The sequence below is a fragment of the Muscardinus avellanarius genome (assembly GCF_963383645.1).
Source record: "Muscardinus avellanarius genome assembly, chromosome: 16".
NCBI lineage: Eukaryota > Metazoa > Chordata > Mammalia > Rodentia > Gliridae > Muscardinus > Muscardinus avellanarius.
The window spans coordinates 49,227,623-49,293,739 of NC_137802.1; the positions used below are offsets into that span (position 1 = coordinate 49,227,623).

The window sequence follows — 66,117 nt, forward strand, 5'->3', positions numbered from 1 at the left end:
ACGGTTCGCAACAGCCTCAGCTACTTAGTGAGGCTCTCCACAACTTAGACCCTGTTTAAAAGTAAAGAATAAAAAATAGGGCAGGGGGTGTAGCTTGGAGGTCAAATGTCTCTGGGTTCCATCCCCAGACCTGCAAAAAAAAAAAAAAAAAATAGGCCCAGGGGGGTGGGTGTATCTCAGAGGTAGAATGCCCCTGGGTTCCAACCCCAGTACCGCAAAAAAGGGGAGGGGGGGCGCATGTGAGCTAAGACCTGCAGGGTGAGGAGGCTGGCGGTGTGGGGATCAGAGGACAGCAGCGCACAGGTCATAAGGCGAGGCTGCAGGGGACAGTGGCCTGGACTGGGGGGACCAGGGCAGGGCCCTGAGGTCCAAGCAGGATGGAGGGAGGTGCAGACGGTTGACCTACATACCTTCACAGGGCTTTGGTGTTCCCTGTGAGTAAAATGAGGAGCCCTGGCCAGATGGGGGGGCAGTGAGGGATTGAGGGATTTTCTCATCTGTCCAGTGTGGATAGAATTGTGCAGGATTCAAAACAGTGTTTTATGCAAAGAACATGCAGGAGGAATTTAATAAAGGATTTGTGTAGGTCACATGAGGTCCAGTGAGGTCTTGTTGAATTAAAAAAAAAAAAAAGAATGTTAGTCCGTGCTCTCCTCACCTACAGAACCCTTTTCCAACCCCTGATACAGCTTCTCAGAGAGTTCTAGAAACCCTCTCTCCACTCTCCCAGGTAACTGTAAAGACTAAATAAACATGTCTAAAGCCCTGTCTTCCAATGGAGGCACTGGCCACCTGTGGTTATTTAAATTTAAATTAATTAAGCCTGGGCATGGTGGTGCATGACTGTAATCCCAGTACTTAGGAGGCTGAGACAAGAGGATCGCAGGTTCTAGGACAACCTCAGAAACTAGTGTGACTCTCATCAACTACTGAGACCCTGTTTCAAAAAAAAAAAAAAAAAAAAAAAAAATTAAATAGGGCTGGGGTTGTAGCTTGGAGGTAGAATGCCCCTGGATTCAATTCTCAGTACCACACACACACACACACACACACACACACACACACACAAATGAAAAATAGAAAGGGCTGGTGGGAGTGTAGCTTAAAGATAGAAAGCCCCTGGGTTCAATCTCCCATACCAAAATAATAATAATAATAATAATAATAATAATAATAGATAGGAATATAACTCAGAAATAAAATGCTCCTGGTTTCAACCCCTGGTACAAAAACATTTTTTTTTTTTTTTGTAGTGCTGGGGTTGTAACCCAGGACATTCTACCTCTGAGCTACACCCCCAGCCCTACTTTTTTATTCTTTATTTTGAAACAGGGTCTCATTGAAGTTGCAAAGGACCTCACTAAGTAGCTGAAGCTGTTCTTAAACCCAGATCCTCCTGTCTCAGCCTCAGAATGCTGGGATTACAAGTGTGCACCACCATACCTGGCTCACAAAACAAATTTTTTATTATATAAAATTTGAAGGCCAGGCTTGCTGACACAAGCTTGTGATCCCAGTACTTGGGAAGCTGAGACAGGAGGATCGCAGGTTCTCGGCCAGCCTCAGCAACTTGTGAAGCCGTCTGTAGCTTAGAGAGACCCTATTTCAAAATATAGAATAAACACAGCCGGGCGTGGTGGCGCACGCTTGTAATCCCCGTGTTTAGGAGGCTGAGACAGGAGGATCACGCAGGTTTGAAGCCAGCCTCAGCTACTTAGGCTTTCAGCAACTTAGTGAGACCCTGTTTCAAAATAAAATAGAAAATAGGGCTGGGAGTATAGCCCAGAGGTAGAAAGCCTCTGGGTTCCACCCCCAGTACCACACACACACAAAAAAAAAATAGAATAAACACTATGGATGAGGGTGTAGCTGAAAGGTAGAATGGCCCTGAGTTCAATCCCCAGTACCACACACATACACACACACACAAATTGCTGAGGCTAGCCACGAACCTGTGATCCTCCGTCTCAGCCTCCCAAGTACTAAGATTGCAGGTGTGCACCACCACACTTAGACTTTTCACCTGCACCTTTAATTTAATTGATTAATTTATTTGTGGTACCCTGGGGCATTCTACCTCCACGATATACCTCCAGCCCTATTTTATTTTTTTATTTGGAAACAGGGTCTTATTAGATTGTGAGAGTCTCACTATTTGCTGGGGCTGTCCTTGAACCTGCGATCCTCCTGTTTCAGCCTCCCAAGGACTGGGATTACAGGTGTGCGCCATCACTTCCTGCAAAACTATTGCTTTTGTGCTGTGTGCATGTGTTACTGTCACCATGAACTTCATGATGTGAGACAATAATGCACCAATAAAAGTATAAAAAATCACCGAGCGTGGTGGCTCACGCTTGTAATCCCGGGAGGCGGAAACCAGAGGATCACGGTTCACAGACAGCCTCAGCTACTTAGCGAGACCCTGTTTCAAAAAAAAAAAAACCCTAAAAAATGTAGCTCGGAAGTAGAATGCCCCTGGGTTCCATCCCTGGTACTGGGGAAAAAAAAAAAAGTATAAAAAATCACTGCTTGCCGGGCGTGGTGGCGCACACAGAGACAGGAGGATCGCGCAGGTTAGAAGCCAGCCGCGCGCGCTGGCTTAGGAGACCCTGTTTCCAAATAAAAATGTAAAAATAGGTCTGGGAGTGTAGCCCAGAGGTAGAAGGGCTTCCAGGAACCTCAGTACCATCAAAAAATAATAAATTAATTAATTAAAAATTTAAAAAATCACTTTTAGAAATAATGAAAATATTCAAAATTGATTATGATTATAAGTCTGTGAATGTACTAAAACCCACTTCTTTGTACACTTTAAGTGAGTGAATTTAATCTCAATAAAACTGTTATTGTCACCGGGCATGGTGGTGCATGCTAGTAATCCCCGCGCTTGGGAGGCTGAGACAGGAGGATCCTGCAGGTTCAAAGCCAGCCTGGCTGGCTTAAGAGACCCTGTTTCCAAATTAAAAACTATATATAGGCCGGGCGTGGTGGCGCACGCTTGTAATCCCCGCATTTGGAAGGCTGAGACAGGAGGATCGCACGGGTTCGAAGCTAGCCTCAGCTACTTAGTGAGGCTCTCAGCATCTTAGTGAGACCCTGTTTCCAAATAAAATATAAAAAAGGTCTGGGAGTATAGCCCGGAGGTAGAAAGCCTCTGGGTTCCACCCCCAGTACCACCAAAAAAAAATTATGTATATATTTATATCCGGGAGTGTAGCCCGAGAAGGGTCCCATCCTTAGTACCACAAAAAAAAAATAAATAAATAAAATAAAACTGTTATTGTGTGTATGTATGTGTATATGTGAACTTTGGGTGTTCTACCTCTGACCTACACCCCTAGCCTTTTTTATTTATTTATTTATTTTATTTTATTTTATTTTACTTATTTATTTATTTTATTTTATTTTATTTTTTGTGAAACCGGGGATTGAACGCAGGGGCATTCTACCTCTGAGCTCCACCCCCAACCCTGTTTTTTTAAAATTCGGTGTGTGTGTGTGTGTGTGTGTGTGTGTGTGTGGTAATGGGGATGGAACCCAGGAGTATTCTACCTCCGAGCTACACCTCCAGCCCTATTTTTTATCCTTTATTTTGAAACAGGGTCTCACTGAGTTGCAAAGGACCTCACTAAGTAGCTGAGGCTGGCTGTGAACCATGATCCTCCTGTCTCAGCCTCTCAAATACTGGGATTACAGGTATGCGCCACCACCACTGGCTAAGGCTGTTATTTAAAAAAGAAATCGCTCTAGCTGTATTGTATACAGACTGGGCAGAGGGTCCAAGGGCAGGTGTGGTTATCCAGGAGAGAGGTAATGGCAACCTGCACCGGGGGATGGCAGTGGAGTGCTGAGAAACACTCAGATTCTGTATTTTCTTTGAAGGTAGAGTAGACAGATTTGCCGATGAGTCAGGCGTGGAGAATAAAAGCCTTGCTAGGGATGGTTCCAGGGTTTGGGGCTTGGGAAAACAGATGGTTTGAGGAACTGGAGTCCTGGAAATGGGGAGGGGCCGACCCAAGGATATGAGCCTCCAAGGGCGGCACCGAGACTGTCCTTAGAACTTAGGTTCTAGCCGGGCATGGTGGCGCACGCATGTAATCCCAGCGCTTGGGAGGCTGGGACAGGAGGATCACACAGGTTCAAAGTCAGCCTCAGCTACTTAGTGAGGCTCTCCGCAACTTAGTGAGACCCTGTTTCCAAATAAAGTATAAAAAAGGTCTGGGAGTATAGCCTGGAAATAGAAAAGCCCGGGTTCCGCCCCCAGTACCACAAAAAAAAAAAAAAAAAAAAAAAAAAAAAGAACTTATGTTCTAAGTCTAGCCTCTTTTTTGATACTTGGGAGTTATTCTACCTCTGAGTTACACACCCAGTCCTTTATAATTTTTATTTTGAACTGATCTCATTAGATTCTTGAGAGTCTAAGTTTCTGAAGCTGGCCTCAAACCTGGGATCCTCCTATCTCAGCCTCCCAAGTACATGAATTCCAGATCTGTACTACCACACTCAGTGATCCTGATTTTTTTTTTTTAAGGTACTAGGATTGAACCAAGAGGCATTCTGCGTCTGAACTACATCCCCAGCTCTAATTTTTTTTTTTTTTTTTTTTTTTTTTTTTGCGGGTCTGGGGATGGAACCCAGGGGCATTTGACCTCTGAGATACACCCCCTGTCCTATTTCTTATTCTTTATTTTGAAACAGGGTCTCACAGAGTTGCAGAGGGCCTCACTAAGTAGCTGAGGCTGTCCGCGAACTGCAATACTCTGGCCTCAGCCTCCCGAATGCTGTGATTACAAGCGTGTGTCACCACGCACGGCCCCAGTTCTATTTTTTTGTGTGTGTATGCCACTGGGGATTGAACCCAGGGGCATTCTACCTTTGAGCTACGCCCCATCCCTACTTTTTTTTATTCTATTTTATCTTGAAGCAGAGTTTCATTAAGTTGCAGAGGGCCTCACTAAGTAGCTGAGACTGGCCTAGAACCTGGATCCTCCTGTCTCAGCCTCCCAAGTACTGGGATTGCAAGCGTGCACCACTAGCCCCGACTCCCAAGCCTTTTTTCTTTTTTTTTTTTTCTTTCTTTTTTTTGTGTGGTGGTACTGGGGTTCCTGGAAGCCCTTCTACCTCCGGGCTATACTCCCAGACCTATTTTTATATATATTTTTTGAAACAGGGTCTCTTACGCCAGCACAGCTGGCTTCGAACCTGTGCGATCCTCCTGTCTCCGCCTCCCAAGCGCAGGGATTAGAAGCGTGCGCCACCACACCCGGCTCCCAAGCCCTTTTTAATTTTTACTTTATTTTATTTATTTATTGTATTATTATTATTATTTTAGTGGTACTGGGGTTACTGGAAGCCCTTCTACCTCCGGGCTACACTCCCAGACCTATTTTACACTTTTTAAAAATTTGGAAACAGGGTCTCTTAAGCTAGTGCGCTGGCTTCGAACCTGCGCCATCCTCCTGTCTCTGCCTCCCAAGCACGGGGATTACAAGCGTGCGCCACCACGCCCGGCTTTATTTTTTATTTTGTGACAAGGTCTTATCTACTTGCTGAGGCTGGTAGCAAACCTGTAATCCTCCTGTCTCAGCCTTCCAAGTACTGGGATTATAGAAGTGTACACCACACCCGGCTGAGCCTGCTCTTGTGAGTTCTACTTGTCATATTACAGCCCATCTCTGGTCATTGGTTTCCTCAGCCTGTACTCAGGCAGCTGCAGTGATGACAGAGACAGTCCTGTCAGGTTCTGGCAGAACATTCCTTCCTTCCTTTCCTCCTCCTTTCTGACCTTCCTGCTGAGATTTCTCAGAGCCAGGGGTCCAGGAGAATCTCAGACCCTGGTCCCAGAAGGAGCACTGTGCTGGGGGCTGGGCATTGCTCTCAGCTGTTTGACTCCTGGATGGGGAGCTCAGAAGAGGACCCATGGCAGCCTGGCTCTTGTACTCACACCTGCCCTGGGGGCAGAAGGACTTGTGCCTACACATTTGGGATTGGCAGAGGATTATCTCAGAGTCTGTCCTCTTCAAACTAGTGGGAGATTCTAGGAAGCCTTTAATTACCACCTTAGAGCGGATGCTAGGTTAATGTGATGATTCGAAAGGTGTATTATTCAATTACATTTAACGAAAAGATTTATAGTCAAGTAAAATATAATTAGGAGGCTGCCAGCAGACAGGCCTCCTGAGAGGAAGAAAGAGGGTGAGACCAACCCCTAATGAGGCAGGTTGGAGGCCTCTCAGAACCCTTCTCCACCCCTCCTCAAGGATGACAGAGCGTTAATCAACTCTGCCATTCAACATCCTTTTTTGGGGGGAGGTACAGGGATCTAAACCCAGGACTACATCCCCAGTCTTATTTTATTTTATTTTGGTACTGGGGATGGAATCCAGAGGCTTTCTACCTCCAAGCTGTACCCTCCGCCCAATTTTATTTATTTTTTTATTTTTCATTTTTCGCAGGTCTGGGGATGGAACCCAGGGGCATTCGACCTTCGAGCTACACCCCCAGCCCTATATTTTATTATTTATTTTGAAACAGGGTCTCACTAAGTTACAGAGGGCCTCACTAAGCAGCTGAGGCTGTCCACGAACCACGATCCTCTAGTCTCAGCCTCCCAAATGCTGGGATTACAAGCGTGCGCCACCATGCCTGGTCTGATTTTATTTCTTTACTTGGAAACAGGGTCTCACCAGGTCTCTGAGAGCCTTGCTATTGTGTGTGTGTGTGTGTGTGTGTGTGTGTGTGTGTGTGTGTGTGTGTGTTACTGGAATGGAACCCATGGCCATTCTACCTCTGACCTACACCCCCAGACCTGGTGTTTATTCTTTATTTTGAAACAAATTCTCACTGAGTTGCAGAGGGCCTAAGTAGCTGAGGTTGTCTGCGAACCGCAATCCTCCTGTCTCAGACTCCCAAATGCTGGGATTACAAGCATGGGCCACCAAGTCCAGCCCCATTTTATTTTTATTTTAAAACAGAGTCTCACTAAGTTGCAGAGAGCCTTGCTAAGTTGCTGAGGCTGTCCTTGAACTTGTAATTCTCCTGTCTCAGCCTCCCTAGTTCAACACACAATTATAAGTGCCTGCTCCATGCTGGGCCCCGAGTATACAAGTGGAATAGAACACATACAGTGGATCATGGCCTCAGAGAGCTTACAAGCCAGGAGGGGAGACAGACAAAAGTGCACTGGAAAGGGAAGGAGGGGCCATCACCACAATCAGTTTTCCGTACTGTCATCACCCAAAAAAGGAATCTAAACCACGAGCAGTGACTCCACTTCCCTCAAAGCCCCAAACCCTAGGCAACAAGAGTGCTTTATTTGACATGCCAAGGACGCCCCTGGACAGTGTGGAGCCAGGACCTGAAATGGTCCACCTTGTTTTTTTTTTTTTTTTTTTGTGTGTGTGTGTGTGTGTTTGTGGTATTGGAGGTTGAACCCAGGGGCCAACTCTGGGTCCAATTTTACTTTAGTGGTGCTGGGGATTGAACCCAGGGCATTTTGCCTCCAAGTTACACCCCCAGCCCTGATTGTTTGTTTGTTTGTTTTGTGTGATGCTGGGAATTGAACCCAGGGCCATTCTACCTCTGAGCTGTACTCCCATCCTGATTTTTTTATTCTCTATTTTGAAACAGCGTTTCACTAAGTTGCAGAGGGTTTCACTAAATTGCTGAGGCTGGCTGCAACCTGTGATCCTCCTGTCTCAGCCTCCCAAGTACTGGGATTACAAGCATGGGCCACCACACCCGGCTCCCCAGACCTTTTTTTTAAATTATTTTTATTTTGGAACAGGGTCTTTGTGTGTGTGTGTGTGTGTGTGTGTGTGGTACTGGGGATGGAATCCAGGGTCTTTCTACCTCAGGGTTATACTCCCAGACCTATTTTATGTTTTATTTGGAAACAGGGTCTCCTAAATTGCTGAGAGCCTCACTCAGTAGCTGAGGCTGGCTTTGAACCTGCGCGATCCTTCCGTCTCATCCTCCCAAGCGCTGGGATTACAAGCGTGCGCCACCACACCCAGCTTGGAACAGGGTCTTGCTATGTTGATAAGACCCTCACTAATTGCTGAGGCTGTTCTCAAACCTGTGATCCTCCTATCTCAGCCTCCCAAGTACTGAGATTACAGGCAAGCACCACTATGCCCCAGTTTCTGAGGATCTTCTCAAACTATAATCCTTCTGTCTCAGCCTCGAAAGTGCTAGGATGCCAGGCGTGGTGGTGCACGCTTGTAATCCCAGCATTCGGGAGGCTGAGACCTGGAGGATCGCAGTTCGCGGACAGCCTCAGCTACTTAGTGAGGCCCTCTGCAACTCAGTGAGACCCGGTTTCAAAATAAAGAATAAAAAGTAGGGCAGGGGGTGTAGCTTAGAGGTCAAATGCCCCGGCTTCTATCCCCAAACCCGCAAAAAAAAAAAAAAAAAAAAAAAAAAAGTACTAGGATTACAAACATGTGCCACCATGTTTGGCCCCCAACCCTATTTTATGTCTTATTTTTAAAATATTTTTATTTGGAAACAGGGTCTCTTAAGCCAGCACGGCTGGCTTCAAACCTGCGCGATCCTCCTGTCTCCGCCTCCCAAGCGTGGGAATTGCAAACGTGCGCACACCTGGCTATTTTATGTCTTATTTTATGTTTTATTTTGAAACAGGATCTCACTAAGTTGCAGAGGGCCTCACTAAGTTGCTGAAGCTGGCCAAGATGCTTCTGTCTCAGCCTCCCAAGTACTGGGACTGTAAGCATGTACCATCATGCTTGGGTTTTGTTTTTTTGTTTGATTTTTTTGTTGGCACTGGCGATTGAACCTAGTGAATATTCTACATCCAAGTTATACCCCCAGCCCTATTTCATTTTATTTAGAAACAGAGCCTCACTAGGTTGATAAGGGTCTATCTGTTAAGGCTGTCCTCAAGCCTGTGATCCTCCTGTGTCGGCCTCTCAAGTACTGGGATTACACACATGCACCACCACACTTGGCTCCACACTTGGCTCCCACTTGTATTCATTCTTTCTTTCCATCTTTCTTTCCTTCTCTCTCTTTCTTTTCTTTTCTTTTCTTTTTTTTTTTTTTGTGGTACTGGGGATGGAACCCAGGGGCATTCTACCACCAAGTTACACCCCCAGCCCTATTTTTTATTCTTTATTTTGAAAGAGGGTCTCACTGAGTTGCAAAGGGTTTCACTAAATAGCTGAGGCTGTCCTTGAACCACAATCCTCCTGTCTCAGCCTCCCAAATGCTGGGATTACAAGCGTGCACCACCACACCGGCTCTCACTTGTATTCTTTTTTTTTTTTTTTTTTTGGTGTTACTGGGGATGGAACACTTCTACCTCCGGGCTACACTCCCAGACCTTTGTATTTTATTTTATTTTATTTTATTTTATTTTATTTTATTTTATTTTATTTTGAAACAGGGTCTCTTAAGCCAGTGCGGCTGGCTTCGAAACTGTGCGATCCTCCTGTCTCCGCCTCCCAAGCACAGGGATCACAAGCGTGCGCCACCACGCCCAGCCCCCACTTATATTCTTAAAAGTAACCCCAATGAGCTGGGTGTAATGGTGCACACCTGTAATCCCAGTACTTGGGAGGCTGAGATAGGAGGCTCACAGACTTGAGGCCAGCCTCAGCAACTTAGCTAGATGTAACAACCTAGGGACACCCTGTTTTAAAACAAAAAATAAAAAGCCTGTGTGGTGGCGTATGCTTGTAATCCCTGCGCTTGGGAGGCTGAGACAGGAGGATCGCGCAGGTTCGAAGCCAGCCTCAGCTACTTAGTGAGGCCCTGCACAACTTAGTGAGACCCTGTTTCCAAATAAAATATAAAATAGGTTGGAGGGTATAGGCAGGAGGTAGAAAGCTCCTGGGTCCCATTCCCAGTACCACAAAAAGGGGGGTTGGGGTATAGCTCAGAGGTAGAATGCTCCTGGCTTCAATCCCCAGTACCACACACACACAAATTAAAATAAAAACGACCCCACCTGCTGTGGGAGAATGGCTCACTAAGGAGCAAGGTGGAAGTCAGAGCAGAGACCCTGGGGAGGGCTGATGCAACCAGCCTGGGGGGCGGGGGGCAATGTTGGGAGAGGAGAGAAGGGCCCTGGATTGGGGGTGCATCTGGAACAAACGCCAGTGATTCCTGTGAGGAGGCCGTGTGGAGAGTGAGGACAAGGAGAACTCAAGGTCGGCTCCCAGATTTCTGCCTTGAGCAACCAATTGGGTGCTGCCACTTACTAAATGGCGAAGCCTAGAGAAGCAGGTGGGAAGACACGCGGGTGAGAGGGCACACTTGGGATGGGGCCTCTCGAGGCTTCCTGGCCCTGGGCGATGGAGGTCCAGATGCCCCAGCCCAAGGGCCTCTCCTCCGTGTGGCCCGCCCAACCCGCAGCTTTCTCACACACCTGTCTCCACACCTCCAGTGAGAAGAGAGAATGCTGTCATTCTGAGCGCCCTTTAACTCCTGGAGTTCCTGAAATTCTATCACTAAATTCATACCTTACTGGAATTCATTGAGTACCACTCTGGGTCAGACACTGCTCTAGAAGCTTTCGCTACATTGTTTTATTCAATCCTGCCAATTCCCTCTCCTCTTTCTCCTCTTCCTCCACCTCTTCTTCCTCCTCCTCTTCCTCCTCCTCCTCTTCCTCCTCCTCGTCTTCCTCTTTTTCCTCCTCCTCCTTTGTGCTACTGGGGATTTTTTTTTTTTTTTGCAGTACTGGGGTTGGAACCCAGGGGCATTCTACCTCTGAGCTACACCCCCAGCCCTATTTTTTATTCTTTATTTTGAAACAGGGTCTCACGAAGTTGCAGAGGCTCTCACTAAGTAGCTGAGGCTGGCCCTGAACCGCGATCCTCCTGCCTCAGCCTCCCAAGTACTGGGATTACAAGCGTGCGCCATGACACCTGGCTGTGATACTGGGAATTGAAACCAAGTGTATTCTACCTCCGAGCTACACCCCCAGACCTATTTTTTTTTTATTCTTTATTTTGAAACTGGGTCTCACTAACTTGCAAAGGGCCTCACTAAGTAGCTGAGGCTGTCCATAAACGGTGATCCTCCTATCTCAGCTTCCCAAATGCTGGGATTACAAGCACACGCCACCATGCGTAGCACATTTTTCATAGTATTAACAATACAATAAGCCAGGTATGGCAGTGCCTTCTTGTAACCCTAGTACTTTGGAGGCTGAGACAGGAGGATTGCAGGTTTATTTATTTATTTATTTATTTTGGTGGTACTGGGGTTCCTGGAAGCCCTTCTACCTCCGGGCTACACTCCCAGACCTATTTTTACATTTTCATTTTGGAAACAGGGTCTCCTAAGCCAGCGCGCGCGGCTGGCTTCAAACCTGCGCGATCCTCCTGTCTCCGCCTCCCAAGCACGGGGATTACAAGCGTGCGCCACCACGCCCGGCGGGATTGCAGGTTTAAAGTCAGATTCAGCAACTTAGTGAGGCCCTCAGCAACTTGGTGAAACCCTGTTTTTTTTTTAAAAAAATAATGGCCAGGCGTGGTGGCGCACGTTTGTAATCCCCGCGCTTGGGAGGCTGAGACAGGAGGATCGCACGAGTTCGAAGCCAGCCTCAGCTACTCAGTGAGGCTTCCAACAACTTAGTGAGACCCTGTTTCCAAATAAAATATAAAAAAGGTCTGGGAATACAGCCCAGAGGTAGAAAGCCTCTGGGTTCCACCCCCAGTACTACCAAAATAAAATAAAATAAAATAAAATAATAATAATAATGGTGGGGCCTGGTGGTTCACACATGTAATCCCAGCATTTGGAAGGATGAGACAGGAGGTTCGGAGTTCGTGGACAGCCTCAGCTACTTAATGATGCCCTTTGCCACTCAGTGAGACCCTGTTTTGAAATAAACACTAGGACTGGGGGTGTAGCTGAGTGGTAGAATGTCCCTGGGTTCCATCCCCAGTACCACACACACACAAAAAATAAATAAATAAATTAGGGCTGGGGGGTGTAGCTCAGGGGTAGAATACCCTTGGGTTTAATACTAAGCATCACATAATAATAACAATAACAATCATCACTTAATTACATGAATAATTATATACATGTATGTATCTTTATGATATTGTGGATTGAACCTAGGGGCATTCTACCTCCAAGCTATATACCTAGCCCTTTATTTTATTTTTATTTATTTGGTGGTACTGGAGGAGGAACCCTGAGACTTTCTACCTCCGGGCTATACTCCCAGACCTATTTTATATTTTATTTGAAAACAGAGTCTCACTAAGTTGCTGAGAGCCTCACTAGGTATCTGAGGCTGGCTTTGAACCTGTGTGATCCTCCTGTCTCAGCCTCCCAAGCATGGGGATTACAAGTGTGCGCCACCACGCCTAGCTTTATTTATTTATTTATTTATTTATTTATTTATTTATTTATTTATTGTGGTACTGGGGATGGGACCCAGGGCCATTCTACCTCTGAGCTACACCCCCAGTCCTATTTTTTTATGCTTTATTTGAAACAAGGTCTCACTGAATTGCAAAAGGACCTCACTAAGTAGCTGAGCCTGTCGGTGAACCACGATCCTCCTGTCTCATTCTCATAAATGCTGGGATTACAAGCATGCACCACCATGCCTGGCTTATTTTATTTTTTTGAAACAGGGCCTCACTAAATTGCTGAGGGTGTTCCTGAGTTTCTCAGGCTGGTCTCCAACCTGTGCTCCTCCTGTCTCAGCCTCCCAAGTCCTGGGATTTACAAGCATGCGCCACCATGCCCGGCTAAAATGGTCACTTTTTTTTTTTAGTGGTACTGGGGATGGAACCCAGGGGCATCCTAGCTCTGAGCTACACCCCCAGCCCTATTTTTTATTCTTTATTTTGAAACAGGGTCTCACTAAGTTGTGGAGAGCCTCACTAAATAGCAGAGGCTGGCTACAAGCGTGCGCCACCACGCCCGGCTCAAATGGTCACTTTTTTAATCTCACTGGAGTAAACTACGGAGGGTCAGTTAGAATTGGGACTGGCATGAGGAAATCCAGTGTACTAGACTGGCGGTGATGGTGGTAGAGGAGAGAAGGGCTTTGGCTGCATGGGAGGAGGAAGGGAGGAGCCGTTTTGATGCCTTTCCCTTACCCCTCACTCCTTTCTCAAATAAAGCACAGAGACAGCATTATCTCCCCAGACTGCTGTGGACACCGAGGGAAGGTACGAGCCCGGGATGACAGGCGAGGCTTGCACTGTGCTGGGGAAAGGCGTCCCCTTCTTGGGGAGGGCGTGGCTGTCAGCGCATCTACCAGAGCCTTACAGGGCTTACTTGGTATCTGGTGGGGCGGGGGGGCACCCATGTGTGGTGCGGGATCCTGCTCTGTGATACAAAAGAATGGTTCTGCCAGGCATCGTGGCGCATGCCTGTTATCCCAGTACTTGGGAGGCTGAAACAGGAGGATCACAGGCTGGAGGCCAGCCTCAGAAATTTAGCAAAAGTCTCAGCAACTTAGTGAGACTCTGTTTTCAATGAAATAAGGCTTGGGGGGGGGTGCAGCTCAGAGGTAGAATTCCCCTGGGTTCAATCCCTAGTACCCCCCCCACACACATACACAAGAAAGAATGGCTCTTGCATCTTCTGTCCTCTGAAAATGCTTAGGCATTGGTGTATGTGTGTCTACTTGTGCAGGAACTGTTGTGCATAGGGCAGGAGATTTGCCCACATGCCTGCAAGCCAGAACAGACTCACATCCTGTACATTTCCCTCAGGATATTTGTGTTTGGAAGGATGATTATCAGGTTGTCTGAGCCCTTGCAAAGACAGGGGACTTGTAAATTTCCTCAAGCATGTGCCTAGAGGTGGAGTTGCAGGAAGACGGAAAGGTCCTGGCCCCAGAGTTGAGCTCTGAGCTGGCCTCTACCTCTTCCTGCTCCCCGCCTCCTCTACCTCCCCTCCAGCCGGGCAGGATGCCCTCAGCCTGTGCCGGCTGGCACACATGCCACATGGTGCCTGGCGCGCGTCTGGGCAAGGATGACGCCCCCAGGACCGGCTGGGATACCAAGCCACCCGCTGCCTCCCCCACCTCCAGTACGGAGTGTCCCCATCCTGTCCCCTTTCCCAGCCAGGGAGCAGGCGGGGACACGGCACAGATACAAACACGCAGATGCACCCAGGGACGCCCACAGGCGTGTGCCCCGGAGAGGCACAGACACAGGCATGCACACAGACTCGGGTACATGCACGCACACTCACACCCGCCCAAAGAGATAAATGTGCAGGCGCCCTTTGAGCAGGTCCTGGCAGGAGCGGAGGAGCCCACCCTGTGTCTCTGTCCGTGGTGCTGAAACCAGGACATTCAGCTGTTCTCCTGACAGGGATGGAGCAGGAAAGAGATGGTAGAAAGAGATCTGGTCTGGGTGATGGGCATGAAAGAAGGAATGGAAGAGGAAGGAGGGAAGGAAAATCCAGAGATGAGGGGGAGAGTTGAGAGGATACCAGAGCAACCAAGGAATGCCTGAACCCTGGAACTGAGAGGAGGGAGGATGGATCTCAGCCCCCAAGCCCTGCCCATCAGGTTCAAGAATAGCTTTGTAAGGATGTTATGGCAGGTGAGAGACCCGGTTGTGTGCTTGGCCTTCCCAGGTGCCACCTTGCTCCGGAGGAGCCGGAAATTGCAGGGGAAGGAGACAGATACTAGGAAAGCTCTATAATGGCCCTGCAGATCGCTTGCCACCTGATTTCTTATCCCAATTTGTGTTGGGCAAGTGGACAACAATGCTGATCTGGATTTGTTCTGGGGATTGCAGGGATTTAGCGACTGCTTAATGCTTATCCATAAGATTGGATTAGGGGTTCCTCTCTCCCTCTCTTGAGATGAAAACCTCCCCTCCAGTGAGACTGCATCCTAGGAGTGGCTCTCCCACCAGCAGCCCCTTGGTTGTGGAATTTGTAGACTTGGGGGGATGTCCACTCTTCCAGCGGGGTGATGTTTTAAAGGACGAAAGGGGTTGACCTATAACTGGGTGAGAGAGGATGAGGGAAAGTGAGAGATAAAAAAAGAGGATAGGAAAGGAGAAGGAGCATCCAAGAATGAATATAAGAATGAAACAAGGAAAGAAAGAAGAAAAAAGAAGAGGAAGAGAGAGAAAGGAAGAGAGTAGAGATTCAAATGGAAGAAACAAGACCGGGCATGAGAGACCTGGACAGACTCCACTGCTGGGGGGGCAGGAACTGTACCAGGAGGAGCACCCCCAAACTCAAGCTTCCTGGGGCCCAAATCAGACTGGAATTCAAACCTGTTCCCACAGCTCTTCACAATGGCAGAGAGGCCCCATGTTCCGGAACTACATCTTCGAGGAGCAGCTCCCTGGCAGGGAGGGTGAGGGCAGGTGCAGTCGATGCCTGTGGCTTCCTCAGGGGATGGAGAGTGGGTGCCTCCTTAGGGGAATCCACTACTCACCTGCAGGCAGTGGCAGGAGAGCCACAGGCTTGTAGGCGTTCACGGGAAGGCAGGGACTGGGTGGAGTAAGGGTGATGAGCAGGCAGAGGAAGAGGAAGAGAGGGGCAGAAGGAGAGGTGTGAGTGGAAAAGAAAGGATAGGATCACACGGGTTTGAAGCCAGCCTCAGCTACTTAGTGAGGCTTTCAGCAACTTAGTGAGACCCTGTTTCCTAATAAAATATTAAAAAAAAAAAGATCTGGGAGTATAGCCTGGAGGTAGGAAGCCTCTGGGTTCCACCCCCAGTACCACCAAAAAAAAAAAAAAAAAGAAAGAAAGAAAGAAAGGAAGGAAGGAAGGAAGGAAGGAAGAAGAAAGAAAGGAAGGAAGGAAGGAAGGAAGGAAGGAAGGAAGGAAGGAAGGAAGGATAGTGGATTATCTAAAAAGTTTTGGATCAGCCAGGCATGGTGACATGCACCTGTAGTCCCAGTGCTTAGGAGGCTGGGACAGGAGGATCACAGGTTTGCAGCCAGCCTTAGCAATTTAGGGAGGCCCTCCACAACTTAGTGAGATTCTGTTTCAACATAAAAAAATAAGACAACTGCTGGGTGTGGTGGCGCACGCTTGTAATCCCAGCACTTGGAAGCCTGACACAAGAGGATCACAGGTTCCCAGCAAGCTTCAGTTAATTAGTGAAGCACTCTCCAACTTAGTGAGACCCTATTTCAAAATAAGGAATAAGTCAGCTGTGGTGGCGCACGCTTGTGACCCCAGAATTTGGGAGGCTGAGAGAGGAGAGTCATGGTTTGAGAGAAGCCTCAGCTATTTAGTGAGGCCCTTTGCAACTCACTGAGATCCTGTTTCAAAATAAAGAATAAAAAAATAGGACTGGAGGTGTAGCTCAGAGGTAGAATGCCCCTGAGTTCTATCCCCAGTACTGCAAAATAAATAAATAAATAAATAAATAAATAAATAAATAAATAAATAAATAAATACTAGGGCTGGGGTGTAGCTTAGAGGTAGAATGCCCCTGGACTCAATCCCCAGTACCATAAAATAAGTAAATAAATAAATAAATATTAAAATAAAGTAGGGCTAGGGGTGTAGCTCAGAGGTAGAATTTCCTTGGGTTTAATCCACAGTGCCACACACAAAAAAGGTTTTTTACCTCATATTATCATTTTTTTCCTACTGAGAAAGATATGCCTCCGTGTGCTTGTCCCTGGCACAGGTATAATAGAGCCCTAACCCACAGGGCTGTGTGGATGATGATCAGCTCATGGATAAAGCTAAGTCAATTACTAGCATATAATATCCAAAATTGTCTGCTGGCTTCCATGCTATTATTGTGTTGATATATTATTATGTTGATCTTGCTTTTGGGCCCGTTGGGAAACCTTGCTTCATAGATAACTAGACCTCCTTGCTACTGCCCTGGGTCTGACCTTTAGACCTCCCTTGGACACCACAGAAGACTGGGGTTCCCCAGACCTTCAAATTTACTCCTGAAAAGCGGGAGCCAAGAGGCTTCCTAGGGTCCAGAGGGAAAATCCCATAATAAGGATAGTGGGGGATCCTGGAGCATAGGGCACCGAGTGTTCCCAGCAGGGGTTCTCAAAGATGTGTTCCTGGATTCCCGATGGATACTGGACCTACATCAATGCTTCCCTGACCCACCTGGGGCCTCTCCCTGGCCCGGTGTATGTGTCTTTTCTTCCAGACTGCTCTTCCAACTCCAGCTCCTTCTCCTCTTCCCCCTTTTCTACCCACCTTTCTTTCTTGTCCCTGTCTGTCTTCTCAGGAATCTAGTTGGAGGGGAAGGAATTCCCGCAATGCTCAGATGGATGGGATTCCCCCGCCCTGCACCAGCAAAACGGACAGTCTCATCCTGGAGGTCAAGAAAGCGTGTGGGGGCTGGCACAGGAGGAGAGGTGGCCGGGCGGCCCGTGTCCCCCATTCCCCCAGCTCCTGTCTCATCACTGTCACCATTCAATCATAGCAGATGGGCTGCAGCTGTGAGCGCCAGCCCGGCACACAGGCTGGTCCGTGCCACTTGGGAGAGAAGGAAGAGAAAGGGAGGGAGGGAGGAAAGGAGGAGGGAGAGAGGAAAGGGAAGAAGAGGAGGAGAAGGAGAGGGAGGAGGGTGGAGGAGGAGGGCGATGGCTTGGGAAGAAGGCCCGGTGCCTTATGCCTCTCTCTCTCCCCAGCAGGAAGCAGAGGCCAGGGCTGGGCTCACAAGCTGGGCAGTGCCAGGCGGGATGGGCATATGCCCTTGATTACTACCAGGACCGCAGGCCAAGCCTCCGCAGCCGCCACGGCCTCATAAATCAGTTTTTAAGTAGCAAGCACATGGACATTTCCCAGCTGAGAGGCCTGGCCTCGGTCGGCCCAACTAGGGCGGCCCTGGCGGAGGGGCAGGTGCCAGGCCAGGACACTGAAGAGAGAGAGAGAGAGAGAGAGAGAGAGAGAGAGAGAGAGAGAGAGATTTCCAGGCTTGGTGGGAAGGAGTGCAGCCTATTTTGTCATAACCTGGGGTCAGAGGCTCCTGACAGTGGGAGTATGTCAGGAAGTAGCAAGGGCTGGCTTTGGGTCCCAGAACCCCTGCTGGGGTTCCAGGCCCAGTCCTAGGGAAGCCCGCCACAGATGAAGGAGCGGGAATCATTTCGGGGAATCCTGGGCTGTGGTCCCTGCACTGGCCGGCACCTGGACACCTGAGTGCACCCTCCCCACGCTGACAACTCCTGGGAGCAGCAAGGTGTCTTCTGAAACTCAGTACAAACCAGGCTCCCAATAAAGTTGCTGGATTGAGTGTGCGGGAGGGGGGGGGCAGCTTATGTAGACGTCTGTGTGTTCACAGGAGCCAGAGGATTTACATCTGAGTTGTCTGTGTACGTGTTTGGTGAGGGGGATCTGTGGGCACTGGGGGGGGGGGACCTATCCCGCAGAGGTTTCTCTACACCCTCCCTTTCAAGATGTCCGCCCCCCACACCCCTCCCCGGAGCCCTGATTTGCCCTTTCTGAGGACCCATCAACAGGGCAGCGGTTCCTGCAATCTCCCCTCCACCGCCCCGCCGACCTCAGTCTTGGCGCCCCTCCCCCACAGGCCCGGGATGGCAGCCTGGGGTGCGGGGTGGAGGTGGGGGTCCTGTCCTGGCAGGAATGGCGGCAGAGCGGGTGGGGTGAGGGCGCCATGCCTTCTTGTGCGCGGTGTCTCCTCCCTGGGTGAACAGATGTCTCGGAATTTTAGATGTGCTCTCCGCCCCTCCTTGCAATAATCCCCCCCCCCAGCTGGCACCGGCTGTGGCAGCGGCGCCGTCCTCCTCTCCCCACCCCACAGCAGAACCGGCGGACGGATTCGGGAGCAGGGCCGCGGAGGCCTTAGCGGGAGGCTTTCCAGGCCTGGGGCTGCACGCAGAACTCCTGCCTCCTCTAATTCCTTCTCTTCTTCTGCCTCTCCTCCGCCCCAGCTTTCCACAGCCTTGATCCCACCGGTCTCTGCCCCAGTCTGCAGCCCGCCCGGCAGCCGCATGTACACAGACCCTCATGCTTCGTAAGAGCAACTCCTCCTGGCAACTTTGGCGGAATTCTTCCCCCTAGAGACCCCTTTTCCTGCATTCCATGAGCCCCCCCAACACACACACACACACACACACACACACACACACACACACACACACACACACCAACTGGCCAGCTGCCCTCAGTAAAAACCAGGAGTTAATCGTGAAAATGTAGAGGGAGAGGGCAGGAGGGGAGTGGGGATCGAGATTAAAGAGTTGGGGTTGGCCAGGGCTGAGAGACACCCAAAATTTTTAATCACTACTAATTGATGTATAATCCAATTCCATGGACCCCCCAACTCAGGGAAGGGGGCTGGACCCTTGGCGGACAGGAGGGGGCCTTGGCAGGGCTTGGTGGCAGGGGTGGTGCCAGGCTCCCTCCCCCACCCTCCCCCACCCGCCAGCATTCCGAGGTAACAGGCATTTGTTACCCAGCTCGTGCCAGGAGCGATTGGCAGGTTCGAGTAGGCACAGTCATTCCGCACACAGATGTCCCTGCGTTCACTCTTCTGATATGAATTCTGTCAGCTCAGAATCCGGGAGACGAGCAGACAGCTACACAGACAGAGTCACAGACAGACGCAGACACAGATAGAGCAATTGTCTGGGGGAACGCAGAACTCTGCAGAAATTTATTTTTTTTCTTTCCTGAAAATAATTTTAGAAAAAGAAAAAAAAGTAAGAAGGGCTTCCACTAATTCTGAGGGGACATTTCCAGAACCCCTGCAAATGACCCCTACTCGCTGTCCTCCTGGGGTTACCCACCCAGACTTTTCCAGGAGCCCTGCGGGGAGGGGATCAGGACATCAGCCAGGAGCCTCAAATTTGAGCCCTGGCAAACAGAGCCCTGAAGTCTGAACAGAGCACCCTTTTGGAATCCTAGAAAAGCTGTATCCCTGCAAGTTCTAGAACACTGTTCAGGTCCCAGCATTTTAGAATCTCAGAAACTTGAAACTGCAGAACTTCCATGATTGCACACCACGCCCAATATTTGTGCCATCCCCTGCAGAGGTGAGAGGAAAGTGGGATGGCCCCGCATCCCCGGTCCTCACATCCCCGCATCCCTGGCCCTCACATCCCCGCATCCCGCATCCCTGGCTGCCTCCAGACCCTCGGAGACCAACCCAAACACATCCTCCCCCTTGAAACAGAGACACAGAAAGGGCAAGCCCTTTGGCTACTGGCCCTCCTGGCAGAGTTTGCCAGAGGAGACACCATCCCCCGTCCTGTGCCCGCCCTGACCCTCCGCGCCTGACCTGGCGGTCCTGCCTCTGTTCCTGCCAGCCGCTGTGGAGCGAGCTGGTTGGTCACTGGGCAGGAAGAGCCGCTGGGGTATGCTTCTCCTGGGGCAGCCAGAGCTGGTGGAAGGAGAAAAGTGGGCAAAGGGGGCAAAGAAGAAACTCACTGTCAACAGAGAGACGCAGAGGGGTTTGGGTTGTGGTTTGTTGGGTTGTGGTTTTTTTTATCTCTTTTTTTTTTTTTTAAAGAAAAAGCCCCCATCCTGTGTCATCATTTTTATGGGTTCTGCAATTCTGGCAAAAATCTGTCTTTAATTTAGCTGTCCATATAAAATTCCTCACTGTATAATAATGAACAGATGCCATGGAATTTAAGCCCGAGCCTCGGCTCCTCCCCGCCTTCCCCCCGCGCCTGGCACCGGGCACCGGGCGCCGGCTGAGTGGCACAGGCTGGCACCATCGCCAGCGGAGGGTGGGCAGGGGCGACCTGGGCTCGGCGCCAGGGCGCGGTGGCGAAGGTGCCCCGGGCGCGGGGCTTGGCGGGCCGGGAGGTTTTTACGTGGCGACACCGGGGGAGAAGAGTCTGAGGGAATTTTCCACCTTTTTCTACAAAATGATCAGTAGTTAAGGCTAAGGTTTGGGGTTGCTTAGGGGATTTGGGGTTCTGTTGTTGTTGGTTTTTTTTTTAAGCACCGCCCTTCCTTCCATACCTATGCAAATGTTTTTGATATTTTAATTGAGTTGCTTTTCACCCGCCCTCTGCCCGGCGCCGGCCTGGGCCCCGCCGCCCAGCCGAGCGCGAGTTCGCAGCAAACGGGTTGGGCTCCGGGCCGCCTCTGCGCCTCCCGGCGCGGCCGCCTCCGGGGGCTCCGCCGCAGCTCGCCGGGGCAGGGGTGCCCTGCTGCCCTGCCGGGGGGAGGCCCGGAGCGGATGAGATGAAGGGGAAAGAGAAAAACCCACCTGCCCTCAACCCAATTCTCGGGCCGTTCCCGAGGGAGCAGAATAAACTCTGTGAGCGGCGTCCTTCCCAGTCTCCGCCTGCGGTCGAGAAAGCAGGCATCGGCCTCGGCTGGAGGGGTTGGTTCCGAGCCCCCTACCCCCCACCCCTCGCCTTTAATGCGACTCTGGCGAGAACAGATGTCCCAAGCCGGGCGGACTGCCCAGACCCCGCCCAGCTGTGCCCTTGGCAAAGACTTGGCTGAGGGTAGGAACTGGCACAGGCACAGGGTCCCCAAAGGAGCTTGGGGGCTCCCGCAGCCCGAGAGGACCTGACCTCGCGGGCTTGGCCTCCTGGCCAGCGCAGCCTCAGGCGGCTGGGAGAGCCCCGGAAAGACCCGTTCCTAATTCAATTAATTCTGAGAGAGAGAGAGAGAGAGAGAGAGAGAGAGAGAGAGAGAGAGATTGGAATAACCAAACACCAGGCACACATTAAGAGTGTGGGACTCCGGCAGCCCCGGTAAGCCCCACACACCACACTTAGCTTCAGCGCTGGCATGGCCAAGAGAGTTGGCAGCACGGGAGCTGTCCCTGGGCGGGCATCTGGGCAGTCTGCACTCAACGCCCTGCCCCAGTCCCATTGGGACGACGGGCGCCTAGGGCTACCCTCGTCCCCACCCCTCTGAACGACCCTTCCACCAACTAGGGGGCTAGGACAACCCAGCTCTGCCAGCTCCCGGTCAGATTCCCGACACCCGTGCAGGTGAGCGCCGCCCTGGTCTCGGCCTCCTCCTCCAGCCACCCTCCCAGTCCGGCGCTTCCGCCCCAGCTTTGGGGTGGAGGAGGTTTCCGGAGCAGAAAAGCCCTCCTAACGGGGCAGTACCCGTTCTGTGCACTTCTCGCCAAGGGAAACTTTGTGAAGAATTTTAAAGCTGCAGGACAGCGGATGAAAAAAGGCAGACGCCACTTCAGGATGCCAAGCCCGCACGGGGTTTCGAGGTTTCTCATAGTACAGGTGTCGCTTCCACTCTGGGCCTGTGGCCAGCACCTGGGTGCCCTGGCTCAGAAGAAAGGAAAAATGAGTGTCTTGGGCTGGGAGCTGGGATGCCTGTTCTGACAGGGGAGGCCCATCTGCCCCTCCCATTCCCCTACAAACTAGAAGTTTTCTCCTTAGAGCACAGGGGGCCAAGTCAGAGTGGAATCCTGGGCCACCCGGCTATTGTGAAATGGGGAGTGGAGGTCAAGGCCGGGGCTGGCCAGGCTTGGCCTGTTCTTCCTCTTCCCTTCCATCTTCCTTCCCAGCTAAAGTGTGAACTCCAGGACACCCTTAGTCCCAATACCCCCTGAAGTCAACAGAGTCCTAGGAGCAGGTGGCTTCGCAGTTCAGATTCCAGGGAGAGGAGGGAGCACAGGTGGTGTGAGAGAGAACGAAATGTCTGACCTCTGCCTGGAAACCCTGCTTTGGCTGGAGTGTGGCCTCGCCCGGGAAAGGGAAAAGCAGAAGGAAGCAGAACCCAGTGGAGGCTCCGGGGTGTCATCCGGGCTCAGCGTCCCCCAGTTGGTTTATTAGGCTGTCCCCACGTGCAATGAAAGCAGAGCCAGAGTTTCCCTGGGTGAGAGTGACTGGCTGTCCCGGTTGTGGCTGGAATGGAGTTAAATGGTGAAGGGAGACGCAGCCACGGCTTTCCTTCCCTTTCCTGCCAGATGGGCAAATGGCCTGGACCCAGAGATGTCTGTTTCTCTGTCATTTTCCAGGCACTGGACGTGGGGTGGGGGCTGGAAATGCCCTCCCGAGTGAACCTGGCTCCAGCGGGGGGGGGGGGGGTGTCGGCAGCCCTGGAGCTGAGCTGAGTTGGCTGGTGAGTGCTTGGAGATCCTGCTGCTCCGGCTGGGGCAAGAAGGGTGTCCTGTCTATGCCTGTGCGCCTGCCCCTCATCACTACGCAGGCCCCTTTCCACCTCCCCCTTCCTTCTGTTCCTGGAGCTTCTCTGGGTGTGTGTGCGGCCAGCCAGCGGGTGAGCCGGCCAGAGGAAGAGCTCTGAGAGGGGGGCGTTTGGGGCCGCGTGTCCGTGCACATCTTCTTCTCCTGCTCATCTTGCCATCTCGCCGGGGAAGTTAAGTGTTGGGGAGGAGGGTGGTGGGAGGAGAGAGCGCAGCCGGAGTGCCAGGAGTGTGGGGGAAGGGTCAGGAATCAGGAAAGGGGCAGCTGGTGTGGACGGTGAGTGAGATTCAGGAGAAGTGAGGAGCTCTGGATCTCTGCCCCCAAAGGGGCCATGTATGCCCTGTCCAATGCAACCACAGTCTCCGTGACCCGGGAGCCACCCATACCCTTCGAAAGAGGCTGGGATCTGGCTTCCAGAACAGAATAGAGCAGCATGGGGTAGCCGGAAGAGTGATGTGGTAAGTAGATCTGTAGAAGTCTGTGGTCTGGCCAGGGGAGCCACAGTGGAGGGGTCCTTTGCTTCCGGCCCCAAGCCACCTGGATCCTGCCCAGCCCTGGAGTTCAGAGTGAGTTCTAGGAAACCAGCTGAGTGGGAGAGAAGCCCAATTAACCTTGTTTCCAGGGCAAGAGAAGAATCAGGCCTTGGGATGTGTGCCGAGCTCATTTTCTCTCCAATTGCCCCTGCCGGGCCATGCCCTATGCCAAGCACAGATCAGACTTCTTCAGGTTAGGGTCTGTCTAGGACATACATATTGCCCACAGTCCCCACAAGGAGTGGAGGAGAAGGTATATGGGCCAGATTCTTTCTCCCAAGAATAGGGGTGATTCAGTGGTCTGTAAGATCCTGTTAGCTACCACCAGGCATGAGATCTTGCTGCAAGGGGCCCAATATGCAATTTCACTCTGGAGAGGTGCTATTGAGATAATTCCAGAGAAGGTGGTAAATTTTTTGAAAGAATCCCGTGAAAGCCTCCAAAAGCTAAGAGAGAATTCCAGCAAGGCGACATGGGAAGAGCCACATGTGGTGTCACACAGACCTCCTGCTGCCTGGAGGAGAGATTCTAGACCAGGGTCAGCACTGGGGACTGGACAGCTCCTGCCTCTGCCGCCCTGTCTAGGGCTGCCTGGTGCCCATCAGAAGGAACTTGTCTCTCTGCTCCAGAGACTCTGGGTTGGGGGTAGATACATAGGGGAGCTGCCAGCATATCCTATCCACCCTTTCCTTATCGACTAACTCTTTCTTTCTTTCTTCCTTCCTTCCTTCCTTCCTTCCTTTCTTTCTTTCTTTGTGGTATTGGAGATGAAACCCAGGGGCATTCTACCTCTGAGCTACACCCCCGGCCCTATTTTATTTTTTACTTTGAAACAGGGTCTCACAAAGTTGCAGAGGGCCTCACAAGTTGCTGAAGCTGGCCGAGAACCTGTGATCCTCCCGTCTCAGCCTCCCAAGTAACTGGGATTATAAGCGTGAGTCACCACGCCCAGCTCCTTTTCTTGCTTCTGTCCAGATCTCTTTTTGGCATCCTAGACCTCTTAAAAGCCTTAGCATTCCTGACTTGAATCCTCAAAACATTATAGCCTCATTTCAGCCCTAAAATGAATAGTAGTGTTTTCAGAAAGACAAATAATGTGAGAAACAGCCCCTATGGGGGAGTATTAAGTGTATTCAGGCTTTATGGTGGAGGTGTTTGAGATCCTTCTCCAAACATTCCAGGGCTCTGGTGGGCATCGGGGTCTGGGGAGGAGGAAGTAGAAGGGGAGAAATCTTTCTACAGAAAAGACCGCAGACAGCTGCCTGTGCATCTGAGGCTCAGTAGAAAAGAACTGTGAGGCCCCCTTGTTTGAGCAGGGAGGGTGTTCCCAGTGCTCCCCATCCACCCCCAACCCATTAAGAACTATCTTGAACTGCAATGGGAGGAAGGAGGCTGCCCAGACCTGAACAGGGATGTTTCCGCTGCCCTGTCTCAGGGAGCTCATGGTTAGGTCAAGCTCACTATGCCTGGTGGCTTCCCAGAGGGTCATCTCTCAGACCTCTGGGGTGCTTCTCCAACCTCCACCAATGCTCTTGAAAATGTCAACAATCCTGAAACCAAAATTGTAGGTTCTCCTGAGTCCGGTAAAACATGAATTTAAGATGGGAAAATGATTTCATTAATATTTTATCTCCGTGACCATATAATTTTTTAACTTAAAAGTGCCCCTGTTGGGGTCAAGAGATAAAGGGAACTATTCCTTTTTATCTCTTGACCTACTTGTTTTTTGCAACAATGAGCAGAGGTTTGTAAAATAACTGGCTATTCCAGCCTTGCTCATTTTTCAGTGATGAAAAGATATTTTGTTTTCCAAAGAAGAGCACTGGTATGTTCCAGGACCAAGAGTGTAAGCGGGGCAGGAGCAGTGTGGTGCTTTGTGCTGGACGCCTGTGTGAGTCTGTGTGGGTCTGAGGGGGCGGCAAGTGTAGCTGCTTCTGTGCTTACTGGGTGTGTGTGTGAGAGTATGGCAGAAATCCCACCCAGGAATGCCCAGGGTGTCTCTCTCTGGCCTCTGCACAGTCTCCCGACACTCTGCCTCTATTATCCCAGTCCCAGCTCAACACTCCCCCCCTCATAAAAGGAGGTCACCGTGAGAAACCGGGTCCATCTTTGCATCTCATTTACATAAATATTTATTAATCGTCATTAAACTGAACAGAAACACGCAATGCACTTCGGGTGTCCGACGGGAGTTTCATCTTCGCTATAAGAGGAAGGTAAAATTGCGTGTAAGTGTGTGGGTGAGTGTGTGGGTGTGTCGCTTGTGGGTTTGCATTTTGCATCGTGTGTGTGTGTGTGTGTGTGTGTGTGTGTGTGTATGCCTGATCCCATGCCTCCGGTGGGGAGAGGTTCACCTTTTGCCCCTTTTTGAGGTAACCTCCAGAAGGAGCCTTCAGCCTTCCCTGCCCACCAGCCGGCCAGAGCCAGGAGGACGCCTAGGACGAAAAAAGAAAAAAAGAAAAAGAAAAAGAAAAAGAAAAAGAAAAAGAAAAGAAACCCCTCTCCAGCGACCGGAAATCTCCGGGCGCCTGGCGCGGGTCAGGCTGGTCCGGGCGGGGCCGGGCTGCCCCAGGTCTCCATCCCCCTCGGCCTCACCCGGAGGGGCTGGAAGTGCCTGCGGGGAGGAGGAGCCGCAAGCTCACCTCCTGGGTCCCGGGACGCCCGCGCCGGGCTGCGTGTGCGAGCGGTGTGGTATGCGTGTGTGTGTGCGTGTATGTGCGTGTGTGTGCGTGCGTGTGTGTGTGTGTCTCTCATGCAAACCCTCCCTCCCCAAACCGACCCCCCAACACTTTTGCCATTCCATACAAATTTGGAAACAGGATTTTAAAAAACAGTATGACGCACGACGGGGACGGGGCGGGGGGAGGGCAGTGGCACTGGGGCCCCAAATCTCCGAGTCACTGATTGTAAGAACCTGGGGAGGGGTTGGGGGCGGCGCGGGCCCCCCCTTCACCAAAGTGCACAGATCCGCGCTTGGGCGGGGCGGCCAGCGGACAGGGAGGGGCATCCCGGGCCGGGCCGGGCCGCTAGGCTCAGTCGGAACCTCCTTGCATAGATATTTGTGTCTTTTTATTATTGGTAGTATTTTTTTTTTTTTTGCCTTTTATTGCTTCTAAAAGTTCTTACTGCGTTTTCTCTCCGATCCGGACTCTGCGTTCGGCCTCCGTCGCCTCTTAGCTTTTTTTTTTTTTTTTTTTGTATGTTTGTTTGTTTAAAACAAAGGAAAAGGGAACGATGGATCCTAGTTACAAATTTGTGTTGGCCTCTCTCTTTCCTCTTAATCCACATCCCCTCCCGCCAAAATTAAAATTACAAAACGCGGAGACTCGGGGGTTGGGGGGGGTGAAGGCAGCCCAGGCCAGGGTACGGGCGCCCGGACTTGTGTCCTCTTCGAAAAAGAAAGGGCGCCCAGCTCCTTTTGGCCTCGGCAGCTCGGTGTCTGTATTTAAAATAATGATGATGATGATGATGGAGGGGAAAACCGCTTCCCACAGCTCAGCTGCCCCCTCGCCAACGCCTTTGGGCCTGCGGGGACGAGGGGGAGGAGAAAAACCCTGGAGAAGTTACCGGGGATGGGGAGTCTCCAGGGAGCGCCCGGGAGAGGTCCCTGGAGAAGTGCTCCCTGGGAGGGAGGAGGAGAGAAGCCTGTGGGGGGGGGAAGGGAGAGAGAGAGAGAGAGAGAGAGAGAGAGAGAGAGAGAGAGAGAGAGAGAGAGAGAGAGAGAGAGAGAGAGAGAAGGAGAAGGCGAGTCCCCTGGGGGAGGCGAGGCCCCTGGGACGGGCCACCTGCAGGCGAGAGACCGCGCGGCCCGGGAGAGCGGCGGGACCCGCGGCCGGCTCCCCGCGCCAGGGGGGGGGGGGGCGCCCGGGTGCCCCTGCGCTCAGAGAGGGGGGCTGGGGGCAGGAGGACGGGCCAAGGCCAAAGAAAAAGGGGCTGGCGCGAGGTCTCAGTTATGGAAAAACGCGTTGAGCTCCTCGTACATGGGGCCCCGGTCGTGGTGAAGGTGCATATCGTAAGACAAGAGATTCTCCGAGTGCACGCCCCCGCGCACCGCCGACGAGCCGAAGACCAGCCCGTGGCCGGCGGGCCGCGAGCCGGGCAGCGCCGAGTAGTGCATAGAGTAGTGGTAGCTCTTCTCGTGGTCGGGCGACGAGTCCTGCTTGAGCGAGAAGTTGCCGTTGAGGCAGAGCGGGGGGCTGAGCGGGCCCTCGTACTCCGAGCTGTTGTAGTCCGGGCTGGCGCCGCCGCCCGCCGCGGCGTACAGCGTCTCGTAGGCGGCGCAGTAGCCGTGGGTCCGCAGGGCGTGCGCCGCGCCCCCGCCCAGCCCGCCGGCCGCCTGGCACTGCGCCCCCGCCAGGCGCGAGCAGGGGTAGGGGTAGGGGTGCATGGCGAACGGGCCGCCCGAGCCGTGGAAGCGGCCCGCGCCGTCGGCGCCCTGCTCGGTGAGGAAGTTGCGCGAGTTGAGCTGCAGGCAGCCGGCCACCAGGTTGGTGGTGGGCTGCGACAGGCCCTTGCACAGCGTCTGCACGTAGGACACCAGGTCGGGCCGCTTGCCCGAGCGCAGGATCTCCGACAGCGCCCAGATGTAGTTCTTGGCCAGGCGCAGCGTCTCGATCTTGGAGAGCTTCTGCGTCTTGGAGTAGCAGGGCACCACCTTGCGCAGGTTGTCCAGCGCGGCGTTCAGGTCGTGCATGCGGTTGCGCTCCCGCGCGTTCGCCTTCTGCCGCCGCAGCTTGGAGCGCTCCAGGCGCGCCTTGGTCATCTTGCGTTTCTTGGGCCCGCGCTTCTTGGGCCGCTCGCCCTCCGCCTCGTCCAGCCCTTCCTCCTCCTCCTCTTCCTCCTCCTCCTCGGGCCCCAGCTCGCCCTCCTCCTTGACCTCGGCCAGCGCGGCCTCGGGCGCCTCCTCCCCGCGCAGGGGCGCGGGCTTGGCGGCGCGGGCGGGCCCCGGAGCCCCCGGCCCGGGCGCAGGCGGCGGCTGCGGCGGCGCGTCGCCCTTGTCGCCCCTCGGCTCCTCGTCGTCGCCGTCGCCCCAGCTGGCGAACTTGGGCACGTCCGAGAGAAGGCCGGGCTCGCTGAACAGGCGGGTCAGCATGGTGCCTGCGGGCGCCCCGGGCGCGGGGAGACAGACAGCACAGAGTGAGGGCGCTGGGGTCGCGGCGGCCCCCGCCCGCCCGCCGGTCCCGCCGCTGCGGCCTGCGCGCCCCCGGCCCCCGCCCCCGAGCTCGCCCCGGCCCTCTCCCCGCGCCGGCATTGGGGGCCGCTCCCCGCGCCCCGCTCTTCTCGGGGTCGGAGCGGAACGGGGCCGGGGCTTACGGGGCCGGAGACCCTCGCCGGGGGCGGGGGGTGGCGAGCTCGCCCTGCAAGCCCGCTCCCTGCCGGCGGCTGGGCGGCCGCGGGTGGGTCCGGCTGCCCTGCCTCGGCCGCGGCCCGGGCCCCTCGGCCGGCCCCCCACCCTCCGCGGCTCTCACCCCCACGCTCCCTAATCCAATTTGCAAGTTGGCCGCGCGCCGCCCCCGGCTCGGCCCCCATCCCCGCGCCCCAGCTCCAGAGCGGGAGGACGGGCTCCTCGGCCGCGGGTCCCCGGCTCCGGCTCCGGCTCCGGCTCCGGGCGGCCCGGGGCTGGAGAGCCGGGGGGTGGGAGGAGGCCGACCCGCGAGCCCGTCAGTCTCCGCCGCGGTCAGGGACCCCCTTCCCCCTTCCAGCTGCCTCCCTCCCACACGGCCCTCCAGATCTCGTTGTATTTCGGGGTTGGTGGGGAAAATCCAAATTTGTTTGTTCGCTTCTCTTTTGGGGGGGTGGTTGGGGAAGGTCGCAGGTTCCTTCGGGACAGTCGGGGGGGGTCCCCATCTCGGCCTCTACGTGTCCCCCCCAGGAGCCTGCCTCCCCCCCCCCAGCAAGCTCATCGCAGGCAGAAACGCCTCCCTCCGCAGCCCCCTGGGCGGCAGCCCCTGGGGGAGAGGGAACCCGAGCGCCCCCGACGCCCACCCGGCCAGGGGCTCGGCCCCAGGAAGGGGGGGACTGGGGGACCCTCCGGCCGCCGGAGCAGCGCCCTCCCCCCGCCCAGTCGCCGGGTCACACAGCCCCTTTCGGACAACTTACCTCGGAGAGGAGTCCGGGGGAGAGGGGAGGGGAGGGGGAGGGGGTAAGAGAGAGGGGGGAGAAGAGGAATCTTCTGGCCTATTTCATTGTTCCCCCATCTTCAGGGAGCGGGGGCAGCGGCTCCTCAAGGCGGCGGGCGCCGGCGTCTTCAGAGCGCCATGCGAACCGCGGAGCGAGTGTGGCATCTCTACCAGGCGGGGTACCAGCCTCTATGCCAGGCCATATGGGCTTGGCACGTCACGGGCAGCAGCTATCACATGAGAGACGGTGATTGGCATGCGTCTGCATTGGGGGAGAGCCGGCTCCCCCGGGACCCGCCGCCATCTGTCACTCTCTACTCCAAAAAAAAATTAAATAAATAAAGGAAATAAATAAATATCTCTGCCGCCCTCCCCTCCCCGCCCAACGCAGGGAGAGCAGGGATTGAGAGGGAGGTGGGAGGAGTTGCCCCCCTCAGAAATAGAGCCCCCCACATGGGAACAAAGTGGTGGCCAGGCTGGAAATTGGGGGTTTATGGTGGCCGCCCACAGGGTCCTGCAGGGTCCCGCTCTGTCCATCTCCTCCCCTGCAGGCCCCCCAGGTGGGTGAGGACCAGACCCTGGGGTGTGGAGAAGGGACCTTGGTGCCTGCCCCCAGTCCCCAGGAGGGTCCCTTCCACCACAAAGGGACAGCTGAGGCCCCCTTCCAGGGTGGGCGTGGGGGCGTCCCTGGCCCAAGCCCCATAGGTAGATGTTGGCACCGTGCCAGCCCTCATCCCTGTCTGCCCCTCCCCCACCCACCCTCACGCACACACAACATATGTGGCTGTACGAAATTCAAACCAAGGGAAGGCAGAGAAAGAGAAAGATTTGCCTGGATGTCTGTGCCTCTGCATGGGCGTGTGTGTGTCTGCGGGGACATGTGTGTGTATCTGTGGAGTCCACGGATGGGAGATGTTTCCTTGGGTGTCAGGGGCACATATGTATGTTGGGGTGGGGTGGGGAGGAGCCCAGGAGATGGGCCTGTACACCCCCATCTAGGAGCTCTCAGTCTGGATCCCTCACCCGGAAACCTCTCCCTCCTCCTCACCCCATCCCTCCGCCAAGTAGGTGACCATCTCTCCTGGGGCTTTCTCTCCTCTGGCCTTCTGACTTGGTTGAAGGAGGAGGACGGGCTGGGCTAGGAACTGCTGAGAGTTCCTGGATGAGACCCAAGCATTCTCCTCCTCCTGAAAATATAGTGCAGACACTGAGGCTGACCCCAGCAGTCCCAAGAAGAGTCAAGGGGAGGTGGGTCAGACAGCTGTCTTGATAAGGAAGGTAGAAAGCGGCGACTTCAGGTTACAGCTCACCTTTTAACCCTGTCGCTGGGCCAGACACAGATGCAAATGGCACAGGTTGAGGGAGGTGGCTCCAGACACATACACAGACACACACCTGTTCCTCACCCTGTGGTGCAGAAAATGGATGCACACACACCCTTGCTCAGACACATGTGTGTGAGCAGGTAATCACAGCCAGGTGTGGAGAGACCCTTGCCCCTACACCCGATTCAGACATTTGTGGGTTTCAGACCCGCGTTTTCTACCCCTCTCCATCCTCGCCCACCTAGGTATGCACATCCTACCGCAATTATACTTTCTGTGCACACATTCGGAGGTCAACCATGTGTCAGGCACAGTGTAGCAGGAAGAGGGCTCCACCCTCAATCTAGGGAGATGCATTAGCTCCCAGTGGGAGCTTCCAGAAGGGGTTTGGGGCTGAGAAGACGTGGATTTGATGCACACAGATTGAACTAGCTTCTACACAGAGACACACCCCATGGTGCCAGGTGTCTTGGAGAAGGGACACTGGTGCTGTCTGGAGGCTTGGAGGTGCCAGGCCAGGAGCTGAAATGCACAGTCCCAGTTCCTCCTGCAGAGGCCCACAGAGGGCAGTGGACATGCCCAGGAGCACTGACGGAGAGCACGTGGGTGGGGTCTAGCACCCAGGTCCTTAGACTCCCAGCACAGTAATCCTCTAACGACCCCACTGAGTCGGTCTCAGTGGTGTGAGAAGCCGTTCAGGAGTCCTGTGTATGGGAAAGTGAATCCCACTTATCCCCTAGGAGATAATCTAGGGGATTTGTGACACAGGCTGAGGTCAAGGGGCAGGCGTCAGGTGGGGTAGAGATTTGGGAGGGATGATCAGCTCTCCCCCCAAGTTTGGGCATAGCCTCAGAGGCCTAACTGTCCCTTTATGGTACCCTCAGTTCTGATGAGTAAGCCTTCTCCCAAGTTCCCTGGCTGTATATTTTGGTTACATGCACCAGCTCTGGGGCTGGGGCTTCTGATCCCTGGTCAACCCTGCTCACCAACTTTTTTTTTTTAAATGTTGAATGTCTTGAGCAAGTTATATATCCTTTCTCAGCCTTGACTTCCCTATCTGTAAAATGGGGGCAATAATGCTATACCCTTATAGGGCTGTTAGCACCAAGTAGGACAACACGTATAATAAGCTTAGCACAGGCCAGCAATAAAAGGAGCCTTCAACAAATGCCAGATCTTATTTTTATTAAGGCACTTGTAAACTGTAACGTGCTTTACAATATTAATTTCCTGCACATACCCCCACACACATTCAATATGCTTTGTCTGTATAGAAACTGAATTTTTGTTACCTCAATGGATGAGTCTATGGGTGAATAAGTGGATGAATATTTCCTTAGAGGGAGAGTAATATTCCCGCCTTTTCCCCTGGACACTGAAGGGGAGGAGCCTAAGCCTACCACGGGTCTCCCAGGCTCCTTCAGACCAGAGGCAGAACCTGGCTCAGGACAGGGGATCCTTGGGAGGTTCTCCTCTCTATTCCTCCTGTGTCCCACCAGGAAGAACTTCAGCTCTCTGGTCTGAGATCTCCCTGGAGGAGAATGCCTATGCTGGGGCAGGGCACGCCTGGGGACACAGCGGGGGGGGGGGGGGCTTCATCTCTTTCGGCCTGCTCCTGCCCCTGTCTTTTCTCCCTCTAGAAAAATGGAACAAGTTTTTCTCACTCGACACATTTCAACTTTTTTTTAGAAGATACAATAAAAACCAGGGGAAAATTGGAACAGAGGGAGGTGTGGGATGGGCCTGCCTCAGACTTGGGCTTGAACGAGGTACAACACGTGTGTCCACATACACACGAGCAGGCATGGACGTGGACACGCAGGGGCATGCGCGCTCCTCTCTGCACACCAGAGATGCGGAGATGCAGTGACGGAGAGACAGAAAGAGCCAGAAATGGAAGGAAGGAGCCGAAAGGAGAAGGACACCCAGAGATGCCATCTGTTCCTCCCTGTGGCATTGGGGGAAGGGAGCTGGTGAGGGGCCTCGTCCCCTCCAGGTCTCCAAGAGGAAAAGGAGAATGGTGGGCACCTCGGCCAGGCCTGGGAGACCCCATGTCTGCTGCCCACTCCTCTGGAGGCAGCAGGGAGCTGGGGCCCTGCGGTTCCCATGGAGACATAGCCCCATCCCAAGGGAGGCCACAGTCTGGGCACCTAAAATGGCTGCCTCAGAGGGGTGACAGCCATTTTGTACCTGCTCAGGTCCTGAGGGGCAGGGCGGAGGGGGCTGAGGGTGTGGGCAGGCAGGAGGAGACAGGTCCTTTCTGCGTAGTCTAGGAGAATCTTGCTCAGGGGACAGGAAGAATGTTCTACAAAACAGCTCTCATCACATCCCTGTCACCCACCCCAAGTAAATACATTAAAGCTGTTGTCAGTAATTGCTCCCCTCCTGACACCCAGAAGGACCGCTAGCCAGTCACTACCCCCCCCCAATAAGATGGGCGGGGGCAAGTGTGTGAAGGAGACTTGATCCCCCACCAGGGCAGGCACCAGGCGGCCAGGAGCAGGTGGGCCAGACCCAGGTGCCCACCACCCCCTGGCTACGGCCAGACATCCATCTCCTAGGCCTCCCTGGTGGAGGGGGCAGCAGGTGAGGGGCCCGCGCCAGGAGGGGCCGCCTGTTCTCCGTGCACCTGGGATGGACGCGGGGGAAGGGCAGGGCTGGGGTCCCTGGAAGGTCCTGTGCAGGGCACTAGCCGTGCGGTGGGGGCGGGGCTGGCACTGCCCAGAGGGCGCCCGCTCCAGCAGTTCAGGCTCCAGGCTTCCTCCGGGAGCAGCAGAGCACCTGCCGGCCCCTTCCCGCCCCCGCCCCACCTCAAGTGCAAAGGACGCAGGGGCAAGGGCTGGGGAGGGGACCTGCAGCTCCCTCCTGGCTTTGGGGTGGGCACCTGCCCCGCTGCCCCCTCCCCCGCCCGCCGCAGTGTGCTGGGGAGCGGCGGGCACGCCAGATGGCGTGGCTGAGAATGCGGCGACGTTGCCGGGAGGTGAGGGCTGGCACGGGTGAGATGCGGCTGCGTGCCTTGTGGTGCCACGGGGGTGGGGGGGCGAGGTGGAGCCCCCTCCTCACGGGTGACTTCCTGTCCTGACCCTCCTCGATTTTCTTTAGCTGCATCCTGGGCTCCTACTCTGGGCCTGAATCCTGCTTTCAAGATTGGGTGGGCCCGGCGGGAGCTGAGAGTCCTGGGTCAGAGCACTGTGACTTCCAAAGGACCCACAGGAGACATCACTAGTTCTCCAGCAGAGCCAGGCACCTCAGGATTATGCCCGTGCTCACAAAGTGCAGTGACCTCTGCCCCATAACCTTTGACCTCTGGCCTATGAGCCAAGTTTTGGTGAGAAGAGCTCTTTCCCTGATGGAGCTCCTTCCCTGCTTCTCCCTTTGGTCAAATTCATCCCCATTCCTCACCAAGAGCTTTCTTTTTTTTCTTTCTTTCTTTTTCTCTCTTTCTTTCTTCCTTCCTTCCTTCCTTTCTTTCTTTTTTGGACTGAGATGGAACCCAGGGGCATTCTACCTCCAAGCTACACCCCCCAGTCCTATTTTTTATTCTTTATTTTGAAACAGGGTCTCAGTGAGTTGCAAAGGGCCTCACTAAGTAGTAGCTGAGGCTGTCTGCAAACTGCGATCCTCCTGTCTCAGCCTCCCAAATGCTGGGATTACAAGCGTGTGCCACCATCCCCTGCTCACCAAGAGCTTTCTAGAGGATGCCTCCTCCTGGGAGCCTGCCCGCACCTCCCAGGCAGGCCTGCTCAGCCCCTGTCAGGAGGCTCCATGCTCCTGTCTCCCTGATGTGCCCTGGCTACTTCTGTGATCCACGCAGGACTCCCAGAGCCACCCTGAATTAATGTTTGCAGCCAGATTAGTGCAAAGAAGGCCTTCCAGAGAGCCTCCTCAGACAGTAGGGCAGGGGTCCCCCTTGGAGCCCTGCACCCCAGAACTTCGCCTTCTGCAGAATTTTCACTTGTGGGGAGGTGGGCTGGGGCTGAGAGGAAGCTGCCCTGCCCTCCAACAGAAGGCTTGACCCAGGAGATTGAGCCTGGGGGAACCAGACCTCAATGCCCTGGGTACCAGGCTCTGGTGCTGAGGCCACAGGGGACCCCACAGTGCCTGCTTTCAATAGTGCAGGGCCTGCTCTATAGCAGACCCCAGCTCAGCAAGCTCTGAGCTGGACAAGTGGACAGAGGCACCCCAACCCATCCTCGCCTGCATGTGGTAAATGTGACTCCCTGGGAGAGATGCGGTCCAGGGACATGGCTGAGTCCTGCTGCTCCCACCGCCGCCACCCCTTCTCATTTTCCTGGTGCTACTCCGCAGTGTCTCAGCACCCCTCTGTCCTAAGGGCACGGCCTGTGCCTCCTCTCCCTTCCCTAGAAGGGCCTACACTGGCCAACCTATCTGAAATACAGACTCAGACATGGTGATTCACCTGCTCAGACACCGACTATGGCTCCCCATTACCCCAGGATCAGGCTAGGCTCTTTAGGGACATCCCTGTTCTGGCTGCTGCCTAACTCTCCCCCTGGCACATGTCAGTGCCTTTAACCCTGCCCCTCAGCAGCCCTGAGCTGCTTCTGCCTTCACAAGCCTCACACCTGGGGACCTTTGCTCAGCCTGTGCCCTCCTCACCCAGGAAGACCCTCCGGGCAACGTGCTCCATGCTCCACACTCCAGAGCCTGGCACACAGAATATCCTCAGTATTTGCTGGGGCACCAAAGGCCTATCCTGCCTCTGTGGAAGGAACTGCAGTTTTACCCCAGAAACTGGAGACAGCAGCCAGGACAGGACACACCCCCACGGGAAGCACTTAGGCAGAACCTTCCCTTCTGTGAAATGGGATGATGCCTACAATAAGGCCTGCCTGCGAGGGCAGCAACGAGCTTCAGGCAGGTAAACAGATGCGGAAGCGCCGCTTCAGCCCGCAGCCCCATCCAGATGTGGCTGATTTTGCCTCGAGCCTTTGATCAGCTTCATTTTTAAGTATTTTTTGTTCCCGCTGCTGTCTTCATCACTAAATCTTTGTGCCACTTGCTTCTCTCCCTGCCAGGGTCTGCAGGGGGAGCAGTCAGACCCTCAGAGAGCTCGAGGCAGCCCCAGCCCCAGCTCAGCAGCATCTTGACCTTGGGCAAATCCTGTAGCCCCACCGTTGGGAGGACGAGGACAGCAGGTGGAGGGTGTACTCTGGGGTGGTTGAACAGGATGGGTAGAGCTGGGCCCCTCGGTGGGGCGGTGCAGGGTTGGGAGGTGTGTGTGGGCTCTGTTGCCAGTGTCCCCTGGAAAACAGGCATTCCAAGTAGCCCCTGGGAATCAGAGCCCGAGGTCTGGCCTGGGGAATTCTGGGGGCCTGATACTGGACAGTATTGGGGGCAGCAGGGCTGGCAGTGGCTCAGATGGCCCCCACCACAGCGGTGCTGATGTTCACAGGAGGGCCGCCAGCAGGCATGTATGGAAAGGGCGTGGCCAGGGCAGGAGGTCAGGATTTAACCAGAGACCTCTGGGCTCAGCCCCTGAGACTAGGACCCAAGACGGAAGGAATGAGATTTCGCCATTGTCTCTTCTGCTTCGATACCCCAAAGGCCAGGGCGGGCTTGGGAGGACTGTCTTCCCAGCAGGGCAGAAGCTTTTTAATTGGGTCCAGGGAAAAGGAAGGGGACAGTCTAGGGGTAGGAGTTTCGTGGACCAACCCTCCCCCCTCCCCGCCACTTCACAGAGAAGAAACCACAGTGCAGAGAGAGGGCCAGGGCTTGCCTGCGGTCATACAGTAAGCAAGTGGCAGAGTTGGGACCAGAAACTGGGTCCCTGGCTCCCACTTTGGGATCCTCCTGTCCCGGGACCTCAACACTCTTAAGTAGTGTAATAATGTGATCCTGACAGTGGTGGGAATTAATCTGTTCCCAGCACCTGGCTTCACACAAATCAGATCACTCCCTCTGTACGGGACATCAGAGGGAGGGTGAACTGGCACCACCACCTGAAAACCAGCGTGCTGAAGCAGACACACTGAGGTTGAGGGTGCTGTGCCCAGGTCACCCATAAGAGGCGGAGCCCGGATTTGAACCAATCTCCTTTTGTTTTTCGTGTGTATGTGTGTGTGTGTGGGGGGGGGAGTTGGAGGTTGAACCAAGGGGCATTCTGGGTCCAAGCTACACCCCCAGCCCTATTTTTATTTTGGAATAGGGTCAGCCAGGTTGCTGATTGCTGAGGCTAGTCTGGACCCTGTGATCCTCGGTCTTAGTCTTCCAAGCACTGGATCACAGGCGCGCCACCATGCCAGGCGCTTATTCACTATTATAAACGGAGTCTCTTTCTCTGAACCCGGGTGATCTCTGCACCAGTGGACCTTGCAGTGGAGAGGGAAAGAAGGGTCCCTGGGAAGGACTTGTGCCAGGGTCTGCCCTCCAGCCAGGCCCCCCAAGAAGCAGGGGCCAGGCTCTGCTGGGGTCTACCCAGTTCTTGGGCGGGCCGGTGGGAGGGGCTTCCTCTACGCGGGGGTGGGGGAGGTCCCGTTAAGAAAGGGCTTTCTCCGCCCTCCATCCCTTTTCCCTCAGCTGCTTCTGAAGGCCTCCTCGCCCTGGGTGGGGCCGGCGAGGTGCTTCCTCCACCAGGAAGTCCTCCCTGACTTCCCCCGATGAAATCCGATTTCCTCTGGCCCTTGGCACGCGCGTCGAGCCCTTGGGGGCGGACGGTCCGGCTCCAAGAACCCCAGCTTTGCCGCCTACACCTCTCTGAGCCTCTGTAAAATGGGAAGAAGGCGCTCGGCCTCCCAGAACCTGTGCGATGGGGGACACCCCGTGGGGCCCTGCCACTCTCCCTCCCCTTGGCCGCCTCTGGACCTGCTCGGGGTCTCTCCCCGTCGCCCCCGCGCCGCGCCTGGCACCGCGCCCGGCCGCCCGGCCCCGCCGCAGCCCCGACTCGGTGCCCGCCGGCTCCCTCGGCACGCGCCCGCGCCCCCGGGGACGCGCCCCTCCCGGAAGGGGACGCTGCGCCTTTAAGGTGCCACCGCCGCGTGGCAGGGAAACAGCTTGTGCCAGCCCCATCCCGCCCGCGCCGCGCCGAGGAGCGCCATGCATGACAAGCAGGCGCGCGCCTGGAGCCCGGCCACGCGGCGGGGGCGGCGCGGGCCGGGGTCGTGACCCCCGACCCGGGCCGGGGGCCGCGGGGGGGGGCCGGGGCGGGGACACCGGGCCGCCCCCGCCGCCCGCCGCCGCGCCGCCTGCAAAGTTCATCCCCACTAACTCTTTTCCAGGCCACTTCCCCCTCGCATCTGACAATCCGGGGCCCCTCATCCTCCCAGTAATCACTCCGCTGCACTAATTGCACATGCAAATATGCAAATGCGTATTAATTAATTACTATACTAATTAGTTCTGTGGTATTTGCGAGTAATAAATCATTGGATGGGAGCGAGGAAGCTGGAGACCTGGCCCATTTTCATTCTGCATAAAATTTTAATGGTCTCTCTGGCTGATCCGGGACGGCAGCGCGCGGAGAGGCTCTTAAAGGGCCAGCGGAGGCGGGCAGGGGCAGGGGCGGGGAGCGCCGGGTGGGCCTGGCCGGGCCGGGGGCGCTGGGCCGCTCGCAGAGGTGGCCTCACGCCCGGGAGGGGTGTCCGGAGCGTGCCTTTGGCTTTTTTCTTCCCCTCTGGGGCTAGGTGTCCCCCTGGGTGGCTTTTAAGGAGCGAATCTGAGCAGGGAGGAGATTGAGCTCCGTTTCTTTAAGAAAGGAAAGAGGGCAGCGCGCTCTGGGAGGACAGTGCCCAGGCCTTCGGGGGCCCCAGGGACCTGGGAGACGGGAAGGAAGACTGTCCTCAGCAGGGCTGGGCAAACTGAGGCACAGGCGGGTCGGTCTTAGTTCACCCCCTCCTGTGCGCAGGGGATGCCCCCGTCTTTTCTTGTCACCATGGGTGGGGTGCCTCCAGCTTTCCCGTTCTACATGACCAAGCCTCTGTCTGTCCCTGTGGACACCAGCTGGCACCCCGGCAGAGCGGTCCTGGGCGTGAGTGGGCTCCCCTGGGCAGGCAGGGTCCAGGCGCGGGGAGGGGCTGGCCGCTTCACAGGGCTGCTGACTAGGTGGGGCAGGGGGAACCCTCGTGCCCCCTCAGGGGCTGGGGATGGCGTAGGTGGGCACAGCACAGAGGTGGGGTGGGGCTTGTCCTGAGCTGGGACCCCAGCCAGGGCCTGCATTCTGGATGTGCTACCATTCCGGAGGGCTCAGCCCCAGAGGGGGCGCTCTGCTGAGGCCCATGGCAACTGGAGAACTCGCAGCCCTAGACGCCTCCCAGCCTCCCAGGGTCATAGGTGCCGGTACCCTCCCTATTTTGTGGATGGCACAGGGGCACAGGAAGTTCAAGCCACTGGCCTCAGGGCACCCGGCTGTGAGTGGTGGACCAGGATTTGAACCCCCACAGCCCTCCTCTGGCATCTGGTTCTTTCCACTGCCCACGCTCCGCCACCTCACTCCACCACCGTGTCCACAGCTCCGTCGGTGAGCCATGCTCGGTGCTAAGAACTTCAGGGGTGGCAGCGCCCTGCACCCTCCCGTGACCTGGGAGGAGGTGGCTTCTGTGGGGTTATCCTCATTTTACAGGTGGAACCCAAGGCTCAGAGAGGTTGGCCGAACTGCTGGGGCCCCGCAGGGAGGGTGTAGCAAGGCCAGGCTCACTCAGGGGCAGGAGGAGTCATGGCAGCCCCTGCTGGCCAGAGAACAGAGGAGGAAATGGGGGGGCTTTCAGTTAGACTGTGAGGAGAACTTACTTCTTGAAAGGTGGGGGCTCCAGGAGCTGGGGGTGGGCAGGGCAAGAACAGAAGAGCCTAGGAAGAGCAGCCCAGGCAGGACTGCTACCTGGATCCTGAGAGTGTTGTTTTTTTTTTTTTAATTTTGTCCCCAGAATTCCTGGCTGTCCCCATTTCCCTTAGAAACCCCCTGGGTACTTTCACTCTACATGGCTGGAGGGAATCAGGAATTTCAGCCGTCTCTTTCTACGGAGATGAGAAGGGATAGTGCTACATGACACTTTGTAAGAGATCGCGCTTTTTTCCCCCTATGTGCTTCCACCTGGTTAATTTTCTTATCAGTTCTTTTTTTTTTTTTTTTTTTGGTGGTACTGGGGTTCCTGGAAGCCCTTCTACCTCTGGGATACACTCCCACGGGCTACACTCCCAGACCTATTTTTTAACATTTTTATGTGGAAACAGAGTCTCTTAAGCCAGCGAGGCTGGCTTCGAACCAGCGAACCAGCATGATCCTCCTGTCTCCGCCTCCCAAGCCCGGGGATTACAAGCGTGCGCCACCATGCCCGGCTTCTTATCAGTTCTATTATCATTCCCATTTTATTTGTTTGTGGTACTGGAGATGGAACCCAGGGGTACCCTACCACTAAGCTATACCCCTAGCTTTTTTATTTTTTATTCTGAAACAGGGTCTCGCTAATTTATTTAGACTAGTCTTGAACCTGTGATCCTTCTGTCTTACCTTCCCAAGAACTGGCATTATAAATGTGCACCATTGCGTCCTGGTTCCCCCATTTTTTTTATTTGTTTATTTTTTCTGGTTCTAGGAAATGAACCCAGGGCTGTTATACCTCTGAGCTCTATCTTAAACCCTATTTTACTTTTTATTTTGAAACAGGATCTAAGTTTCCTTATACTGGCCTCGAACCTGTCATCCTCCAGTCTCAGCCTCCTAAATTCTGGGATTACAGGGGCACACCACCACACCTAATTTTTTTTTTTTTTTTTTTTTTTTTTTGCGGCCCTGGGGATGGAACCCAGGGGCATTCTACCTCCAAGCTACACCTCCTGCCCCATTTCTTATTCCTTATTTTGAAACAGGGTCTCACTGAGTTGAAAAGGACCTCACTAAGTAGCTGAGGCTGTGCACAAACTGCGAACCTCCTGTCTCAGCCTCCCAAATGCTGGGATCACAAGCGTGCGCCACCACGCCCGGTGCACCACACTCAATTTTATAAGTGGAAACAGAGGAAGGAAAGACAGGTTGAGTTTCCTGAGATCACACAGCTAGGAAGTGGGGAAGCCAGGATTTGAACTCCTGAGCTGGTGTACTTCACTGCCCAGATACCCCTCTTACTGAGATTGTGGTATGGCCAGACCAAGCCCCTGACAACCAGAGTCAGGGATCACAGTGCAGGCGGCCTGCCTGAATCCTGGGTGCCTGTGGAACTTGCAGATGCCAGGAGATACCCTCATGCCCGCTGCTCGCATCCAACCCCTCGCTGTCCCCCGGCCCGGGAAGTTTCACACATATGTGCTGGTAGAGGCTGGGCAAAGTGCACGTTCAGGAGGCCCCCAATCCCTCCTCTTTGCCATTCTGAGCATGGGTGTGTGTGGGCATCTCCCTAGAGTGAGATGCTATCCCAGCATTCTTTGCCCCCTCCCAGCCCACCCTGGAGAGAACAGCAGGGTCAGGGAGTCAGTTAGCATCTGTCAGGGGGACCACCCTGATGCGCAAATTGAGATTCCTGCGCTCTCAGGGATGAGGCCTGGGCTGGACCAGACTCTCCTTACCTCTCAGTGGCTTAGGGTATCTTCTCCAGGGAGTCTGGACACCTTCATTTTCCCAGAACTAGGGAAACCTTTGACACCCACCTCCTAGGCCTGGAAATATTGGGTGGGGGGTCATGGGGCATTGGCAGGATTGGACTCTGGGCGATAGCCTGGTAGGAAAGAAAACCCATCCTCCTCTCAGCACTCTGCCCGTGAGCAGAGAGGCTGGGCACACATCAGGGTTTGCCCCAAGCAAGCCCAGTTTCGGGAGGAATGGGGGCAACCTGGGGGGGGGGCAGGGAGGAAGGAGGCAGAAGGGGCAGGCTGGCGGCCCTGAGCTTCTTTCTCCATGCAGCCCCCGGGGCCGGGTGCCTGGGCAGGAGGAGGGGGCAGAGCAGCTGCTGGCGATTTATTAAGCAGTCACGGAAAAATTGGTTTATAAATTAACAGCTGTTTTAACTTTAGGGCCTCTTCTTCAGGGAATGGAAGCAGCCGACTGGACCGGGATTGGAGTGTGTGTGAGGCTGGTGGAGGGAGTGGTAGGCGGAGAGCTCCAGCAGCTGGCATTCTTCGGGGGCAGCCTCAGCTGGCACCTCGGGGGGCACCAGGCAGTGGCCAGAGCAGGGGATCTCCAGGTGCCTGGGGCTGAGGCTGTCCCCGCTGTGGGAGGCAGCTCGCGCTCTTGTCAGCAACGCCCCAGCTTCCACCTGGGGGCGCCAGAAGGCACAGATGCTACCGTTCTCGCTTCTGCCACGAGAGGGCAGCCTCGGCACACCGATTTCTACTTCTCCAGCGATCGCTCCTAACCAGGGCTGGGCGAGAAAGAAACCCGGTCCAAGGCTGAGCCCTAGGGGAGCCGGCTCACACGCACACTAGAGATCTTCCACACGTCGGCCCTCAGTGTGTTAAGGGCAGCAGTAAAGAATGAGGGCTTTGGAGTTTGCGTTTGAATCCAGGCTCTGAGTTAAAGCTACTGAAACCCTCGGAACCTCGCTTGCCTCCTCTGTAAAATACTAGTAACGGTTAAGAGAAAAGATGCAGCCGGGCGCGTGGTGGCGCACGCTTGTAATCCCCGCGCTTGGGAGGCTGAGACAGGAGGTTCGCACGGGTTCGAAGCCAGCCTCAGCTACTTAGTGAGGTTCTCAGCAACTTAGTGAGACCCTGTTTCCAAATGAAATATAAAAATAGGTCTGGGAGTATAGCCCGGAGGTAGAAAGGCGCCCCCCCCCAAGGCGCCCCCCCCCCCCGAGAGAGGGAGAGAGAGAGAGAGAGAGAGAGAGAGAGAGAGAATGCATATAAAGGTCCTAGCCCAGTGTTAGCACAGAGTAAATGCAACATATATGTTACCTGCCGGTTTCTATGACTTGTGTTCATCCACTCATTCCTCAATCCGTCTGGGGCGCCTCTGGGTACATTGTAAAGATAAATGGTGGGGAAAGAGATGTCTTAAAATAGTGTGCTCAGAGTTATGATACACCGCAAAAGAAGAACGTTTTGGGTGATGTTCTCTGTGTTATGGTGGTCGTTATATGCTATATAACATTTAAATTTTTTTGAAATGTAAAAATAGGTACATTTTGTTGCATGTAAACTCCAACACAATAAAAGTACTGGGGATTGAACCCAGGGCCATTCTACCTCCGAGCTACACCCCCTGCCCTATTTTTTAATTCTTTATTTTGAAACAGGGTCTCACTGAGTTGCAAAGGGCCTCACTAAGCAGCTGAGGCTGTCGGTGAACCATGATTCTCCTGTCTCAACCTCCCAAATGCTGGGATTATAAGTGTGGGTCACCACGCCTGGCAAAGTCTATTTTTTAAAAGACACCTAAGGCCAGGCATGGTAGCGCACGCTTGTAATCCCAGTACTTAGGAGGTTGAGACAGGAGGATCGAAAGTTCGAACCCAGCCTCAGCTACTTAGAAAGGCTCTCTGCAATTTATCAGATAAGAAATAGGGCAAGGGGTGTAGCTCAGAGGTAGAATGCCTCTGCATTCAACCCCAGTACCATAATCAATCAATCAATCAATAAAATTAAAAGGCATCTAAGAGTTGGGTATAGTGGTACATGCTTGTAATCTCAGTACTTGGGAGGCTGAGACAGGAGGATTGGGAGTTTGAGGACAGCCCCAGCAAGTAATGCGACTCTCATCAACCTAGTAAGACCCTGTTTCAAAATAAAAATAAATAAAAGGGTGCTGGGAAGGTAGCTCAGAGGTAGAATGCCCCTGAGCTCAATCCTTAGTACCACACACACCAAAAAAAGGCACCTAAGTACCCAATTTCAGACGGGCAATAGAGAGATGATGAATAAATCAATGAATGCAATTGAGTGTCTCAGGTGACCACTACCTGGCCTAGTACTGCCACTGTTCCTACGGAAGGTACCCCTGTCCTCTCCTTTCCCTTGTCCACGGGTCCCCCAGGTATAGGCCTTGGATTCCTCTCTGGGTGCCCCTCCCCTAGGCAGGGAGATGCCCCTGCGTGCCCAGCCAGCGCTCCCCGGCTCCTCTAAAGCTGCTTCCCAGGACTTCCAGGGGCCTCCCTTGCAGCTGCCACATACCAGCCCTGCCAGCTCCAGCTCAGCTCAGTGTTGCCAAGGTCACCAGTGTGATACCCAACTACAGACCCATAGTGCCAAGGATCCCAAACCCTGGCCGATTCTGCCACCTGCTGGCCCTTTTTCAGAACTGCATCCTTAGAGCTGCAGGGAACAGGAACCCTGGAGAATTAGGAGTCCTGAGTTGAGTCTCACCTATTCATCCCTCACATCCACCGTGCAACGTGGGCCTTGATATGGAAGGAAATGGGGGCACAGAGAAGCTGAGAAAAACTTCCAAGTTCACACAGTAAAGTACACATCTTAGGTGCCTACCCAGAGCTGTCAAACTCCCCACTTTAAGTTCTGTTCACATAGCTAGGTTGCTTGGGGAGTGGGAGGGAGTATTCCCAATTGACCCCTCTCTCCACACCCCCAGAAGGAGGGTAAAGGCCTCACAGCACTTTCCCAAAGCCATCTCCCAGAGAAGAGGCGCATAGAGCCTCCTGTGTGCCTGGCACTGTGGCAGGCGCCCTGGGCGACGGCGGGAGCAGCGAGTCCGGACCTGTGATGCACGAGTGGACACCCCACTGTCAACTTTTTTTTTGTCAGTCCAAGCAAGAAGAGCCATAGTTCAATCAGAGTTAAGTCAAACGAGGTCTTGAATTTGTTCCTTGGACCTAACCGCCCGTGCTTCTAACTCAAGAATAATAACCGAGGAGTGACATCTTATTTTTACATCTCATTTGCATATGATTAATTCCAAGTCAAGAGAACAGAGGTCACTGTGGCTCCTTGCTTCTCAACCGACCCTTGGTGCCCAGCCCTGTCCCCCCTCGGGCCTCTCTGGGCTCCAGGGCCCAAGCAGCCCCTGCCTACTCCTGCCCCATGGCCCTCCCCCAGCTCCCAGAGTGCTGTTCCCTCCCTCCTCTGTCGCCCACACAGCCCCCCCACCTGGCCGCCCACCGGAAAAAACTTTTCCCAAGTTCCCGGAGAAGTCGCGTAGGATCCAGGAGAGAAAAATCAAAGTAATAAAACCTCATTTAATTCCTAACGGAGGGCAGAGCTGTGAGCTGCAATTATCTTAATGCCGAGCTATTTTTACTCTCTCTCCATCGCTGTCTTCCTGCCTCTCTGTCGTGAGGCTTTCTCCTTCTCTCTCTGCCTCCCTTTGTCTCTCCATCTCTCACATGGCTGTTCTGTCTTCTTTTCGCTTTCTTCCCCCCTTTCCCCCACCGCCCCTTCTCTCTCTTGCCTCCCAGCTCGGTGCCCCCCACCTTCCTGTCTATCTTTCCAGGGTGTACTTCCCCATCCCTCTGGTCTTGAGCAACCAGAGGTGAGGGGTGTCTGGGGTCTGGGGGAAGAAGGTAAACACCTCTCTTGGGCCCCCAAAGACCCCATCCGTGGGGCCTCAGGGACAGGGGAGATTCTGCCTTTCCTGGTGCACAGGCCTGGGCCCAGGGGACTTTCCCTGATTTGGGGTCTCCTAGAGCAGATCCTGCATGAATAAGCCGTCCTAGTAAGCCCAACTCAGCAGTGTGCTCCCTGAAGACCAGCCCAGGTACAGCTGGGGGTCCCACCCCTCTCCCATCCTTTCACTGCCCACCAGCTGGCCCTGGCCCTGTAGCCCACCCCACAATTCTTCCCTAGGCACCTGAGCACTGGAAGCCACAGGCCCCTCACCCCTGCCCTGGCACATGGCTCTTCAGCACTGCCTGGCCCATGCCCTTCCTGTGTCCCTTCTAACTTGATTTCTTGCTCCTATTTACCCTCCCAAGGCACTGCCAGCCCTGTCTTTGCCACTTCCCATCATGCCCCATCCAGGTTCTGGGCCAAGCTAGGTGCTGCCAGAGATGCCTACACCCCTGGGGTCAGCAGCCTGGCATCCGGCTGGGTCCCGGACAAGTATATAAGTCAACAAACACATAGGGACTGGCAGCAGGCCTGGGGCTGGAGGGCGCGGGCTGAGGGCCAGCACATCCCATTCCCGTGAGCGAAGCCCTGACCTTCAGGCCACTCTCCTTCACCCCTGAGGGGCACTGGCTCCAGGGCAGGACATGCCCGGACCCCATTTCCATAAGATTCCGGCAGCCTTTCACTCCGCCCAGGAGCTAGCACGTGGGCTGGAGTGGGAAAGTTGTGGTGGAGTTTGGGGAAGGGAGGACTTCTGCCTCCTCCAGGCCTGAGAGTGACCAGGAGAGAAGACAGCCAACAGCAACAGAGCCCCAGGGGACACACGCGTGTGTCCCCATCCACACACTGCAGAGAAGTGGTCAGACCCTCAGGAACAGCCCTTGCAAAGACCCCAGGGCCCGGTCACATAAGCGGGTCACACCAGCCCCCAGGGCAGCGCCTCTCCACCCTCCTGGGACTCGCAAGGTCTCTGTAGGAAGGGCTGCTCACGCCTCCGAAGGAGCCCCGTACCCCTCTCCCCCAGCTCTGCTCCCAGAGCACCAAGCTCACACACGTGATGCACTGTGGGGAGGCAGCCCCCAACCCCGCACCCTGCCCCCTGGGCTGGCTCTTCCCCTCCCCCATGGGATCTGGGAGAGGAGGCAGAAGACACGTGAATGCAGGTACACGGTGGCGGGAACGCAGCCCCCTACCCCCACCCGGGGGGAATCTGCTCTGGCTTTTACAGCCTCAAACCCCTCTACTCACGGGCCGGCTGCGGATGGGCCCCGCCCCCAGCAAGCTGGCAGCCGCTCCCCATCACCTTGACAGCCTCTGACATCCTCCCCCACACCCACACCCGCCCCCGCACACACGCCGCCCTCCCACGCCCTGCCACTCACGCCCGCGTCTGTGACACTCTGACACACTTACTCACGTAGACTCACACTCACACCACCGACCCCCACACACTCCTGGCTCGGCACCGCGGGCCCCTAGCGCTCACACACGCTCGCCGCCGCGCGGTGACTGACACGTGTCCTCCCACGCGCACCTCGTTCACACGCACCGGCTTTCGAGGACACCCCCATTCACAGCGTGACACGGCCCCGCAGACCTCCCGCGAAACTCCCGGCGCCGGGGCCACGCAGGGGTTGAAGCCAGACCCCACCTCCCCGCGGCCCGCGGCCCCCGCCCCGCAGCCCGCTCCTCCTTCCCGCTGGACTCCATCAATAATGCAGCTCCGGGTTCTGGGGAGGCGGCGGGGGGCCGGCCCGCCCCCCGGCCCGGCCGGCGCGCCCCGCCCCGCCCCGCGCGGCTCTCGACGCTCATTGGCCGCTTCCTCCTGGGCCCGCCCTCCCCGCGCCCGGGCGCCAGTCCCGAAGGAGGGGCCGGGCTGGGACCCCAGGGGGGGTCGGGGGGGCCGGCCCCCAGAGACGACCGCGGGGCGCGGGAGGCGGAGGGGCAGGTAGGGCCGGGGAGGAGCCCGCAGAGACCCCGCGGAGGGAGGCGGGCGCGCGGCGGGGGGCGGCCGGGACCCGCACCGGGCAGGGCAGGAGCCTGGGCGCCCGGCTCCCTCGCCCGCGCGGTATTTTTATCTGTGCGGGAGCAGGCTCCCGCTCCTCTGCTCCTCCTCTGCTCCTCCTCCTCCTATCCCTCCTCCTCCTCGCCGCACGCGCTCGCGGGCAGCTCCGCGGCTTCGGGGAGCCGAGCAGGGACCAGCCCCGCCGCGCGCCATGGACCCCAAGGACCGCAAGAAGATCCAGTTCTCGGTGCCTGCGCCCCCCAGCCAGCTCGACCCCCGCCAGGTGGAGATGGTAAGGCGGCCGCGCCTCGCGGGGCGCCGCGGGACCCGCCCGTCGGGGGGCCGGGCGCGAGGAGGGCCGCGGGTCCTCGGCCGAGGCGGGGGCGCCAGGCAGCGCGCGAAGTGCGCTCCAGACTCCGGCAACTTTTTCCCGGGCCTCGGTGCTGATCCTGCGCGGGAGAATTCCCAGGGCGCCTAGGCTGCCGCCCGGACTCCCGCCCTGGTTCCAGCCCCGGGGCTGGCCGCGGGAGGATCCTGGGACCCCACGCGGTGACCCCCGTGCTCAGGGCAGGAGTCCGAGGGGTCGCCTGGTCTCCCACCGCCCTGCTCGCCTGCATCCCCGCCCTGCTCGCCTGGCTTGGGGTCGCCAGGACCTGGTGCCGACGACCTTCTGCCATCAGGTCTTAGAACCCCAACCCGGGAGGGCGAGGTGACCAGTCACCCCTGCCGGGGCTGGCAAGGCCTCCAAGGCAAGGTGGCCGGACTTGACACAGGTCTACACGGGCGGGCACTCTCACGGGGGCACTTGTTGCTGAGTTGCCACTGGCTCCAGCAGAGCATGAGGGGCCAAGGCATTTTGGGGGGGCACATGGCGGGGTTTAGGACTGGAGGGCAGAGCTGGAGCTTGGCAGGGGAAGTGACGATTTCTGCTGGATCCACTTGGTTCTGTCAGTGCATTTCCCTGGAGCTCAGAGGGGACCTAATTAGCCGACAGTTGGTCTGATTGCCAGGCTGGGGGGGGGGCAGTTGCTGAAAGTGCTTGATGCTCCCCCACCCCGTGGTACGGCTTGGCTCACATAGCAAGGAGGGCAGCTCCTCACTTCTCACAGGGGACGGGGCCCAGAGTTCTAGAGCCTGAGAAAGACGCAGAAGGCCAAACCCTGCCTGCCTGAGTCTCTGCGTGAGGTGGGGGCACTTGCATGACCCTACCCAGTCTCCTTGTGCTGCGGGATCCTGTTTCTGCAGAGCCCTTGAGCTGATCCTAGGCGGGCAGAGCCATGTGGGCGCCATGATTCATGGGCACCTTCCCCAAAGGGCCCACCCCTGGCTGCAGGAGCCCGGCTAGCTTCCACTTCCAAGGGGAAGAAGGGCTTTGGTGGGAGAAGATAGAAAAGGAGGTGTTGTTTTGGGATGTCCCAACACGTGGCCATGTGTGGGATAGACCCAGGATGGGAGTCAGTGCCTGGGTTTTTTTCACTTGGTGTGCTGTGTGACTTTGGGTTCATCGCTGGACCTCTCTGAGCCTGGGGAGGGTGCTGCTGTGTAAAAATGAAGGGGTTGGGTGAGCAGGAGTTCTTTCAGCTCCGCCAGTCTTTGATTCACAGTCTCACTGGGGACTCCAAAGCATTCCCTGGGGGGAGGGTGTTGAAGTCAGGTGGACAGAGGGAAGTAGTGTGTCTATCCCACAGGTGTCTATCTTACCCCCCCCTCCCTTTCCTCCATCTACTTAGATCCGGCGCCGGAGACCAACCCCTGCCATGCTGTTCCGGGTCTCAGAGCACTCCTCGCCAGGTAGGGCCCCTTCCCTGCCCCCCCAACTCGGGCCCCACCCTAACTCTGGTGTCTTCCATGGGGTCCCTGTCAAGTCCCATGAATAGGAGGGAAGATTGGAGAGCGGATGAGGTCTGGGAGCCTCGCCCTGCGTGCACCACCTTCCAGCTCCAAGAGGGAAGGGGCACGTGCCGCTCCCCCAGAGACTGAGAAGTAACCGGGATTCTCTCTTCTGCTCTCTCTCCCTCCTCTCCCACCTCGCCCCTGCGGTGTCCTTTGGCTTCCCTCAGAGGAGGAGGCCTCTCCGCACCAGGTGAGTTTCCTGGGGCAGCTGGAAGGAGGGGTGCCTGGGCCCTTGGGGAGAAGTGGACGAGCGCCGAGTGCCAGTGTCAACCATCCCAGCGGCTGCCACCCGGGAGGTCACATTAGCATATCAATCGGCACCTCCTTTGAGGGTCGGGTGCCTGGCGGCCCTGCGCTCTGCTCAGACTTGGAGCAGGGGCTGACTAGGACCTTGAGTCCTTCCCTGGGGACTCTCCCAAGGCATCTGTGGGGGTGGGGCTCTGCTTAGGCACGGGATCCGCCAACAGACGCAAGACCATTCTGCCAGGTTGCCGAGGTGGAGTGGAGGGAGGGTGGGAAGGGGCCCCTGGGGAGCCCATTTAACCTGGCTCTTCCCCCACCCTGCAGAGAGCCTCAGGAGAGGGGCACCACGTCAAGTCGAAGAGATCCAACCCCTGTGCCTACACCCCTCCCTCGCTGAAAGGTACAACCTCCCCACCAGCCTGGCTGCACCCTGGAGCGGGGCCTGACGCGGAGGGGGGGAAATGTCAGCTCTTGTCAGGCGGGAGGACTGTTTCCTGTACCACAACCTGACTTGGAGACCAGTTCTTTCTTAGTCTGACCTTGTGAAGAAAAAAAAAAAAAAAAAAAAAAAAAGGTCCCAGGCCAGCCTCAGCTACTTAGTGAGTCCCTCCACAATTTAGTGAGACACTTTTTCAAAAATAAAGAATATTCTGGACCTGGTGGTGCACGCTTGTAATCCCAGCATTTGGGAAGCTGAGACCAGAGGATCGGGGTTCGAGGACAGCCTCAGCTACCTAGTGAGGCCCTTTGCAATTCAGTGAGATCCTGTTTCAAAATAAAGAATAAAAAATAGGGCAGGGGGTGTAGCTCGGAGGTAGAATGCCCCTGGGTTCCAGCCTCAGTATTAGGCCTTAAAAACAGCTTATGGAGTTGAAAGGAAGGCGATGGCGGACCTCAAGTGCAAGCAGGCATCACGGGAGAGAAACCCAGCCTGAGCCTCCGCTGTACAAGGGTGTGCTGCCCTCTCCCGCACAAAGCACCCTCTCCCGTGGTCCCTGCTCTCTCCTCCTGCCGCCTCCCATATTCACATGTCTGAATCCTGGACACTTCCCTATCTAGCTTCTCCAGCCTGTACAATTATTATTATTATTATTATTATTATTATTATTATTATTATTTTGGTGGTACTGGGGGTGGAACCCAGAGGCTTTCTACCTCCGAGCTATACTCCCAGACCTTTTTTTAAATATATTTTATTTGGAAACAGGGTCTCACTAAGTTGCTGAAAGCCTCACTAAGTAGCTGAGGCTGGCTTCGAACCCGTGCGATCCTCCTGTCTCAGCCTCCCAAGTGCGGGGATGACAAGCAAGAGCCACCACGCCCGGCTTCCAGCCTGTATTAAAAGGCAAGTTGTAGCCAGGCGTGGTGGTGCATGCCTGTAAACTCAGGTTTGCAGCTAGGCTCAGCTATTTTGTGAGGTCCTCTGCAACTTGGTGAGACTCTGCTTCAAAATTAAAAATAAAATAGGAGCCGGGCGTGATGGCGTGCACACGCTTATAATCCCAGCACTTGGGAGGCTGAGACCGGAGGAATGTGGTTCACAGAGAGCCTCAGCTACTTAGGCCCTTGGCAACTCAGTGAGACCCTGTTTTAAAATAAAGAATACAAAATCGGGCTGGGGGGTGTAGCTTGGAGATAGAATGCCCCTGGACTCTATCCCCAGTGCCACAATAAACAAATAAATAAATAAATAAGGCTGGGGGTATAGCTCAGAGGTAGAATTGCTTCTTGATTCAATCCCAAGTACCGCATATAGACACATAAAAAGGCAAGTCATTCTTTAGCACTTAGTACATGCCCGGCCTCACTGGTGGGCACTGGGCAAAATAGGGTGAGTAAGATTTGGGGGCTGGGGCTGTAGCTCAGCGGTGGTAGAGCAGGTACACAAGGCCCTGGGTTCCATACCCAGCACTGAAAAAAAAAAAAGTAAGATTTGCTCACTGCCCTCTCCAGCCCTTTGCCACCAAGGGTCAGGGAGATGTGGGAGGGCGGGACAGTTAAGCGTGAATTAGAAGGATCAAGGGATTCAACAGACAAGCAGGGCAGGCCACAGGGCAGGAGGCGTGGATCCCAGGAGTTTTAGGGCCAACCTAGAGACCTGGTTCTGGGCCAGGGAGCTGTGGGAGATCTACCTGAAGGAGAATGGGGGTGCAGATTGGGGTGTGTAGAGGGCCTCTTCCTAAATAAATGCCGGATGCCTACCCACCCCACCTCTACTCCAGCCTGAGGCTCTTCCTGCCTGGCCAGCCCCCTCCCACGCAGGAAGGGTGTGCTGAGAGCACAGGTGGGTTTGATAAGTTCCCAGTCCCAGCCAAGGTCAACAGGTGCACCTGTCTGCCTGCCTGCCAGGGCTGGAAGCTCAGGGGAGAGGCTGGGAGGAGAGAGGAGCAGGGCGGGGTTCTCTCTCTTCCCCAGGACAGGAAACTGAAAGGACAGAGATTTCCCCACCTGTAGGGACTCATGGAAGGGCTGCGTGGAAGGGCTGCGAAGCAGGGGCTTGATGAAGAGGTCGCGTCTTCAGGAGAGCACATATGTATCTGCCTCCTGCTCCGGGCTGGGGAACGACTATCCCTGGGCTCGCTCCTTTCTTTTTCTTTTTTTTCTTTTTTTTTTTTTTTTTTGCGGGTCTGGGGATGGAACCCAGGGGCATTCGAACTCCGAGCTACACCCCTGTCCTATTTTTTATTCTCTATTTTGAAACAGGGTCTCACTAAGTTGCAGAGGGCCTCACTAAGTAGCTGAGGCTGTCCGCAAACCGCGATCTTCCAGCCTCAGCCTCCCGAATGCTGGGATTACAAGTTTGTGCCACCATGCCCGGCTTCTTTTCTTTTCTTTTTCTTTTTTTTTTTTTTTTTTTTTTTTTTTTTTTTTTTGTGCAGTACTGGGGATAGAACCCAGGGGCATTCTATCTCCAAGCTATACCCCCAACCCTGTTTTTTATTCTTTTTTTTGAAACAGGGTCTCACTGAATTGCAAAGGAAATAGCTGAGGTTGGCCTCAAACCTCTCTCCTCCTGTCTCAGCCTCCTGAATTCTGGGATTACAAGCGTATGCCATCATGTCCGGCTGTCCCTGGACTCTTTCTTGGAGAGGTGTGCGGATGGAACCCAGGGCCTTCTGCCTGCTAAGCATATGTTCCACTCTGAGTATACCCCCAGCCCTGGCTCCTGGTTTTGAGCATGGAGAGTGCACTGGGGAGAGGGCCGAGGTGATTAGGGCCTCAGGACTGTCTGCCTAGCCCCTGGGGCTAGTCTTCCCCTGGGGAGTCTAGGTGGGGAGCAGCAGGGAGGTGGAAAGGGGCCAGGGAGGGGCAGCAGTCTGGGGGTAGTGCCGGGGGTTCTTGTAGCTTAAAAAGGGAGACTGTAGGTGGAAGCAGTTGGAGGTCCCAGGACTGTAGGAGCTAGAGCAGACAGTCTAGGAGGGAAAAGGCAGACCCCAAAGGGCCCAGCAAGGTGCCAGGCCAGGCCAGGCACGAGGGAGGTTCACAGGGTGCGCACACCTACTGTTGTCTCTGCCGCTCATGAACTAAGCCTTCCTCCTCCGACTGGGGGAAAGGTAGCTGTCCCAGCTGCCACCTGCTCTTCCCAACCCTCTGTACCAGCAGGGCACTGTTTGTTAGGCTCTGACCCCTTTTTGGGCGAGGGCAAGGGCCTGGCAGGTTTGGGTTTGTAGAGAAGGATCCAGGAGCCCTGCAGGGAGGGCGGACAACACTAAAACCTGGCTGGGGGAGCGTGCTTTGGAGAGCTCTCACACTTGGCTCAGGGTGAAGCTCTGCTGACTCCCCAAGGCCGGGGCAGGGCGATTTATTGCGCTTTTATTGCCTGGGTAGCTTGCCCAGCGCCAGCAGGAGGCACCGGGCTGGGAGTAGGGGGCAGGGCGGGGCCCCGGGCACACAATGCGCCCTCTGTGCCTGTCCCCGAGCTGGCAGCAGCGCGGGGCCTGGTCACTGCGCTGGAGGTTTCCAGCCAGGCTTTATCCTCCACTTTCTGAGGGGAGGGGCCACAGGCGACCCAGGAACTACTCTACCCTGCTCCAATGGGCAGCATCTGGTCTGGGGGCTGTGAACTTAGTGTCCCATATGCTCTGAAATCCCCCCAGTTTACCCCCCGACTTTGCCCCAGTCTCAACTCAGAGTCTTCTCAACCTCTGTCACTCCCAGGACCCCCAGCCCTGGCCCCTTTCCCACAACCCCTTGCTCCTCTCAACCTCTGTCACTCCCAGGACCCCCAGCCCTGGCCCCTTCCTCACAACCCCCTGCTCCTCTCAACCTCTGTCACTCCCAGGACCCCCAGCCCTGGCCCCTTTCCCACAACCCCTTGCTCCTCTCAACCTCTGTCACTCCCAGGACCCCCAGCCCTGGCCCCTTCCTCATAACCCCTGCTCCTTTCCATCCTTGGGGAAATCTTCCCTCCTGCTGCCCACATGGTTTCCTTCCTGGCCCTATCCATCGGAGCAGATTTTGGTGGTGGTGGTGGTTGTGGTGGTGGTGGTGTGTTTGCTGCTTTCTGGGTCAGCACAGAGGGAGCTGGGAGCTTGGGCATGTGGGTCACAATTGTGGGGGCCTTGTCTGAGCAGGCCACTTCTCCAGGCACAGACTTTATAAGCTGCAGACTATGATGTGTTCAGGCCCACATCGTTCCTACCCTTGGGGGCTAGGGAGGGGGTGCGATTGGCATCTAGGACTGGGCAGTACAGTGGTGGGACAGAGCACAGGGGGCAGGGTGGGGGGCGAGGTGAGCAGTAAGCTGTGAGCAGGCAGGCCTCTTCCCTGGAAGGGAAAGGGGTAAATCCCTGGGCCCTGGCCCGCAGGCCCGCAGGCCCACAGGCTCCTGTGTGAGGCTGAAGCCAGTGGACAGTTTCCAGTACTGGGCACTTGGCAAAGCCAGCTCTCCAGCCAGGGAATGTTAAGCTGTTGCTGTACCCGCCTAGTCTTGCCCGGCCTGGCACCCTATGGGGTGGGGGCACTTCCTGGTGCCAGTCTCCTGGGGGCCAATATCGTGCGACAGTTTAAGAGCCAAGCATGATCCAATCTACCCCCTGTTGCTTCTGCCATGGTCTGGACCCCAGCGGGCTGGCCGGTGGCCTTTGGTCCTTGAGCTTGGGCCTCTGACGAGGTTACCTCTGCCCCAGACCCAGGGGAAGGAGCTCTGTGGGTTGCAGCGTGGGCTTGGCTGATCCTCGCCTTCCTGGGTCTCTTATTGCCAGCTGTACAGCGCATTGCTGAGTCCCACCTGCAGACCATCAGTAACTTGAGTGAGAACCAGGCCTCAGAGGAGGAGGATGAGCTGGGAGAGCTGCGGGAGCTGGGTTACCCAAGAGAGGAGGACGAGGAGGAGGACGACGATGAAGAAGAGGAGGAGGAAGAAGACAGCCAGGCTGAAGTCCTGAAGGGCATCAGGGGCTCTGGTAAGCTGAAGGGACTGTGTTGCGTGGGTCCACGAGCGTGGGTTAGGTGTGAGCCCTCCTTGAGCACCAGCTTCTCACACGTGTGCATTGCGGTGACACCTGGGGGCCTCCCCACCCCCACCACACAGGAGCCCACACGTTCAGCCTCACCTGACGCCTGAGCTCCCTCCAGTCTTGGCTCCTCCCTCTCCCCATCAGGTTCTCTAAGAATTCCTCTTTTCACTAGGAATTAAGACAAGACCATGAGGTTTGAGGTTAGACTCAATAAGGACTTCCTACCCAAGGTAGTGAGAGGTTTTGAGCAGATTCAGGGATGGAGGACTGAAAGAGTTCAATATACCCCCATTGTTGGTATTTCTTTCATTTTTTTCTTTTTTGCGGATCTGGGGATGGACCCAGGGCATTCGACCTCCGAGCTACAACCCCTGCCCTCACTAAGTAGCTGAAGCTGTCCTCAAACCATGATCTTCTGGTCTCAGCCTCCCGAATGCTGGGATTACAAGTGTGCGCCACCACTCCCAGTTTTCTTTCCATATGGTACTGGGGTTCCTGGAAACCCTTCTACCTCCGGGCTACACTCCCAGACACGCATGACATATATATCTATATCTATCTATCTATCTATCTATCTATCTATCTGTATATATAATTTTTTTATTTGGAAACGGTCCTTTAAGCCAGTGAGGCTGGCTTCGAACCTGTGCAATCCTCCTGTCTCTGCCTCCCAAGCGCAGGGATTACAAGCGTGTACTACCACGCCTGGCTTCTTTTTTTCTTTCTTTTGTCCTTTCTTTCTTTCTTTCTTTCTTTCTTTCTTTCTTTCTCTCTCTCTCTCTCTCTCTTTTTTTTTTTGGTAGCAGGTATAGAACCCAGGGGCATCCTACCTCTGAGCTCCACTCCTAGCCCAATTTGTGCTTGTGTGTGTGTGGAGGGGGTACTGGGGATGGAACCCAGGGGCATTATACCTTTAAGCTACACCCCAGTCCTAATTTTTATTCTATATTTTGAAACAGGGTCTCCCTGAGTTGCAAAGAACCTCACTAAGCAGCTGAGGATGGCCACAAACCTGGATCCTCCTGTCTCAGCCTCTCGAATGCAGGGATTACAAGCATGCTCCACCACTCCCAGCTTCCGATTTTTTATTCGTGTGTGTGTGTGTGTGTGTGTGTGTGTGTGTGTGTGTGTGTTGGTAATGGGGGTGGAACCCAAGGGTCTTCTGGCTATATCCCCAGACCTACTTTTATATTTTATTTGGAAACAGGATCTCACCAAGTTGCTGAGAGTGTCACTAAGCTGCTGAGGCTGGCTTCGAACCTGTGATTCTCCTGTCTCAGCCCTCCAAGTACTGAGATTACAAGCGTGCGCCACTACACTCAGCTCTTATTCTTTATTTTAAACAGGGTTATGGAGAACCTCACAAGTTGCTGAGGCTGGCTGTGAACCTGAGATCCTCTTGTCTCAGCCAAGTACTGGGGTTACAAGCATGTGCCTCCACGCCCGGCTTCATTGCTGGTAGTTCTGAGCCTAGGATGTGGTTGTTCTTTACAAGGATGCAGGTTTACAAGGATGCAGGGGGCTGGCTGATTTGTACACCCCAGGACCGGTGACAATCTTTCCATTCTAAAAATGAGTTAGAGTGCCCTCTAGTGCCCAGATGGAGAGAGTGGGGGGGGGGGAGGGAGGGAGGGAGGGAGGGAGAGAGAGAGAGAGAGAGAGAGAGAGAGAGTGTGTGTGTGTGTGTGTGTGTGTGTGTGTGTGTGTGTGTGTGTGTGTGTTTTACAGGGCTTGAACCCAGGGGCATTCTACTCTGAGATACATTCCCAGCCCTATTTTTTATTCTTTATTTTGAAACAGGTTCTCACTAAGTTGCAGAGATACTCACTAAATAGCTGAGGCTGTCTGCAAACCCTGATCCTTCTGTTTCAGCCTCCCAAGGACTGGGATTACAAGCGTGTGCCATCACCAATCTTGTCCTCTCCAATCTCAGTTGCCTGGGGGGAAGAGGTTCCAGGAAGGGGCCTGAAGCCTACATAGAGGGCCTCAGAGCCAGACCCCAGGTCCCAAAATCTCTGCAGAAGGTCCCACGTCCCAGATAACTGTCCTGGCAGAAAGATCTCACCGCACCCATGGTTTCTTCCATGCCTGTCCATGGAAAACTGTGCCCCATTTGTCCCTTCCCAGTGCACATTAAGCTTTGAGATCCCTTTATTTATGGGAACAACGATCAGTCACCCTTGCTTGAAGTGTTCAGTCCTTGCACGCAGACAGGATGGCTTGGGCCTCCTGTCTGCATCTTGGTCAATGCCTAGAAGAGTTGGGTTGGCTCAATCAAGTCTCCCAGAGCAGGAGAAAAGACAGTGAGAGACCTTTCCCCCCGGGACTAGCAGGAGGGCAGTAGGTCACATGACAAGGCACTCAAGGAGCAACATTGAGCCCCAGCACTCCTGGAGCTGGCACTGGGCTGGGGAAGTATTATCATATTTAAGGTAACCTACATAACGTTCTTTTCACACAAGGTCTCCTTCAGAAAGGCACTGACTGAGCACGGACGTCCTATGGCGAGTCTTTGTCCGAGTCCAGTGCTCTCTGTATGACGCCTCAGAAAGCTGGCCACAAACTTGTGATCCTCCTGTCTCAGCCTCTCAAGTAACGGAATTATAGGCGTGTGCCACCACACCCCACTTGGTGCTGGAAATTAAACCCCCACTGAGCTATACCTCAAACCCATCAGAGCTTTTTTTTTTTGTACTAGGGATTGAACCTAGGAGCACTCTAATGACTGAGCTACACTCCAGCCTTTTTTTTGGGTACGGGGGAGTCAACCCAGGAGTGTTCTACCTCTGAGCTACACCCCTAGTCATATTTTATTTTTATTTTGAAATGGGGTCTTGCTAAGTTGCTAAGGACCTCACTAATTTGCGGAGGCTGGCCTTGAGCCTGTGAGCCTCCTGTCTCAGCCTCCCAAGTACTGGTATCACAGGTGTGGGCCACTGCACCAGGCTTCATCCCTAGCCTTAAATTTATTTGTATATTTATTTTTTGTACCAGAGGCATTCTACCTCTGAGCTACACCCTCAGCCCTATTTCATTTTTTTTACTTATAAAACATTATATTTTATTCTTAATTTTTTTATTGGTGCATTGTAGTCGTACATCTTAATGGAGTACAAGATAGTAGAGGCATATATGCACATGTCACCCAATTAGCCCTTACCCAATTCCCACCCCATTCCCTCCCCCCCTCATTTTTTGTTTGAAATAGGGTCTCACTATTGCTGAGGCCGGGCTGGAACTTGCAGTCTTCCTGTCTCAGTCTCCCAAAAGCTAGGATTACAGGTGTGCACCACCATGCCCAGCTCACTTTTTTTTTTTTTTTTTTGGTACAGGTGATGGAACCCAGGGGCATTGTACCTCTGAGGTGCACCCCCAGCCCTATGTTTTACTCTTTATTTATTTACTTATTTACTTATTTACTTATTTATTTTTGGTGGTACTGGGGATGGAACCCTTCTACCTCCGGGTACACTCCCAGACCTATTTTATATTTTATTTGGAAACAGGGTCTCTTAAGCCAGTGAGGCTGGCTTCGAACCTGTGCCATCCTCCTGTTTCCACCTCCCAAGTGCGGGGATTACAAGCGTGCGCCACCACGCCCGGCTAGTCTTTAATTTTTTGAAACAGGGTCTCACTGAGTTGCGAAGGGCCTCACTGAGTAGCTGAGGCTGTCAGCGACAGCGATCCTCGGGTCTCAGCATCCCGAATGCTGGGATTACAAGTGTGCACCACCAGTTTGGCTGAGATAGGGTCTTTCTAATTTGCCTAGGCTAATCTCACTTGCAATTCATCGTCCTGCCTCAGCCTCTGGAGTACAAGGGATTAAGGGGCGTGCACTCCTGCACCCAGCTAAAGCCTTTGTTTTCATCCCCTCTTTTCCATCCCCAGCTGGGCAGAAGATAACTTATGGCCAGGGTCTGGAAGGGCCCTGGGAGCGCCCGCCCCCTCTGGATGAGCCCCAGAGAGATGGAAGCTCTGAGGACCAGGTGGAAGACGCAGCACGAAGTGGTGAGGCCGGCGAGCGGCACGGAAGGCTGGGCGGGGACTTTGGTGGGCGGGGCCAGGCCCTGAGTCCCTCTCTATTTGCCTTGCAGAGCCGGGGGAGGAGCCTCAGCGCACCGGCCCCCCTGAGCCTGGCACTTAAGCTCTCAGTCCTGCATTTACCAGGAAGAAGTGGAGGGGGCATCGCTGTTCCCTAGAAACCCACTCTGACCCCACCCTATTTTGTACCCTTTCCCTCACCTGCTAGGGCTGTGGCTTCTGATTTCTAGAAGACTAAGGCTGGTCTGTGTTTGCTTGTTTGCCCACCTTTGGCTGATGCCGAGTCCCTGATGCCTACCCCTGCCAGTCGTTCCTCCATTGAGCCAGTGGGAAGTGGGATTTGAGTGAGCCCACGTTGGGAAATCCAGGGAACCAGGAATAAGGACTTATCCTCCACAATTCTACTCCCCAGATCCTCTCCCCTGGGCATAGGAGACCCACAGGGCAGGACCCTAAGATCTGGGGAAAGGAGGTACTGAGAACCCGCGGGTGTCCTTAGGTCTTTCTCCATACACTCTCCTATGGGGGACTCCAAGTCACCACGCCTCTCATTGGCTTCTCCCAGGGCCCAGGATTCAGGCATCCTTTTCCACAGTGTCAACATTTTGGAAATCTTCCCTTTATCACCCCTGTTCCTCCTGGGTGACTGGAGGATGGACCGGCAGAGGCTGCTTTGTTGCGTTTTGTCTGTGCTTTGATGCCAGGAATGCTGCCTAGTACATGACCTTAGAGGGGGCACATGGTGGGGGAGCCAGGTTCTCCTTTTCCTCCAGCTGCTCTGTCCCCTTCCCCTTCTTCCCGGCCTGAACCTCTCTGGCGCTGTAATAAATCTTTGTAAATAACTGTGCTGAGACTCCTCTTTCAGGGGAGGGAGGAGGTAATGGGTGTTCTGATATGCAAGGTTGGCAGTCATCCAAGGGTCAGGACCTCAGTGCTAGTGTCCAGTCAGTCTTCCAGGATTCTTTCCTGCAGAGACTGGCTCAGGACGCTCAGAAAAGCCCACAAAAGTTCTATATACTGTTAGAACTAGGAATGGCTGAAAGAGGCAGGGTGGAGAACATAAATTCTTCAAGAATAATTGTGGAGCCGGGCGTGGTGGTGCACACCTGTAATCCCAGTACTTGTGAGCCTGAGACAGGAGGATTGCAGGTTCAAGGGCTATAGCCTCAGCAACTTAGTGAGACCCTGTTTCAAAAATAAAACATAGCTCAGCATGGTGGCACATGCTTATAATCCCAGCATTCGGGAGGCTGAGACCGGAGGATTGCGATTCGCAGGCAGCCTCAGCTACTTAGGGAGACCCTCTGCAATTTAGTGAGACCCTGTTTCCAAATAAAGAATACAAAATAGGGCATGGAGTGTAGCTTGGAGGTCAAATGCCCCTGGTTTCCATCCCCAAACCCGCAAAAAAACAAACATAAAATAGGTCTGGAGGTGTAGCTTGGAGGTAGAATGTCCATGGGTTCAATGCCTCGTACCACACATACAAAAAGTAATTGTGGTGTTCTCTAAGAGGGCTTTCACCACCACAGCCCTTCTTTCAGGAAGGTCTTTTATTCAAGAGCCAGGCCTCTGTGGACCAATAGTGATGATGCCCCTAGACTTCTTGCCAGTCCCCCACCCTTAAGACGGAGACTTGCTATATTGCCTAGGTTGGCTTCGAACTTGCGATTTTTTTTTTTTTTTTTGGTGGTACTAGGTGTGGAACCCAGGGGCTTTCTACCTCCGGGCTATACTCCCAGACCTATTTTATACTTTATTTGGAAACAGGGTCTCACTAAGTTGCTGAGAGGCTAAGTAGCTGAGGCTGGCTTCAAACCTGTGAGATCCTCCTGTCTCAGCTTCCCAAGCGTAGGGATTACAAGCGTGCGCCACCATGCCCGGCTGAACTAGGGATCTTTTTGCCTCACCTTCCGGAGTGGCTGGAAGTACAGGGGTGCCCCACCGCCCAGGGTAGGAGCATCCTCTAACTTCACCTGCAGCCCTACTTCCGCCCTCCTCCGCCGGGCGGGGCTGGGGGCGGGGCCAGGCCGGGCTCGGGGCGGGGCCACAGCCCGACGCAGTTCTCTATTTGCTCTTGGGGGCGGGCCCAGTGGCGGAAGTGGCGCGGTTGGGACATCTCCTTCCGCTCTGAGGTGCGGCTGGGGCCGCGGAGCCCGGCTGCAGCTAGGCAGAGAAGAGCTGGGACCATGCTGATGTGAAGCAGGTGGGTCCCGCAGAGGTCACCGGGACCGGGTAGTGGTACGAGGGCCATCTCCGGCCTGCGGATCCCGCTTCCCTGCCCGGTGTCCGCTCTTGGTTCCGTCCGACCCTTCCCATGAGCCCCGCGCTCTGGGTTCCGCCCCTCCTCTCTGCCCCATTGCTTCGCCGCTCGAGGGTTTGGGGGTCTCCGGCACAGACTTTCGGAGGCCCAGCTCACTCAAGAGGGCCCCGGGAGGGCGTCCGGGATCGCCTAACAAAGCTTCCCTGTTAACTTGAGGGGAGAGGCGAGGGGATTGTATCTGGGTGTTAAGGGGAAAGGTCCGGATCTGGGTATGGGGAGGGGTCAGGATCTGAGAATGAGAAGGAAAGAAAACGCACTTGTTCCGAGAGCTCTGCGTCGCACTGCTATCCGCTGTTTCCCTAACTTCCTTTGCAAACGGCTGTGGATAACTTCCTATGAAAGGGCTCTTTAAAGTGTCTTTCTTGAGTTTTTAGAGGTGCATAATTTGACAGTCATTTCAATTTGACACACGACCTCGCCCCTTCTCCGTATCTCCTGGTTTTTTCCTTCTATCCCTTTAACAGTAGACCAGAAGTAAACTTCACACGAGATCTTGCCCACCCCCTCGCTCTGTGCACTAATTCCGGATGGTCGCATCTCCCATAGCTTCAGCTTTACGACGACTCGATGCCCAGACCTACATCCCAGGCTCAGGCCCTCTGTGGCACTCCAGATTTGGCTGTCCAGCTGCCAGAGGGACACCTCCGCTTCAGATGGAGTTCACTGGCTCTAAATTTGAACTGATCTTTTTCTTGTAGATTCGGTTTTCTTTTACTAACCCATCTCAGCAAGCAACTCAATAATTACTTTCACTCTTTTCTGTCAATGCCGACATCTAAGAAGTGACCTAGTACAGCTAACTTCCTGAACCTCCCACTCCATTTCTTCTGTTACCACCCTCGTGGATGTGTTCCTCACCAGGATGACTGCAGCTTCCAGTCATGACTGCTTGCACCAGTCTCCAAACTCTAACTTCATTATTATTATTATTATTATTATTATTATTATTATTATTATTATTTGTAGGTCTGGGGATGGAACCCAGGGCATTTCACCTCTGAGCTACATCCCCTACCCTATTTTTTATTCTTTATTTTGAAACAGGGTCTCACTGAGTTGTGGAGGGCCTCACTAAGTAGCTGAGGATGCCCACAAACTGCGATCTTCCGGTCTCAGCCTCCCAAATGCTGGGATTACAAGCATGCACCACCACGCCCAGCAAACTATAACTTTAGAACACATTTTTTTGTGTGTGTGGTGTGCTGGGGATTGGACCCAGGGGTGTTCTACCTCTAGCTGAACCTACAGCCCTATTTTATTTATTTTTTTTATTTTGAAACAAGGTCTTACCAAATTGTGTAGGGCTTCACTCTAAGTTGTTGAGGCTGGCTGTGAACCTGCCATCCTCCTGTCTCAGCCTCTCAAACACTGGAATTACAGGTGTGTGCTACCACGCCCAGCTAAAACACAAGTCTTTCTTGTATTACTTCCTTGCTTATAAACCTTTTATGGTTTCCCATTGCCTGTGGAAAAGGGCTGAATCCCTAGCACACTTTACAGAGCTCGCTATGACCTGACTTTGTCCCAATCCCGCGTGCACCATAGGGTTCAGTGTTACGGCACTGCAGGATGTGCCTTACACCTTGCTATTCATGTTTCCTTGCCTTTGCACACACCAGCCCTCTGTCTTCTCCTCTCGTGTGCTGGGCTCCCCTCTACCTGTCTGTCCTTCAGTGTCCTGCTTAGGCAGCACCATCTCTGGATCACCTCTCCCCACCCCTCAAGGCTAAAAAACCCTCTGTCCATGATAGCACCCTGTCCATAATAGCATCAGGGCCGAGAATTATAGACTCCTGAATCAGACTGCCTGGGTTCTGATGCTGTTTTGTGAAGCAAATGCCTGATGAAGCTGATGCCTCAGATTCTCCATTTGTAAAATGGAGATAGTAGTTGCCGGGCATGGTGGCGCACTCTTGTAATCCCAGTGTTCGGGAGCCTGAGACCAGAGGATCATGACTTGAGGACAGCCTCAGGTACTTAGTGAGGTTCTCCACAACTTAGACCCTGTTTCAAAATAAAAAATAAAAAAGCCGGGCGTGGTGGCACACGCTTGTAATCCCCGAGCTTGGGAGGCGGAGACAGGAGTATCGCGCAGGTTCGAAGCCAGCCACGCCGGCTTGAGACCCTGTTTCCAAATAAAAAAGTATAAAATAGGTCTGGGAATGTAGCTTGGAGGTAGAAGGGTTTTCAGGAACCCCAGTATCACCAAAAAATAAAAAAATAAAGAATAGAAAATAGGGCAGGGGGTATAGCTCAGGGGTCAAATGCCCCTGGGTTCTATCCCCAGACCCACACACACACACACACACACACACACACACACACACACACACACACAAATGGAGATAGTAACGTGCCTCATAGAGTTGTTATGAGGACTAAGTGAAATAGCGTATGTATAGGGCTTAGAACTGCTGGGCACATGAATGCTCAATAAGTAAATGTTAGTGCTGGGCGTGGTGGCCCATGTCTGTAATCCTGGTACTCAGAAGCTGTGACAAGAGCATTGCAAGTTTGAGGCCAGTGTGCCATAACTTAGCAAGACTATGTTTCAAAATGAAAAATAAAGTGGATGTGGGGACGTAGCTCAGTGGTAGAACACTCCTGGGTTCAGTCCCCAGTGACTGACTGCCACACACATGTTATTAGGATTTACATAAGAGCAGACTAGCCTGGTGAGATATCATGTGCCTGTAATCCAGCTACTTGGGATACCGAGGCAGGAGGATCACAAGTTTGAGGCCAGCCTGGGCAACTCACCCTGTCTCAAAATAAAATGAAAAGGGCTGGGGTTTAACTCAGTGGTATAGCACTTGCCTAGCATGTTTGATGCCCTGGATTCAATCACCGGTACCATGAACAGGAGAGAGAAGGGGGGGGGAGGAAAGGCAGTGTAGTTCGACTGGTTATGGGGTTATAGTGTGTGTGTGTGTGTGTGTGTATGTGTGTGTGTGTTTGGTACCGGGGATTAAACCCAGGGACATTCTGCTTCCTAGTGAAACCCCCAGCCCTATTTATTTATTTATTTATTTATTTATTTATTTATTTTTGGTGGTACTAGGGATGGATCCCAAGAGTCATTCAAACTCTGAGCTATACCTCCAGCCCTATTATATATATACATATATGTGTGTGTGTGTGTGTGTGTGTGTGTGTGGTACTAGGGGTGGAACCTAGGGGCTTTCTACCTCCGGGCTACACTCCCAGACCTATTTTATATTTTATTTGGAAACAGGGTCTCACTAAGTTGCTGAGAGCCTCACTAAGTAGCTGAGGCTGGCTTCGAATATGTGTAATCCTCCTGTCTCAGCCTCCCAAACACGGGGATTACAAGCGTGCGCCACCACGCCCGACCCTATTATTATATTTTTATTTTGAAACAGGGTCTCTCTAAGTTGATGAGAGTCTCACTATTTGCTGAGGCTGTCCTTGAACCTGCTATCCTTCTGTTTCAGCCTCCCAAGTACTGAGATTACAGGCTTGCACCACCACACCAGGCTAGTGATGATGTTTAATCTTATAAGCAGCTTGAGGACAGTTGATGTGGCTTACATCTCATTCTAGCCTAGAGCTCTTTGTCAGTAAATAAAATGCTGGGGTGGAGGGTACTGGGGGCAGCATAATAGGTTTATCAGGTCAGTGTTCAGAGGTGAAAAAGACCTTGTGTTGACATCCTTCTGCTCAGGAAAATGAACCTGGAATTGGGGAAAGGTTACATGATAAACTTTAGAAGAGAATTGTGTGTGGAGCCCTTGGAACCCAACAGAGAGAAAGATCAGATGCAGCTTCCCTGAGGAGCTGGCATCTTGTGAGAGGCCTTAAAGCTAAAGAGGGAGCTATAGGCTGGAGCATGCTCAGATGGGAGAGCTGGGTCCTCTGTGTAGACCTCTGTGGTGCTGTAGGGTGGTAGGAAGTCCCTCTGGCTGGGGTAGGGGGTGCCACGGGGAGGCTGGGGCACAAGGCATTAGGCTTGCCTTGGGCCACTCTCTGGGCCTCTCTTCCTGCTTCTTTACCCGCCTGCGCTGCCGTCCTTGCCTCCTGCTGGCAAAAGCTGATTCTTCAAGGCCTGGGTCAGATGTCTCCTCTTTCCTATGGCTTTACTGACCGCCCTCATTCCCACTCTGAGAATCCATAGCCCTTTAGTTATTCTTCTCTTAAAACCCTGCAAGTGCTGGGATTGCAAGCGTGCACCACCACACCTGGCTCATTGGCTCAGTTTTACAGATGAGAAGGCTGAGGCTTGAGGGAGGTAAGGTCAGGGTCCCTCAGCAGGGATTTGAAGTTTCCTGACTCCAGGTCCACACCCGTCTCCCAGAAACTGCCTTAGGTCCCATTTTCCAAGGGGGTAGCTGCCACATCAGTGGGACGGAGGACAAGGACAAGGAAGCCATCCTGCCTGTTCAGGAGCATGTCCTTTTTTTTTTTTTTTTTAACTTGGGATTAACACCGGAGGCAAGGGGCAGTCTGCCTTCAAGCTACACCCCAGCCCTGTTTTATTTAGAAATAGGGTCTCACTAAGTTGCTGAGCCTGGCCTTGAACCTGTGATTCTTCTGTCTCTTCTTCTGTCTCAGCCCCCTAGCCTGGCTTGCATGTCCTTCCTCATTCCAGCTGAGGCCCTGGCTGTGGTGTGTCAGGATCCTAGTCCTGGGAGGAGCCTGCTCTCCCTCCACCCC

The 66,117-nt window shown here is 54.4% G+C and overlaps 2 protein-coding genes across 2 annotated transcripts; one reads left to right on the forward strand and one right to left on the reverse strand.

The window, feature by feature from the left end:
• Positions 1 to 27,536: 27,536 nt before the first annotated feature.
• On the reverse strand, positions 27,537 to 28,743 carry NEUROD2 (neuronal differentiation 2; the record flags this gene model as incomplete). Its single annotated transcript, XM_080712402.1, has 1 exon — positions 27,537 to 28,743. The coding sequence occupies exon 1, from the start codon at positions 28,680 to 28,682 to the stop codon at positions 27,537 to 27,539; it is 1,146 nt and encodes a 381-aa protein (XP_080568528.1). The 5' UTR covers positions 28,683 to 28,743.
• An 18,952-nt stretch (positions 28,744 to 47,695) lies between these two features.
• PPP1R1B (protein phosphatase 1 regulatory inhibitor subunit 1B) lies at positions 47,696 to 59,223 on the forward strand (the record flags this gene model as incomplete). Its single annotated transcript, XM_080713209.1, has 7 exons — positions 47,696 to 47,776; positions 49,215 to 49,275; positions 49,545 to 49,567; positions 49,945 to 50,020; positions 54,825 to 55,025; positions 58,968 to 59,087; positions 59,174 to 59,223. The coding sequence occupies 7 exons, from the start codon at positions 47,696 to 47,698 to the stop codon at positions 59,221 to 59,223; spliced, it is 612 nt and encodes a 203-aa protein (XP_080569335.1).
• Positions 59,224 to 66,117: the final 6,894 nt, after the last annotated feature.